Here is a 72,089-nt window from a genome sequence, read left to right as displayed (position 1 = left end):
TCTTGGATGTACACAATAGAAATCAACTCTGGTTCACTTAAGTATTAGAAAGATTTATTAGAAGAATAAAGGTGTGCTCACAAAACCAAGGGGAGTATTGGATAATTTAAGTCAAGAAAATCAGTGTTAAACATAGAAATCCAGAAGGCAGGAAACACAGGCAAGAGAAGACCCCTGGAACAGTTTCGTGAACATAGTTCCTCTCGTGCATCCACCCTTTCTGCCCTAGACACTACTCTCGATGGCTGCCATTATCACAACTGTTGAGCCCTTGCTAATGTCACATGCCACAACACCTACTGTAAATAAATTCTAACTATCCTAACTTCTTTCTGTACATTATTCATTGGATCCCTTTGGCTGAAATAAGTTCTTTTGCTACTGGCTGAGCTGTAAGCATGGTAAGTGCAATAACAATAACAGCTCTCAAATATACAGCTTCCGAGTACATTGGCAGTGCTCTTAGTGCTTGGCTTATCTTAACAAATTTAAACCTCACGGCAACTTGATAAATAGGTACTAGTGTTATTCTCATATTACTTATGAGGACACTGATGCTTAGGAACCTTACTTAACTTGCCGAAGTTCCAGGAAAATTCGGGCAGAACCAGGATTTGCACGCAAACCACTCTTTGGAGTCTTCTCTAGAAAGTCTCGTGAACATAGTGCTGTATAGTTTCCCACCACGTTTCACATTGTGGGCAGTTACCAAAAAATAGGAAGGTTTTGGGTAAAGGGCATCCAGGAAAATATCATATCTCAGCTTCCAGTGGCCATGTTATAGTTTCTATGTAGAAAGAGATCTGGTATTTTTTTGTTGAGTCCCAGGTTATTCAACTTTGTCTGAAGTCAGTAGCCAAATTGAATATGCTACAGATGAATTCTTTGTTACCCTGCTTTGTCAGTTTAAGCAGCTATTTGAATTCCTCTATGTCTGACTTCTCAGTTTCCTAATTATTTACACACACTTCAATCCCGCTGTGGTAGTGTCTTTGGAATGAACTCACAGTGACTCCTAAGACCTGTAAGGGATAAATTATGTCTTTTAGAGACAACGGATACTTTCAGAAATGAATGGAGGCTCCCTCACAAAAAAGTAAGACTTTGCAATTATTTTTTATAGTGTTTGGTGACGGTTTACTATGTACCAGGCTTTGTTTTTAAAACATGTAAATATTAATTTATATGCTTCTCATAACAAGTGTACGAAGTAGGCACTATTATCTCCATTATTTTTTATATTTTTATTTTTGTTTTTTAAATATTTATTTACTTTTGAGAGAGAGAGAGTGTGTGTATGAGTGGGGGAGGGGCAGAGAGAGAGGGGGACAGAGGATCCAAAGTGGGTTCTGCGCTGACAGCAGTGAGCTGATACGTGGCTCCAACTCATCAACTGTGAGATCATGACCTGAGCCTAAGTTGGATGCTCAACCGACGGAGTCACCCAGGCGCCCCCATTGTCTCCATTTTATAAATGACGGAACTGAAGTGCAGAGGATTGTATAACCTGTAATCCTCCTCACATGAATTTTAGGAAGTTGTGTGGCTCTGGGACAACACCAGCCCTGTAAGGCCCCACCCTGGTTTCCATGACCTCTCTCGTGAATCTGTCTGATTGCCATCAGGAAAGTTACTTCTGAATTCTCTTCTGAAGATGTTTACACTATCAAAAAGAAACAATCCCAAGTAATGTAAATACATATGCCTTAACAAAGTAGGCTGGGTCTCTAATTGCTTCTTATCCACATGAATTGAGTCAGAGGCTGTGTTTTCTCCCTTGGGTACCTATTCTCCTGAGAATTTCATGTATGTATAAATCCTTCTCGTTCTCCATCATTGACTTCTAACATCCCAACATTGCTCTATTGGCATCATTTTATTTTATTTTAAAAGCTTTTTTATTTATTTTGAGAGAGAGAGAGAGAGAGAGAGAGAGAGAGTACATTCAGGGGAGGGACAGAGAGAGAAGGGGAGAGAGAATCCCAAGCTGGCTCCACACTCGCTGCTGAGCCCAATGTGGGGCTCGATCCTACAACGGTGAGATCATGACCTGAGCCAAAATCAAGAGTTGGCTGCTCAACCCACTGAGCTACCCAGGCATCCCAACACCATTTTAGAGGGAACCGTCTATGTGCCAAAGGCTCTTTGGTGCTCTTTTTATGAATCTGAATGTCAAAGATTGTCCAAGTAAACTAAGTGGCCTTACTTCTCGGTCATATCACTCTGAGCCTGCAACAATGAGCAGGGATAACCCCCAAGCTAAAATGTCTACAGTGGGTATGATGATTCTTTCTTGGAGTTGCTCAGTACTTGGTAGAGTCTGTTCAGAGACTTTTCCTATTTTTCCTCATGGCAGCCTCCCTGTGTGACAGGTTGGAGAATATTTTGTAATGCACCCCCCTCATAATTACCTGTTCTTTATATATCTCCCTGCCTCTAGAGAACTTCAATCTTTGTGACCAGACATTAAGAAAGGAGATCAACAAGATGCTTTCTTTCTTTTTGAGTGGCACTAGCAATGTGAAGATCATAAGTGAAGTTGTGTCACCTTCCTTGAAGGGCAAGGTAAATATTTAGCTCCATTCTTTGGTCTGCTTAGATTGTGGTATTAGAAGACTTGCTACGTAAAGTTACAAGGACAACACCTTCCCATGGATTTTTCAGAGTTTAACATCCCAGGTTTTAATATTCTCACACTTCCAGGCTGCTCATCTGGAGGCTAGATGTTACAACAACCTTCAGTGATTAGGAAAATGGCGATTTTTGCCAAATAGTAGCGGATGGTATTTTTCTCATCATTTAACATCCCTGCTTTTAGGAGAGCACTTAGACACTGGTGGACACTCAGTACGTGTTTGTTGAGGGGATAGGTGAAAAGATTAATAAATGAATACAAGGATGAATGAGTGAATCTCGGAATGAACTGTTTATTGAGGCAGTTAACTATGCACGTATGTGGTACCTAGTCCTGTGCTCTTAAAACACAGTCTCATGTGCAACTTTGCACAGGCTATTCAGAGACCCTTGATCGAAGGTTTTAGACTTTTGTGGGCAAGTAGTGGTAGTGCCTGGCTACTCATTATTGCTGACATTATTGTTGTTAGCATTAAAAAGACATGGCCTACAGGACACATTTGCTATCTAATTGAAAAGACAAAATTTCAGCATCCTTTAGTATCTACTTCTTGGCTCTCATTGCCTTTCATCTCCTACATCTGCATCTCACCTCAGATTTCCTCTTCCTACCTTTCCCAGTGATCCACTGTGGGCCTGAGTTCTTAGCATGCGTGAGCTAAATGATGGTGTGGCCTAGAGCAGGTACATGGGAGACGGTGACAAGCACATGAATTAGGGATATATTTTGAAGGTAGAGATAACCAGTTGTGCTCATGGTCTACATGTGGAGTGTGAGGGAAGAAGAGCCAGGGCTGAATAATTCTGGCATTAAGGGATTCTTTGTCGAAGACTTTATCAGGGTTGGCCAGATAGATAGCTTGGATTCTGAGCATTGTGGAGCCTGTTTTATGATGAAATTATCCAGTTGGCTGAAATAATTGGTACAACCTTCAGTAGATTCCTCTTGCAGAAGTCACGCCATGAAAGATGGCATCTCAACATTTGTACCTCTTATCATTCCTCATGGTCAGCCTCCAGTTTTTTGTTTTTAATATTTAAATTTTTTAATGTTTATTTATTTTGAGAGAGAGAGAGAGAGACAGAGCTTGAGAGGGGAAGGGCCAGAGAGAGAATGAGACACAGAATCTGAAGCAGGCTCCAGGCTCCAAGCTGTCAGCACAGAGCCTGATGCGGGGCTCGAACTCACGAACCACGAGATCATGACCTGAGCTGAAGTCGGACGCTTAACAGACTGAGCCACCCAGGTACCCCTGTTTTTAATATTTAAAAAAAATGGTATGTTTGTTTAAATAGATTTGAATTTAAGATATGAGGTCACTCACCCACATGTTTCTTTAGTAGTGTGATTCCAATAGTTCTGTTATTTTTTCAACAATCTTATATACATATTGCTAATAATATTATTATTTATTTAATAATGGTAAAACTTATGATGTATTGCACACTAACTATTAGGCGGTATTTTGGGTAATTCAACCATGTCAACTTGTTCAATTGTCCAAACAGCCTTGTGAAGTACTGTTATTGTCACTCTTGTTTGAAACTGATGCACGGAAAGGCCATGACTTGCCCTGGGTTACCCGGCTGGCAAGTGGAAATGCCAGGATTTGAATACAAGACAGGTCACCCCAGAGACCACGTTCTTCACCAGCCCAATATGCTGCCTCTTGAAATACTTGCATTGTTTTCAAACTACCATTTTAAAAGAGTCCTGTAATATGGTACAAGTTGGAAACACCATGCCCACTTAACTTTTTCAGATGAAGAAAATGAAGCTCAGAAACATTGATGTTGCTTTTCCAAGGGGTAGAATGAGGGTCACAAAAGCCTTCAACCCACGTGAAAATAAGCAATGGCCATTTTGAAGATAACTGACTGGTTATTTGGAATATCTCAGTGGGGGCCAAGAGCTGATGAATACGTGTGTACCCTTACATATTGAAAGGTGGAGGTCGGAATATGCCAGTCTTGTGGTTGCTGGGAAGTCTGCACTGGTAATGGTATCATGGTCTGCTCATGTCATTTGGGTGACATGGGGGAGCTGTGAGCCATTTTCCATGCATAAGTACTTTATCCATCCTGCCTTCTTGTTTTCATAGGTGAACCACAATGTCAAAATAGTATCCATGGAGAACGGCACCAAGGTGAATGAGTTTAGACTCTTGGGACTGACCGACAACCCAGAACTGCAAATCTTTCTCTTCATAACATTTACTCTCATTTATCTCACCACTCTCATTGGAAATCTTGGGATGATCGTGTTGATTCTGTTGGACTCCCGTCTCCACACTCCCATGTATATTTTTCTCAGTAACCTCTCTCTGGTAGACTGTGTTTACTCCTCAGCTGTTACTCCCAAGGTGATGGCTGGGTTTCTAACAGGGGATAAAATCATCTCCTATGGTGGATGTGCTGCTCAGATGTTCTTCTTTGTGGGTTTTGCTAGTGTAGACTGTTTCCTGCTAGCTGTCATGGCTTATGATCGGCATGCAGCGGTATGTAAGCCCTTACATTATACCACCACTGTGACCACCAGCTTGTGTGCTCAAATGGCAGTGGGCTGCTATGTCTGGGGTTTTATTGAATCTGCCATCCACACTGGATTCACCTTCAGCCTCTCCTTCTGCCATTCCAATGTGGTCCATCACTTTTTCTGTGATATCCCTCCAATCCTGGCGCTTTCTTGCTCTGATATCTACATAAATGAGATTGTGCTCTTTATCTTAGCAGCTTTCAATGTCTGTTTTGCCCTGATAGTAATCTTGACCTCCTATCTGTTAATATTCATTGCCATCCTGAGGATGTGCTCAGCCGAGGGACGGAAGAAAGCCTTCTCCACCTGTGCCTCACACCTCACTGCAGTCACCCTCTTCTATGGAGCTGTCACGTTCATGTACTTACAACCCAGTTCTAGTCATTCTATGGACAATGACCAAATGGCATCTGTGTTCTATACAATAATAGTCCCCATGTTGAACCCTATTGTCTACAGTCTAAGGAATAAAGAGGTAAATAATGCTTTCAGGAAAGTCACTAAGAAAATGAAGATTCTGTTCAACCCATAGACTAATTAGAAAGATTATAAAAATTGAATAGTTAATCAGTTATCTATTGTTGTGTAGCAAAATATTATAATGCCTAGTGGCTTAAAACAACAGTTTATTATTATGTCTCATAATGCTGGAGTTGGTGAGGCAGTTCTTTGCTGCTTTCACACAGGCTCATTCTTGAAGTTACAGGTCTTCTGGATGGTCAGCTGAGCTGAAATGTTCAAAGATGACCTTACTCAAACGTTTCTAACTGTTGATTCTGGTTACTTTCTTCTCCTCACGCTCTTTCGGGATGTGAAAGCAGGATGGACCAGCTTTCTTACATAGTATTTTCAGTGTAAAAATAAAGCTGAGTGACTTCTTAAAGTTCAGACTCCTAATTCACTCATTTTCTCTACCACATTATCCTAATCAATGATGTCAAGGTTGGCCCCAATGCAAGCATGAAGAAAGACTCCACCTCTTGAAGAAAACAGCTGCAAAGAATTTGTGCCCAGAGTTAATCTACCACAACTAGAAATTAGGTTAAACTGTTACATCAAAATTTAGTGGCTTAAATACAATAGGAATTTATTCTCAAATAGTAATTTATTTGGAAGCTAATGTAGCAGGTTGAAAATGAATCATCTGGACATGTTACGTCTGGCTCATCTGGGGCCAAGTTCAGTCCACATAACCCTACTGTCTTCTAGAGTGTTCAAAGTCTGCCCTCATCACAACTATTTTATCTGCAGGAAAGGGGGAAGATATAAGTTGAAGGAAAAATAATTTATTTTCAAGAAAGTGATATAGTAGGTGCCTGCATTATTTCTGAGTACATTCCATTTGCAACGATTCAGTCATGAGGCCACAAAAACGACCAGCGAAGCCAACTTCAAAATTTAATCTCTAGCTGAAACTTAATGTGCTTAGCTGAAATCCCAATACTCTGGAAGAAGAAAAATGTTTTTTGAGGAAAACCAACATTCCACCATGCACCTGTACCTGAATCTGAATGGCTAGTTTTATCTTCTTTAAGAGTCCCTTTCTTTTTTAAAAAATATATTTTTTTAACGTTTTATTTATTTTTGAGACAGAGAGAGACAGAGCATGAATGGGGGAGGGTCAGAGAGAGAGGGAGACACAGAATCTGAAACAGGCTCCAGGCTCTAAGCTGTTAGCACAGAGCCTGACGCGGGGCTTGAACTCGCAGACTATGAGATCATGACCTGAGACAAAGTCAGATGCTCAACCGACTGAGCCACCCAGGCGCTCCCTTAAGAGTCCCTTTCTTGACCATACCATCTAAAATAGTTTTTTATCTATTATCTGCTCTTGTCCTCTCCATAGATTTAAATAAATCTCTGACTGTTAAAAACTGAGAACAAACTGAGGGTTGATGGGGGGTGGGAGGGAGGGGAGGGTGGGTGATGGGTATTGAGGAGGGCACCTTTTGGGATGAGCACTGGGTGTTGTATGGAAACCAATTTGACAGTAAATTTCATATATTAAAAAAATAAAAATAAAAATAAATCTCTGAAATTATATTCTATTTGTTTAATTGCCTCTTTTGTTTCCTCCAAATCATACATTGTATCATATTCTTCCAAATTGGCCAGATTGTTTGTATTATGTTTGAAATAATGAGATGGCATGATATGATGATGTGTTGGATGTGGAGGGTGAGAAAAATGGTAGCCTAGCTGCCTAAGCAACTAGAAAGATAGGATGACTACTATGTAAGGTATGGAAAGTGTGATAGCAGGAGGTTTGGATGAGAAGAGAGCATGAATTTCACTTGGGGCATAGAAAGCTTGAGATGCCTCTCAGATGTCACCAGAAAGGCTTAGCACTGGAACGGAGATATAAATTTGAGTTTTTATCATGTGGATGGCATTTAGGCAGTAAGAATGAGAACATAGGTAAGAGAATGTAGGTTGAGAGAAACAAAGTGTTTCAAGGACCGACACCTGGAACTTTCTCAATGAAAGGCCAAAGAGATGAGGAGCCAACAAAGGTGAGTGGTGTCCTGGAAACTAAGTGATGAGAAATGCATCAGTAGGGAACAGACGTGTCAAATCTGCTGGTAGATTAAACAATGTCAAGACTTAGAACTGGCAATACGTCATAGTGATATGAAGTTGGTGGATGACTTTGAGTGGTTTTGGTTGGATGGTGGGGTGACAAATCTCATAACGGTGTACTCTACAATCTAGTCCATGATTTTTCTTTGCTTTACATAGTTTCTAAGTATTGTCCCAACCTGTATGATGGAGTAAATGCATATTGTCTTTTCCCAGAACAGCTAGACAGATAGGCCTTTGACCTCTCAAATTTGAGAAGACAGAAGATGGACAGAGCTTAACAAGATGGTGGGAAGCCAAGGTTTTAGGAGAGAGTTGACTGGGAGATGTTTGACAGTACATGATGCTTTATGAACCGACTTCAGCTCAGGTCATGATCTCACAGTCTATGAGTTCAAGCCCCGTGTCGGGCTCTGTGCTGACAGCTCAGAGCCTGGAGCCTGCCTCAGATTCTGTGGCTCCCTCTCCCTCTCTGCCCCTCCCCTGCTCATGCTCTGTCTCTCTCTGTCTCAAAAATAAATAAAAACATAAAAAAAATTTTTTTTAAGTTACCACACGATCATACTTTTTTGTACCAAACGACTTATTCAAGACATAGATATTAGCACCTTTAGGATATCATATCGCTCTGAAAAAAATATGCCAAGAAAAACCAAATATCTTTATTCAAAAACTTTTCTTTTTCTTTCCTTTAATGTTTTTCTTCATTTTGGACCTTTAGAATGTTTTTTAAACTAGAGAAATAAAAACATGTTAGACAACAATTTATATTCTGATCCACAATTATTTTACCTTTTAAGTTAAAAACTAGCCATGCTCTAGGTACCTCCTTCAACAGATTTCCTGCTCTTATGTATATGTACACACAGGGGACCCTTACATGCACTTCACGGGTTTGAGCCACGTTTTACGGACACACTTGCATTGGCGTATGGTGGAAAAAATGCGAACATATGAAAAAATCACATATAATTAATAGGGTTCACGGCATGCATGATCATTAAATATTTAATGTCCTCAGGGCTATTCTCATCCAGATATTATACAACTGAAGCAACTGGACATACTATCGTCTTTTTTAGTGACAGTTTTGAAGAGGAAAGTATCACAGCAGTAATTTACAGTGTGGGCTGCAAACTGTGAGTTAATGCTGGGAGAAGATCTGACAGGAGCGGATGACCATAGTATAGAGTGCAGATGTGATTTTGTCTGTGTCCATAGAGTGATTGGACGGTGGGCTGGGAGTACATGAAAGGTGACCATCCCACAGAAGATGGGGATGGTAGGGGCGCCTGGGTGGCTCAGTTGGTTAAGCGACCAGCTCTTGATTTTGACTCAGGTCATGATCTTGTGGTCTGTGGGATCGTGCCCTGTATCAGGCTCTGTGCGGACAGCTTGGAGCCTGTTTGAGATTCTCTCTCTCCTTCTCTCTCTGCCCCTCCCCCACTCATGCGCGCGCACTCTCACTCTCTCTCATTCTCTCTCAAAATAAATAAACTTTAAAAAAAGAAGACCGAGACTGTAGTGAGATGAGAAGCACAGATACAGCCTTCAGGTGTCCCTCCGTTGAGGGGATCTTCAGGATAGTGATAAATATGAACAGCTAAGAAATCAAGAAAACCAGGAGAGCAAAAAGGAAGTTGAAGCTTACTACAAAGATAAGAGTCAACTCATCGACGTGTCTATCAGAGCAAGAGAGAGTCATGGCTACAGGAATAGCACAGAAAAAGTGATGGATCAGAGGGCGCACTTACAGACAGAAAATAGAACATGCCTCCAACGTCAAAAGAAGTATTCATAAAACTACAGATGTAGTAGTTATGGCCAGAAAAGCACACACACCTGTTATCAAGGTGGTGATGTAATGGAGGGTTCGTACACTGCTGTATAGGGGTCATAGGCCATTGAGGCCAAGAGGTCATTTTACACAGTAGGAAAGACTGCAAAAAAGAACATCTGGGCAGCACACGCATCACAGAGGACCTTGTCTTCCATAGGAGCCTAGCCATGACCTTGGGAGTGACTGTGGAGGGGTAACAAAAGTCCACCAGAGGCAGGTTACTGAGGAAAAAGTACATGGGAGTGTGGAGACAAGAGTCCAACAGGATCAATATGATCATCCCCAGATCCCAGTCAGAGTGATGAGGTAAACGAGGGTTAACACAAAGAGAGGAACCTGCAGTACTGGGTTATTGGTTAGTCCCAGGTGGATGAAATGAGTCACCTCTGTATTATTCTTCATGGATGTGATTTGAGAATCATGAACTGCTCTGCGGCAACAAGAGATTTACGAACAGAACGATCAACAAAGATAAGTTGCACAGAAATTGAAATGCATAAACATCATTTTATTAGAACTGTAACTTATTTTTGAATATTGTCCATTTCTTAGCATGGGAATGACAATGCAATTTAGTGATAACTTATCCGTACAAGAATAAACGTTTGTACAGGAAGGTTTATCACAGATCATCTTCCCGACTTCTTATTTTTGTATATGAGTACATTGAGTCACAGGAAGTGGTAAAGAGCTGTCCAAGGTCACATGCCAGAAATGGACTGAACTCCCAAATCAGACCTTTTGGGTCCACTAATAACTTCCACTTCAATAGTGTTTATGTGTATTCAATCCTCATTGATTGGTTGTTTTATCCATATATATCACAGGTATTTTGGCAACAAAGAGATTGAGTGTTCAAGTTTACATGGTTATTGACAGAGTCATGTTTAGACACATGCAGAATGGCTCCTCAGCTAAATGTCATCAATGAATTTGAATTTATTTTAATCTCATTCAATATACAGTTAATCATGGTGTCCATTCTTCCAAGCTTAATGCTTGGGGTTGCACAGTAGAGCAATCCACAAATACACGTGTATATATGCAGGGAGATTAATGCAATATTAGAGACACATACAATAAACAAAGGCGAGAGAAGATACAGAATTGGGTGTAAAATATTGGGTTCTGGGCTCATGTGTATACATGCATTCACACAGAACTCCCACTTACCACCTGGGAGACGTTGGCCCTAAACCAAGTTTCCCAAGCCTCATTTTATCCACCAGTAAAGTAAAGGTGGTATTGGAACCTACCTCTGTGCTCCTGTGAGTGTTAGATGAAATAATCAGGACAAACAGTTCACGCGATATGGGTACACAATATCAGCACCATCCTGATGAGTTCTATCCATAATATTACAATTAAGATGGAACAATGGGTATCTGTCGGCTTAGGAAGTTTGGTGGCAACGTGTGGGGCTTCAACGTGCAAGTGGGTTTTGACAGCTGACAGATTTACTCTGATTTGTATTTTGTCACGCGCTATGTCTACTCAGATCTTTTGTTTCTTCCAGTACTTCTCACTCTGTCCTACGTCTCTCGTAGAGGTGGCTTTCTCACCCATTCTGTGTGAGAACACTTACACAGATCTCTTTTGCTTAATTCCTTCCTTTCAATCCACATTTTAGCTTGGGTCAAAAGATTCCTATTTTATCTTAGACTCATTCTTATTGTCATTATTGTCAGCTGTAGCTGGGTCATAAATAATGAAGATCGAAAACCCATGTCTTGCGGGGTTGACCCTAGTCTGTAGATTGTATTTGAGGAAGCTCAATGTTTTAAATCTTTTTGTTTATATTTGAAGTCTTTGGAGGAATATCCACCGTCTTCCTCTTGGGCCCTCCTCACATTGCCATGTCTGGAGTTTATAATATTTTTGCTTGCAAACCCACAACTCGACAATAGTATAAGCCATAATTTCTTGTTTAGCATTTGTTATGTTTTGTGATGACTGGAATGTTCTTACTGGACCCATGTAGATAATCCAGTATAAAATTGTTATCTCAAAATCCTTAACTTAGTACATACACAATACTTTTTACTATGTAAAAGAACATAATCCCAAATTCCAGGATGAGGATGTGGACGTACTGGGGAGCATTATTTTGACTGCCACAATGGGGATTAAAATAATATATAACAGGTAAATTGTCTAGAAAGTTAAAGATCGTTGAATCTGAGGGACCTTCACGTATCTCGTGGCCAATTTTCTGATTAAGTATAATGATCAGCAGAAGAGCAGAAAGAGTCATTACCTTGTCCAAGGTCACATATCTGGAATAAATCCATTTCCAAATCAGATTTCCAGGGTATAGCGACAGCCATAACACAGTGCTAAGGTGCTAGTTTATCTCATACATAGAGAGAAATCAGAAAAGACAACAGACAAAAAGGCAGGCAGACAGACATCACAGACAGAAAGATAGAAGATAGATGGATAACGAATGGAAGGAGGAATGAATGGGTGGATGGATAGATATAGTTAGGCAGACAGATATATATCAGAGGGTAGAGAAAGAGAGAGTATGTATACTCACGAGCACACACACACACACACACACACACACACACATACCAGTTACAGTTAAGAAAATAGAGAATTCAAGAGGTTGTATGCTTTCCTCTTATTGTACATCTAGCATGGGATCGATTCAGATTCAAACCCATGTCTAACTTATCCCAATATCTATGGCTTTAGTCACCGCACTTGTCAGATTTTCCAGATGAGCAAGTCATGAGAGGGTAGGAGTAAACAGGAGGAATTTACCACCTCCTCAATGAGAGTATCATCTATCATCAGGGTACTGTAAGCTCTGACAGTTGGTCTTTCTTTTTTTGTAATGCAAGGGCCTGATTTAGGCTTTGAGGCATCCACTTCAAAGACAGCTATCTCAATAAGCACATTGCCAGCCACTAGATAAAGAGCCAGCCTTCACCACCTCCCTGGCTCCTTGTTTTAAACATCTTGGTTGATTTACATAAGCTACCAGTTGGAATTGGAAAAATAATTGTATTTTTCTCTTCCCATGCTCTAAATTCCCTCTCTCATAGTTTAAAAGAGTGAACGTGGAGAGGTGTCTAGGTGCCTCAGTCAGTTAAGCGTCCGGCTGTTGACTTTGGCTCAGGTTATGATCTCAGGTTCATGGGTTTGAGCCCCACATCGGGCTTTGTGCTGGCAGTGCAGAGTCTGCGAGGGATTCTCCCCCTCCCTCTCTCCCTGCTCCTCTCCTGCTCACATGCTCTGTCTCTGAAAATAAATAAATAAACTTTAAAAAAATTATAGAAGAGTGAGTGAATCCAGGAAACCCAGGTTTCTACCCTCAACCACAATAAAAGCAGAACCCAGGTCTGCTCTCTCATTGTCTGTGACCCTACTGTGTGGCCCCAGGTGTGCCATGTGATTTCTAGGACTTGTGAGTAATAAACCTTGTTTTTTATAGTTTCCTGAAGGTTACTGCTGAGCACATCTTGCAATCATTTGAAGAACCACAAGGGTCCATCCAGCCACAACATTTGGTTATCAATAGCCTGCAACCAGCACAAAACAATGGATTTTTGCTGTCCTTTTAGGGAAAGCAGCATGACATTTTATACATACTATACTCTCTGCTGACTAAAATCTTTTTGCATTTGAATCCTATACTTAAGCCAATGTTTCAGAAAAATTGTCGAAATAACTAGATACTCATGGAAGAGGTAGCTGCCATGCTGCTTCGGCATCAATTACGGTTTTCAGTAAAAGTATATATTAAATAGAGAAGCCTATCTTGTTCTTGAAAGGAAAGATACGACGATCCTGAACTGTGAATCTGAAATCAGAAATTCAGACCTAGAAGAATGTGTAAACAATTTTGGAGCATATCTCAAGTATCGGTCAAATGTTCCAAGGTACATGGAGAGATGAAGAAGGATCATGAACATGGAGCTAGGAAGCCTAAGTTCAAGTCCTACATCTACCATGGATTTTTCTGTGTTTATAGGAGTCATTTACCTTACCCTGAGCTCAGATTCCTTATTTGTGTATAGATAATGATAAAATTATTTCTCCCACAACTTCACGGAATTTTGTCTGTAAATAGTAAATGGAGATGGGTCTACAAAGACCTTAGTAAGGGTTATCCTTTCAACATAAAATAACATAATTATTATCTTAGGGTGCTTCCCCTGACTGTGGTTGCAGGGTCACTGCCAACACTCAGTTTGGGGAAAGACTGGTGTGTGTACTAAAAAACATTAGCATTCATTTTGCTAAATAGTGACCAAATCAGGGTCTGGTTCCTTTTACAATATTGTCATGTGGAGTCATGATATGATTTCAGATCCTAATTAATGGGAACCAGGAGAAAATTTGTAGGTGTGAAATTCCTAGGGGACAGGCCCGTATGAGGGCAATCACTTCTATCTAGGGAAGAAGCAATTAAACACAACATATAGTTTCTTCTGTTGAGTAACAAATAGTGCATTTGTGGTGATTTTTTTCTTCCCTCAACTTTATTAAGTTGTTATTCAGTACATGAGTAGTGGGTTCAATGCATTTATGTTTTCGTATTATTTATACTTGTAATATATTCTAAAAACATTTTCTTTTCTGTCTGCTATGATTATGCTCATTTCACTTTTCTCTTTTCTGTTTTTTTATTTCTGATAGTTAATTTAAGGCTACTGGATTTTTAGAGATTGATAAATAAAATCCTTGTTTTTCCTTCTTGTGCTTACAACAAACTGACAGTATGACACATAGGTCAGAAATATGGAGAGTAAAACGGACTTATTACTAACAACTTAATTCAAAAATTTGATTCTGATCTGTAGACAGAGAGACCTCTTTTCTAACCTAAATTACTCTTTTCTGGCAACTATTATTGGTGCTCTATCCACATCCCCTTGGCACTCATCATCTATGTTCAGGCCAATCCTTATTATGAAAAAAATCAGCATCTCTTAGAGTAAAGGCTTTTACTGAAAAAGCATGTTCAGCCTGTGTGGGGAACATTTAATTTTTCTAGTGTCAGTGATCAATAACTGACACAGAAACAGAGTGATAAATACTCGATTCCTCATCTTTCATGTAGTATAACTCTGATGTAAGCTGTTTACAGTCTTCCAGTGGTTTCTAGTAGATCAAGCCTCTTCCACAGGTATCACCTATTAACTAATGAAGGTCTCTTCTTTCATCCATCCTTGACTCACTTTCCTACTACTTTATCAGTGCTTTCTGCTATTAACTCCCAAATAAACTATTTGAACTTAAATCACTGATTGTGGATCTTCTTCTGGGGAAGTTAATCTCATATGCATCTCAAGATTATAGGTATTTCTTACGAATGCTATTGCATTGTCTTTACCACATAAACAGAGCAGGAGAGGACAGAAGGTATCTGTCATGCAGATAAGCCAGTTCAAAAGAGAAAGCAAAAAGAACAAAATATGTTCTATTCCATTTTCCAAATTCCTTAATCAAGATAAATACTGCTGAAATGCTTTCACTATACAACTGCACATATATTTTTGTATATATACCAATGTCTGATTTTGCCATTAAACTCAAATCATAGTTCATCTAGGTATAAAAATCTGGACTTATATTTTTCCCTTGGAGTTTTGAAGCTATTAGTCCACTGTTTGCTAACTTTTGTTTCTTTCTGATGAGAAAATTGATATCAATATTATTATTACTTTGTATGTTTATCTCTCTGGCATCTGAAATGTTTTTCTTGTCCTTGTTTTTCTGCATAATAAAAGAATCAACAAAATGAAAAAGGAGCCTATAGAATGGGACAAACCATTTGCAAACTACATATCTGATAATGAGTTGGTATCCAAAATATATAAAGAACTCATACAACTCAATAGGAAAAAAATATAATTTTCCAATTAAAAGATGGTAAAGGAGCTAGACAACATTTTTCTAAAGAAAACATTAGAATGGTCAGTAGGTACACAAAAGTGTGGTCAACACAACTAATATAAAGAAAATGCAAATAAAAAACTCATTAGATATCACTTCACACCTGTCAGGATGGCTATTACAAAAAAGAAAAGAGATAACAAATATTGATGAGGACCTAAACAAAAAGGGAACACTTGTGCACTATTGCTGGTAATGTATTGGTACAGCCACAGTGGAAAACACTGTGGAAGTTTCTCAAAAAATTAAAAATAAAACTATCACATGATCCAATAATTCCCACTCTGGGTATATACTGAGAGGAAATGGATTCACTGCCTCATAGAGATGTCTGCATCGCCATGCTCACTCAGTATTATTTACAACAGCCAAAAAATGGGGTCATGGAAACAACCTAAGTGTCCTATGATGGATGAATGGATAAAGAAAATGTAGTATATATTTACTCAGTGGAATAGTATTCAGCCATAAAAAAGAAAAGAAATCCTGCCATTTGCAACAACATGCATGAAACTGGAGGGCATGATGTTAAGTGAAATATGTCACATAGAGAAAAACAAATACTGTATATCTGATTTATATGTGGAATCCAAGAAAACGGAACTCATAGAAACATAATAGATTGGTGGTTCCAGAGGTGGAGGTTGGGGAAGTCAGATGAATCCATGAAGGTTGTCAAAGGTACAAATATCCAGTTATAAGATAAATAAGTACTAGGGATGTCATTTTCACTATGATAACTACAATTAACAATACTGTATTGAAGATTTGGAGGTTTCTAAGACATTAGAACTTCAAAGTTCTCATCACACAAAAAGAAATTTGTAACTATTTAAGGTGGTGGTTGTTAACCAAAATTATTGTGGCAATCATGCCCAATAATTATGTTGTACACTATAAACTTATATAATATAATATGTCAGTTGTATCTAAATAAACTGGAAAAAACTGAAATCAGTCAAGGTAGTTAATCACTTTAATAGAACAGAGGGAAAAAACCACATAATTATCTGATTTATTAATTCAGAAAAAGTATTTGACAAAAATATCCAATGCCATCACCATAAAAACAACCAGAAATCTAATAATAGAAGTGAATGTCCTCAAAATTATAAAGAGAATTAATGAAAAACCCACTGCTAACATCTTGTGCAAATGTGAAACAGTGAAATCTTTCCCTGTAAGATCACATACTAGACAGGTATGCCTGCTTTCACCACTTGTATTAAAAGTTGTACTGAAAGTTCTATCTAAAGCAATTACATAAGAATAAAAGAATTACATGATAAATGAATTGGAAAGGAAGAAGTAAAACCATGTAATTTTCAGATGTCATGATCTTACATAGAGAAAATCCTAAAAAATGTACAAGAAATTATTAGTCAATAAACTTATTCACTAAACAAGAATAAGTTGTGCTTACATACACTAGCAATAAATAATACCAGAAGAAAATTAAGGACAAAATTCCACTTACAATAGCATCCTTATGTTAAAATAAAAAGAAATTTAACCAAGGGTGAAACTGTTGTACACTGAAACTATGAAATGAATTGCTAAAATTCAAGGAGCCCTAAATAAATGGAAAGACATTCTGTGTTCATGAATTGGGTGATATGATACAGTTTACTGGCAATGCTTTCCAAAGTGATCTATAGCTTTGATGCAATCCCTGTCATACTTCTAATGAACACAAAGAGAAAGGCTATTATGAAAATTCAAATGGAATTTTAAGGGACCATCAACAGCCAAAACAATATTGAGAAGAAAGAACAAAGTGGGAGGACTCACCCTTCTGGATTTCAAAACAAATACAAATCTAAATTAATCAAAACAATTTGATACTGCCTCAAGGACGGAGACATAGATCAACTGAATAGAACTGAAAGACAATATATAAACCCATATATCTATTGCTAATTGATTTTTAACAAAGGTGTCAAGTTCATTCAATGGGAAAAGAAATCTTCAACAAATGGGCTGGGACAGCTGGTTATCCACATGCAAGACTGAAGTTGAACTTCTTCTCACAGCATATATGAAACTCAACACAAAATGGTTGATGACTGAAATATGAGCGTTAACAACATAAAACCATTAGAAAATGTGAGAAAATTCCAGACCTTGGATTGGGCAATGGTTTCTTATGTATTACATCAAAAACACAAGCAACAAAAGAAAAAAGAGATGAGTTGAACTTCTTCCAAATTACAAATTTTTGTATATCAAAGTACACTTTCAAGAAAATGAAAAGAAAAGCTTAAGAATGGGAGAAAAATATTTGCAAATCACATTTCTGATAAAGGCGTAATATGCAGGCTATATAAAGGACTCTTACAACTCAACAACAGAGAAACCCATAGACTCGTTGAAAAATGGGTAAAGTACTTGAACAGACATTTCTCCAAAGACGATTTACTCAAAATCAATAAGCACATGGAAGTATGCTCAAAATCATTAGGCATTAGGGAAAAATAAATCAAAACCATGAGATACCATTTCACACCCATTAGGATGGTGAAAACTAACAAATTGTGGCTAGAATGTGGATAAACGGGAACCCTTGTACATTACTGGTGGGAATGAAAAATGGAACATTTATGAAAAACAGTTTGATGTTCTTTGGGGTGCCTGGGTGGCTCAGTCAGTTAAGCGGCCTACTTTGGCTCAGGTCATGAACTCACAGTTCCTGGTTTCAAGCCCCACGTCGGGCTCTGTATTGACGGCCTTTGTCCTGACAGCTCAGAGCCTGGAGCCTGCTTCAGATTCTGTGTTTCCCTCTCTCTCTGCCCCTCTCCCACTCATGATCTCTCTCTCTCTCTCTCTCTCTCTCTCTCTCTCTCTCTCTCAAAAATAGGTAAAAACATAAGAAAAATTTAAAAAAGAAGTCAGACATAAAAGATCACTTACCATATGATTCTATTTACATGAGATATCCATAATAGGTAAATTCATAGGTTATTGGTTCCTGGGGACAGGGATCCTTCATGGGTACAGGATCTTCTTTGCAAATAAAAAAAAAATTCTTTTGTAATTAAATCCAGGTGATGGTTGCAGAATATTGTTAATGTGCTAAATACTACTGAGTTGCACAACTTAAAACACTAGATTTTGTTATGCTAATCTCACATACGTTAAAAAAGGCCAGGCAGAGGGAAATTAAACAGACAATAGGAGGAGAAAATAATGTGATCACAAAGGCAGAAACTGATGGAAATACCACTGAGGAATGCTGGCGGTCACCTGCAGATGAAATACACCAGGGACGGAGTCTCCCCTAGAGACTCCCAAGACTGAGATCTTTGTTTCATCCCAGTGAAACTGATTTCCAACAACTGGCCTTCAGAACTGAGAGAAAACAAATGTGTGTGGTTTTAAGGCCCCAGAGTGTGGTCATTTGTTACAGCAACCATAGGAAACTAACATAAAATCTTTATTATCTTTGCTGTGTTCAATCACTGGGTTTTCAATTTAATGTGTTCCTGCAGCATGAGCTAGCATGCTTTGTTGTCTGTGTTCTGTTTTTACAAACAGATGATGAGTTTTTCTGTTCGGTGTCAGTTCCTCTTCTCATGCAGTTGTTCATTCCTTAAAATCTTTTACTGAGCCTCAGCTCTGAACTCTCAAGAGTCTTTGTTAGTGAACAAATCAGAAATTGTTCCCGGCTGCATAGAACTTTTATTCTAATAGAGAAAACAAATAAAATGAGTAAACACATAAAAATGAATAAACAATATTTTGACCACTGTTATGAAGAAGATGATAGAGATAAATATTTGTGCCCTTTTTTTCCCATGTAAATTTGTTCCTATACAGAATCACATTTCATTAGCTACTCTTGAGCTCTGTGGAATAAACATTAGTCTAGACTGTGAGAATACATATCTAGGTGAGATAACATCTGTGGGCTCAAAAGTCTTGCAATTCAGTGCTACAACTAAACCTATAAAAACAAAGCAATATAATTCGTAACTGTTTTAGTAGTTCTATGGAGAAGGTTGGCATTATAGATGATTGAAAGAGAGATAAGAAAAGGAGCAGAAGGGAAATGATGCTGACATGTTTTGAGCAGCTACTCTGTTCCAGGCACTGTGCTACAGTCTGGCTCATTCAGAGCCCGTTTAATAGAAGTCTGTGGGAGAGGCAGTAGTTTCCCCATTAGAAACTCAGAACACTTACATAACTTGCCCTACATCACAAAGTTTGGTTTGGAACGGAATTCACATTGGATTTGTTCTCTCTCCGAAACGTGTGCTAAGTTGGTGTTAGCCATTTTGGTTATGATTTGGAGGCTGGTGAGTTTTCAAAAGAAATCATTGTAGAATCAGGATATGCTGGAGAAATTTGATAGTTTTCCCAGCATAAATCCTCCCCACCCCCACAACATCGTCCAGATGATCTTATGGGAAGCTCTCTGAATCTGTTAGGGTCAATAATACTAGCTGCCTAGCAAGCAAACTGCAAACAGCAGTGACATGACCATAGACGTCTTTCGTGCTTGCATATTGTTCCATTAGTTGTTCTGGGGGAACAGAGATTCAATTGACCTAGATTCTTTCCATTAGTGGTTTTGTCATTCTTGTGGTCTGAATCCTCTCCATCCAACTGGTAACAAAGAAAAAGAATGAACAGGACACAACCTGGGAAGTTTCATAGTCCAAACTTGGAATTAGCATATATGACCTGTACTCACATTCTGTAGTTAAGAACACAAGCACATGGTCACTACTAATTGTATGAAGGCAGAGGAATAAAGCCTATGCATTTTTCCAGGAGTAAAAAGGAAATAGTTTGGAAAAATAACTAACCAGTCTTTTCCACTGTAATGCTTATGATCATCAAATATCCATCTTATACTTCCTTCCACACAGGAAATTTATTATTCACCTCCACTAGGGAGATAACCTAATCCCAACCAACCAATATAGAAACACAATGTCCAAGAAGTTCATTCATTTTCTCCATCCAGTCCATGTGTGGCTCCTTGTTGCCTAGCAACTTATGCACTAAAAAGAAAACTTAGCTTGTTCCACATTCATACCCAATAAATAATGTTGGGTCTGAGTAAAGATAACCGGGGGAAAAGAAGCCTCCATTCAGAACATACAGTAATGGAAGACAAATAGGATTTCAGTTTAGAAACCTTATGGAATTGACATTACCAAGGCCCCTGATCCTGGTGATGGGATTTATTTCTCCGTGAGACCCTGATTTTTTTTTCCAGGAGGAAACTCCATTATCCACTGTTTTCCTCAATACCTGGTCCAATATCTTAAATGTTTTTTTTTTTTCTTTTCCATTATTTTTTCTTACCATTTCTGAAGTACATCAAGGAAAAAAAAAAAAAAACTATGTCCAATGCAATACTAACAAAGAAGTTTTCTTCATAAACTGCTTTGGTTAAAAAGAATTATCATATTTTTTCTGTATTTTGGATACCTGGATCTGTTACAAAATTAAAGAAATAAATAATATTAGAGTAAATTTTATGTTTTAATACCCTATATGGCCATGAACATTGAGTTATGGCATAGAGTAGATCTAAGTGGGATAAAGTAACTTTTGTGGATTCTACATCACTAAAAGACTAAACCTAGAGAATATTTTGCCCTCTCAACAACCTTCTTGATAGCATCTTGACCGCTTTGTTCCTCAAGCTGTTGACCACAGGGTTCAGCATGGGGATGACCATAGTATAGAACACAGATGCGATTTTGTCTGTATCCATGGAATGACTTGAACTTGGCTGTACATACATGATGATGACTGTCCCATAAAATATGGAAACTGCAACAAGATGAGAGGCACAGGTAGATAAAGCCTTTTGGTATCCCTCACCTGACTGTATCTTCAAAACGGTAATAAATATGAACATGTAGGAAATCAAGATAACTAGAACTGCAAAAAAGATATTAAAGCTTGAAATAAGAACAAGAATCATCTCATTAGTGTCTTTATCTGAGCAAGTCAGGGTCATGACTGCTGGAATATCACAGAAAAAGTGATGGACTACATTGGACATACAGAAAGAGAGATAGAATGTGTCTCCAATGTCAATAGCAGCAGTCAGAAAAGCAAAGACATAGGAGCCTATGGCCAGACGAGCACACACACTCGTTGTCATGGTGGTGGTGTAATGCAGGGGTTTGCACACTGCTGCGTAGCGGTCATAGGCCATTGAAGCTAAGAGGTAACTTTCCACAGTCGCAAAGAGAACAAAAAAGAACATCTGGGCGGCACACGCATTGTAGGAGATGACCTTGTCTCCTATAAGTAATCCAGCCATGACTTTAGGAGTGATTGTTGAGGAGTAACAAAAGTCTACCAGGGACAGGTTACTGAGAAAGAAGTACATGGGAATGTGGAGACGAGAGTCAAACAGGATCAGCGCGATCACCCCCAGCTTCCCAATCAGAGTGACAAGGTAGATGAGGGTGAACATTAGAAAGAGAGAACTTGCAGCTCCGTGTTATTGGTTAGTCCCAGCAGGACAAATCCTTTCACCTCTGTATTATTCTTCATGGATGTGATTTGCATATCACAAGATGCTCTGTGGCTCTGTGGCAAAGAAAAGTAAAGGAACACAGTGATGAACAAAAACCAGTTGCACAATAATCGAAATGTACAAGCATTTTTTTTATTAGAGCAATATTTTTGTTCTTCAATATTCTTCATTTCTAAAGCATGGGCATGGCAACACAATTTAGTGATTATCTCTAGACTAATACACTTTTGGATAGGATGGGTCCTTACAGATCATCTCCAACTTCTAGATTTTATAGATGAGTAAACTAAGTTACAGGAAAGGCTAACGAGTTGTCAAAGTTCATATGCCTGGAATCTCCTATTTCATATCTTTTAAAAAAATGTTTAATGTTTATTCAATTTTGAGAGAGAATGAGAGAGAGCAAGTGGGGGAGGGACAGAGAGAGGGGGACAGAGGATCCAAAGTGGGCTCTGTGCTGACAGCAGCAAACCTGACCTGGGGCTCGAACTCACAAACCACGAGATCATGACCTGAGCTGAAGTTGCATAATTCACAAATAAATACATAGTAGACACAGTGGACTAAATACAGCATTAGAAGCATGTACAGTCAACAAAGCCAATTCTGAACAGAAGGTATAGCATTGGATGTAAAGTATTCGACTCTGAGAAGCATGTGTGTGCAATCACATATCACCCCTACCATTTACTGGGAGACATTTGTCCTAACTTAACTTCTCTAAATCTCTGTCCACCAGCAAAATGGCATTGGTAACCGCCTAAAGGGATTATCGTAAGAGTTAAAAGAAATGATGTATAAACAGAGTTAGCACAATGTGGGTGCTCAAGCCTGATGAGTACTAGCTATAATATTAGCATAGAACAATCATCTCCATGTTGATTTAGGAAAGTCAAGTGGCAGATGTCGGGGCTGGGTTTTAAAATCTGGTGGCCTTAACCTTTGATTTGCCATTTTTGCACATTCTGTCTATGAAAATATTTTGTTTCCCCCACATTTCTCACTCCGTGCTCATGGCTGGGTCAATCATTTTGTGTGAGAACCTGGGGATCTTCAAGTTTTCTTTTTCTTAATGTCTTTCTTGAGATCCACGTTTTACCTTGTGGTGGAGTACTCCCCTTTAACTTAGACTCATTCTTACCATCATTCCTATCAACACTTAGCTGGATCACAGACACTGAAGGGTGAAAATTCGTGGCACGGGGGTTAATACTAATCTGTAGATCTATTCATGAGGAAGCACAAATCTTTGTATTTTTAGTTGAAGCTTTGTGAAAGACATTCATTCTTTGGTAACCACTATTCTCTACCATCTTCCTCGTGGCTCCTAAACATATTCTTTTACAGATCTTCACCTTAAAGTATTTGTGTTTGTCAATACCTCATCCACATAGTAATATAATAGATTGTCATGATATCACACCTATATCTGTGGTCTATGATGACTAATAGTTCTCCTGAGGTTTGTAACAGCTTAAATTTCCTGCTTACATGTAGTGTATCTCATAGATCAAGAGACAAATATATGGATAATAGATTATACTGATGATGATGATGATAGGAAAATAGAAATAGAATAAGAGGAAGGGATATAATTGTGTAGGCATACTCATACACCATATACCTATAACTTTACATTTAAGAAAATGGAAGATTCGAGAAGTTATGTGTCTTCTTAAAATTCTACAGCTAGTATGAGATATTTAAGATACAGACCCATGTCTAACTGATCTTAATGCCTGTAGCTTTCATCACTGCCTTGTCAGATTTTCTAGATGAACAAATAGTAACAGAGTAAGTTGTAGGGAAATAATAGTGAAGAGTGTGTAAGGGTTTTGGTAGCTTCCTGATGATCTTTCTGGAGTCTAAAGAAGTAACATTTCACCTTGTCTGGTTAGTTATCCCTTCAGTGACAAGTCAACACATTACCACCTACTCAATCAGAATACCATCTATCACAGTTTTTTGCTATCCTCTTAAGAAATTACAATGCTGATGACAATGTTTTGCCTTTGACTCCTACACTTATGCCAATGTTCAGAAATAGTATCCAAGCAACCAGATAAGAGATCAATAACTCACAGAAGGTGTAGCCACCCTGCTGTTTCTGCATCAATCACATATTTCACTGCAAATGTATATTGAATCTAGAAGCTTACCTTGCTCTTGAAAAGAAGGGAAAGACAGTTCTGAATTGTGAGTCTGCAATCAGGAATTCAGCCCTAGAAGAATGTTATAAATAATGTAGGAGAAATTCTGTCTCATGTTCTGGTAAGACATTCCAAGTTTCCTGAAGCATGAAGACATGCAGAAAGGAGCATTAACATGAGTCTCCTAGGAAGCCTGCATTTAACAATTGCATCTACCATGGATTTCTCTGGGTACGTGGAAATTATTTACCTTCTGCTCATCTCAGTTTCCTTCTTTGTGATAAAGAGATAATAAAGTGATCTCTCCCACATACTTTACAGAATTGTATCTGTGACCAGCAAGTGAGGGTGGGTGCATGAAAGACCTTAGTAAAGGCTTAACTTTTCAACATGAATCAATCTTGTTTTTATTTCAGGGTGTTCTCCCTGTCTGTCATTGCAGACTCACTGAAACTACCCAGTTGGGGCAGAAGCTGGTATCACCAACAGTTGTAGCTTTCAGTTCAATAAATTATGACCAAGTAGGCTGTGCTCAGAATCTGGTCCTTTTGAATAAGGGCTGACAGAATCATGATGGGATTCCAGCATCTAATGAACAAGAACAAGTAGAAAATTATACAGGGATGGAACTCTTGGGGGAACCGAATCCCCATGAGGGCAATCACTTCTTTTCATTGTACTTACTAAGGAGGAAACAACTGAACTGTGTGTAGGGACATAATTTGATATGTTGAGTAGTATATACGTTTATTGGCAGTCTTGCTGCCTTTTCTTCCTCTACCCCATTTAAAAAATTCAAGTGCCTTTTACACACGTCAAGAGTAGCTTTGTCTAATCCATTTATAATTATTTTGATTTTTGATGTTTGACATGTATTTTTTTATTGAAGTATAATTGATAGACAATGTTAATTAGTTTCAGGTATACAACATAATGATTAACAACCCTACACATTATACTATGCTCACCACAAGTGTAGCTACAATGTGTCACCATACAACTATTACAATACCATCAACTACATTCCCTCTGATGTACCTTTTATCCCCATTTCTGAAAATTACTTTTGTTTTTTATCTGCCACATTTTGTATTATGTTTTTCGCCTTTCTGTTTTTGAGATGCGACAACTAAGTCTTAGAAATTGTAAATATTGATAAATAGCATCCAGGTTTTTTCCTTCTTGAGTTTACAAGGAACCAATATGGCACATGGGTCAAAGAGATGGAGATTAAATTCTGCCTTAATTCTGGGTGGTCAATTTGAAAGTTTGGTTCAAACCTGTAGGAAGATGGGTTGCTCTTCTCCAATTTACTCTTCTGTAGTCAGTGCTGATGGTGCTCTGCCCACATACCCTTGGTGCTCCTCACCGCTGTACAGGCCAACACTTACTGTGGGAAAAAAATGAATCTGACACTTGTATCTTTTTAAAGATTTATTTATTTAAATTCAAGTTAGTTAACATACAATGTAGTATTGGTTTGAGGAGTAGAACCCAATGATTCATACTTACATATAACACCGAGTGCTCATCCCAACAAGTGCCCTCCTTAATGCCCATCACCCAGTTAGCCCGTAACCCTACTCATCTGCCCTCCAGAAACCCTCAGTTTGTTCTCTGCATTTAAGAGTCTCTTATGGTTTGCCTCCCTCTCTGTTTTTATCTTATTTTTCATTCCCTTCTCCCATGTTCATCTGTTTTATTTCTTAAATTCCACATATGAGTAAATTCATTTGATATTTGTGTTTCCCTGACTGACTTATTTTGCTTAGTATAATACACTCTAGTTCCATCCACATTGTTGTCAACTGTAAGATTTCATTCCTTTAGATTGCTAACTAGCATTCCACAGTATATATGCACCACATCTTCTTTGTTCACTTGTCAGTCAATGGACATTTGGGCTTTTTCCATAATTTAGCTATCATCATAGCTCTGCTATAAACATTGGGGTGCAGGGGGCACCTGGGTGGCTCAGTTGGTTGAGCACCCTGCTTTGGTTCAGGTCATGATCTCGTGGTTCACGAGTTCGAGCCCCACATCTGGCTCACTGCTGTCAGCCTGTCAGTGCAGAGCCCACTTCAGATCCTCTGTCTTCCTCTCTCTGCCCCCCCCCCCACTTGCACTTGCCCCAAAATAAGTAAATAAATACAAATTTAAGAAAAACATTGGGGTGCATTGTGCCCCTTCAAATCAGCGGTTTTGTATTCTTTGGATAAAAACCTACTAGTGCAATTGCTGGGTCATAGGGTAGTTCTATTTTTAATTTTTTGAGATCATCCATAACTGTTTTCCAGAGTAGTTGCACCAGTTTGTATTCCCACCAGCAATGCAGAAGGGTCTTTTTCTGCATCCTCACCAACATCTATTGTTGCCTGAGTTGTTAATTTTAGCCATTCTGACAGGTGTGACGTGATATCTCATTTTGGTTTTGATTTGTATTTCCCTGATAAGGAGTGAAGTTGGGCATTTTTGCATGTGTCAGTTAGCCATCTGGATGTCTTCTTTGGAGAAGTGTCTATTCATGTCTTTTGCCCATTTCTTCACTGGATTATTTGTTTTTTGGGTGTTGAGTTTGATAAGGTCTTTATAGATTTTGGATACTAACCCTTTATCTGAAATGTCACTTGCAAATATCTTCTCCCGTCTGTCATCCTGCGACTTTGCTGAATTCCCATATCAGTTCTAGCAGTTTTCTGGTCGAGTCTTTCCAGTTTTCCATGTAGAGTATCATATCATCCGTGAAGAGTGAAAGTTTGACTTCTTTGCCAATTTATATGCCTTTTATCTCTTTTTGTTGTCTGATTGCTGAGGCTAGGACTTCCAGTACTATGTTGAACAACAGGGGTGAGAGTGGACATCCTTGTCATTCTCCTGACCTTAGGGGGAAAGCTTTCAGTTTTTCCCCATCAGGATGATATTAGCTGTGGACCTTTCATATACGGCCTTTATGATGTTGAGGTATGTACCTTTGTCCCTACTTTGTTGAGAGTTTTTATCAAGAATTGATGCTGTATTTTGTCAAATGCTTTTTCTGCATCTATTGAGAGGATCATGTGGTTCTTATCCTTTCTTTTATTAATGTGGCGTATCACATTGATTGATTTGCAAATATTGAACCAGACCTGCATCCCAGGCATAAATCCCACTTGATTGTGGAGAATAATTCTTTTAATATACTGTTGAAATTGATTTGCTAGTATCTGGTTGAGAATTTTTGCATCCGTGTTCATCAGAGATATTGGCCTGTAATTCTCCTTTGGTCTTGGAATCAAGGTAATGTTGGCTTTGTAGAATGAGTTTGGAAGCTTTCCTTTCATTTATATTTTTTGGAACAATTTGAGGAGAATAGGTATTAGCACTTAATGTCTAGTTGAATTCCCCTGGGAAGCCATCTAACCCAGGTCTCTAGTTTGTTGGGAGATTTTAGATTACTGATTCAATTTCTTTGCTGGTTATGGGCCTATTCAAAACTTCTATTTCTTACTGTTTCAGTTTTGGTAGTGCATGAATTTCTAGGAATTTGTCCATTTCTTTCAGATTTCCCAGTTTGTCAGCATATAATTTTTCATAGTACTCTCTTATAATTGTTTATATTTCTGTGGTGTTGGTTGTGATATGTTCTCTTTCATTCATAATTTTATCTATTTGGGTCCTCTCCCTTGTCTTTTTGATAAGTCTGACAAAAGGGTTTATCGGTTTTGTTTATTCTTTCAGAGAAGCAGCACTTAGTTTCATCGATCTGTTCTACTGGGTTTTTTGTTTGTTTGTTTCTATATCATTTATTTCTGCTCTAATTCTGATCTAATCTTTATTATTTCCCTTCCCTTATTATTATTTGCTGTTCCTTTTCTAGCTCCTTTAGGTTAGGTTGTACATTTGAGACCTTTCTTACTTCTGGAGATAGGACTGAATTGCAATGCACTTTCCTCTTAGGATTGCCTTTGCCGCATCCCAAAGGGTTTGGACTGCCTTTTTTTCTTTCATTTTTCTTTGCTTCCATATATATTTTTTTAAGTTTATTTATTTATTTTGGAGAGAAAGATAGACACCTCACAGGAATGGCACAGAGAGAGAGAGAGAGAGAGAGAGGAGACTGATGTGGGGTAGAACTCCCAAACTGTGAGATCACGACATGAGCTGGAATCAAAAGCTGGACACTTAACTGACTGAGCCACCCAGGCACACTGACTAATATTTCTTTGTCTGGGTGTACCAGTTTAATAACCATTCATCCAATGAAGGACATCTTCATCATTTCAAGACTTACCCATTATGAATAAAGCAGCTATAAGTATCTATGTGCAGATTTTGAGTAGATGGAAGTTTTCAGCTCTTTTGACTAAAGAACAAAGAGAAATTGCAAGATAATATGGTAAAAGTATGTTTACTGTTTTTTAAAATATTTATTTTTTATTTTTGAGAGACAGAGAGCAAGAGAGAGAGTGTGGGAGGTGCGGGGGTGGGGTGGGGAGGGAGGGGACAGAGGATCCAAAGCGGACTCTGTGCTGACAACAGAGAGCCCGATGCAGGGCTCGAATTCACAAACTGTGATATAATGACCTGAGCCGAAGTCGGACACTTAACCGACTGAGCTACCCAGGTGCCTCATATGTTTAGTGTTGTAAGAAACTGACAAAGAGTCTTCCAAAGTAGCTGTACCATTTTGCTTTCCCACCAGCAGTGAATAAGAGTTCCTGTTGCTCTATATCCTCTCCAGTATTTGGTATTGTCAAGGTTCCAGATTCGGGCCATTCTGATAGGTGTGTGGTGGTATTTCACTGATTTTTTTTTAATGAGGCATAATTCACATACAACTTTAGCTTTAGGCATAGAACCTAATGATTCGATATCTGCATACATTGTAAAATGAGCATCACTAAAAATCTAGTGAACCTCCATCATTAAACATAGTTACAGACTTTTTTCTTGTTTTAAGTTATATTCCCTCATGACATATGCTGTGGATCATCTTTCCATATGCTTATTTGTCTTCTGTATGTCTTGTTTGGTAAGGTGTTTGTTACGGTCTTTGTCTTTTAATCAGCTTGTGTTTTTTTTTGTTTTTTTGGTTTTTTTTTTACTTACTGTTAAGTTTTAAAAGTTCTTTGTGTGGGTAACAATCTTTTATCAGATGTGGTTTTTGCCAATATTTCCGCCAGTCTGTGGCTTGCCTTGTCATTCTCTTGAAGATATCTTTCATAAGCAGAAGTTTTTAATTTTTATGAAGTCCAGGTACTCAATTGTTTTCGTTCATGGATCGTGCCTTTGGTGTCATCTCTAAAAAGTCATTGCCAAACCCAAGGTCATCTAGGCTTTCTTCTGTTGCCTTTCAGGAGTTTTATAATTTTGTATTTTATATTCAGGTCTATGATCCATTTTGAGTTAATTTTTGTGTAGGAGGTAAGATTTGTGTGTAGATTCACGTTTTTCCATGAGGATGTCCGGTTATTGTAGCATCATTTGTTGAAAACGTTATCTTTGCTCTTCATTGGATTGCCTTTGCTCCTTTATTACAAATTAGTTGAATATATTTATGTAAGTCTATTTCTGGGCTCTCTATTTTGTTCCACTGATCTATTGGTCTATTCTTTTGCCTATACCTCACTGTCTTTTTTTTTTTTTTATCATGATAAGTGTACTCTTAATCCCCATCACCTGTTTCACCCACTGTCCCCCCATCCTCATCTCTGGTAACCATCAGTTTGTTCTCTGTACTTAAGTGTCTGTTTCTTGGTTTGTTTCTCTATCTTTTTTCCCTTTGCTCATTTGTTTTGTTTCTTAAATTGCACATAAGAGTAAAAGCATATATTTGTTTTTCTCTGACTGACTTATTTCACTTAGCATAATACTTTTTAACTCCATACATGTTGTTGCAAGTGGGAAGTTTTCATTCTTTTTTATGGCTGAAAAAAAAAAAAAATATATATATATATATATATATATATATATATATATATACACACCACTTTGTTGTTAACCACTCATCAGTCAATGAACATTTGGGTTGTTTCCATAATTTGGCTATTGTAAATAAAGCTGTAATACCTCATCATCTTGATTATTAAAATTTTATAGTAAGTCTTGAGGTTCAGTAGTGTCAATTTCTAATTTTGTTCTTTCCCTTTAATATTGTGTTAGCTCTTCTGGGTCTCTTACCTTTCTCTATAAACATTAGAATCAACTTGTTGATATTCACAAAATAACTTACTGGGATTTTGTTTGAGACTGCAATGAATCTATAGATAATATTGGGAGAAATGACATCTTGACAACGTTGCGTCTTCTTATCCATGAAAATGGAATATCTCTCCATTTACTTAGTTATTCTTTGGATTTACTCAACAACATCAGAGTTTTGTAGTTTTCTTCATTAGATTATGCATATATTTTCTGAGATTTATAACTAAGTATATCCTTTTTGGGGTGCTAATAGAAAAGGTTTTGTATTTTTTATTTCAACTTCCACTTGTTCCTTGTCAGTATATAGGAAAGTGATAGAATTTTGGGTATTAACCTGGCAGCATACAACCCTGCTATAATCAATTAGTACCAAGAGGGTTTTTTATTTGTCTATTATTTCAGATTTTTCTGCATAGACAATCATATCACCTGTGAACAAAGACAATATTTATTTCTTCCTTCCCAAAGCCTCCATATTGTGTGATTCCATCCATATAACATAGGGTTGGAAAACAAAAAAGCTCAGTGATTTCCAAGGGTTGGAGGAGTAAGAGTGGCTGTCTATAAAAGGAATGGAAATGGAAATTTTAGGATGATAATATATTCTTTAGGGTACTGAGCTGATGAACACATGACTCTGTACTTGTTAAAACCCATAGAACTGCACATAGCAAAGGTAAAATTTAATATATGTAAATCAGGAGAATCAGCCAGGAGCACAGGAGAATCCCAGAAGTGAATATAGACTGTGAAAAAAAAATCTAAATGTACTACAAATGTATGAGTTAACCTCACTGAAGGGAGACAAGGAAAGAAATGCATTAACTTAAGTAATGCTGGAAATCAGTGTGTTGATCAGAAACTGCAAAGCTAAAAATAAAGGAAACTATTTTAAAATGTTGTACTTTACTTACTATTGTATATGTGCATTTAGTAAAGTATATGTTTCTCATGGGGGGGATGGGCTAACAATTATGGAACTGCTCTACTTGTTAATTTGTCACACAAATAAATGGATGAATGAGATTGTTGAGACCTAAGTTTCTCACTATTATAAATGGAAATTATAGATAATACAGGGGAAATGTTAGATAAACAGATTAGAATCAGAGGCATCAGTATGCACTAATGTTCAGTTTAATATAGATACGAATGATAGGTAGGGGAAATAGTATAATTATGAATGGATACAGACTAATATGCTGCCTACTTCTGTCAACAAAAAGACCTAGAAGAAGTGGAACTCCAGTATCAGCAAGCACACTCAGCATCCAAGTCTTGGCTTTTAAATACCATTCTCTAGTAAAATAATTAAGGGGTCTTAATAGAAATCGTCAATTCTGTGTTAGGGGCAGAGAAAATACAAGATGAGCCCAGAGCACCATGTAATACCATAAAGTTAGGACGTGCTCAAAACACAAAAGAATGAACCGATGTCAAAGGGACACAGGAGTTAACTGAAAGAGTCTTGGATGGTGAAAGTGGAACAATTTGAACAAAAATAAGTAACCTTGTATTGGTTGTTATGTAACATATAAAGCCAATAAATGAGAACACATTCAGATAAATAAATGATTGGGTAAGTAAATAATTGAGGGAAAAGAAGCAAATATTGTTTTTTTTTTAATTTTTAAAAAATGTTTATTTAGTTTTGAAACAGAGAGAGACAGAGCATGATTGGGGGAGGGCCAGAGAGAGAGGGAAACACAGAATCCGAAACAGGCTCCAGGCTCTGAGCTGTCAGCACAGAGCCTGACGAGGTGCTCAAACTCACAGACCATGAGATCATGACCTGAGCTGAAGTCGGACGCCCAACCGACTGAGCCACCCAGGGACCCCGCAAATATTGTTAACAGAAGAACTTCAAATAAGTTATTTAAATATTGCCCTCTCCAGTATGTGGAGCTTACTGCTCCAACACCTGGAGTGTGAGCTGAACTTTGTGACTTATTTCTTTAAAGTAGACCTTAGAAAAAGGGAGGAAAAGTAACTCCACAAAGGAGAAACCTTGCAATCTTCATGGATGACATATGATCAAGGTTAATGTTATCAGGGATAAATCATCTTGATAGCATGCACCCTTGATACGATGTGATGAGAAGAACATTTCACCTTAGTGGTAGTACTCTATGAAAACTATAATCCCAATCTCATCATGAGAAAACATCAGAAAATCACTACTGAAGGACATTTTATGATATACCTGATGAGTACTCTTCAAAGCTGTCAAGACCATCGAAAACAGGGACAGAGAGTTTGTCATAGACCAGAAGAGACTAACGAGGTATGACAGCCAAATATAAGAAGAGGAAAAGGATGCTACTAACGAAATCTGAATTAAAGTCTGAAATTTCAAAAATAATATGGTGTCACGCTTGGTTTCCTAGTTTTACAAATTTGCCAGGTAATATGAGATTACATTGTAGGGGAAACCAGCCAAGAGCTGTATTAGTTGCCTATGGTTGCTATAACAAATGACCGCAAACTTGGAGGCTTAAGTAATATGTATTCATTCTTTCACAGTCTAGAATCCAGAAATCCAAAACCAGTTTTCCTGGACAAAAGTCAGTGTATTAGAAGAGCCATGCTCCCTCCATAGGCTCTAAGACAAAATCTATTTCTTGCGTCTCCCATTTTCTGGGGACCACTGTCATCCACGGTTTGTGGTCACATTACTTCAATCTGTTTTCAAGGTCACATTGTCTACTCCTCTTTTACCTGTGGTCACATCTCTCTGACTCCCTATGTATACATGGCATTTCCTCTATGGTCCACACAGAAAATCTGGGATAAAATCCTTCAGTTAACCACATATGCACAGTCCTTTTAGAGCATATAAGGTAACTTTTGGAAGGTTCTAGGAATTAGGTTGTGAATGTCTTTGCAGGCCATTATCCGGACTGTCACAGAGTTATACTGAACATTCTACACTGTTTTGAAAATTTTCTGTAACTCTGAAATAGTTCTAAAATTAAATAATTATTCAAAATAATAATTAGAAATGTTTTCAATAGGAGAAGCCTCACCATAAACATAGAAGTGAATGTTTGTGTTATACTACACTGCCCCCACATAGTAGCATGAGAATATTAGTATATTCAAGCACAGTCTTACAAATACCAAAATAATAAAGCTTCCTAGGAGTCTTAGAGCATAATTCAAATAAAGAGGTGAAAAATATTGGACATAAATTTCTATTCTAATACATAAATTAAAATTTTAAATCATTATTATTAAAACCTAGCAACATTCCATTTAATTCTGGGAAATTTCCTACTCCAATGTGTGTGTATCCTCATGGGCACATGCATGCACTTCTGTTCACGGTCTCATTTGTGCCCCTATTTTATGTGTTTCTGCATTAATGTGGTAGGGAAAAAATGCATGTAGAGTAAGTGAATAAACCCATATCTTTACTAAGTTTTTGACAAGGAGGCCCCAAGTCATCTTAACCATTCTTGTTCAGTATTGTATTTCTGTATATATATTTTCTTTTTTCAGGACAAGAGGTATTGAATAAGTAAGGATACAATTTCAGACTCTTAATTTCACTGTGGTCTTAACAAAACTAGATTCATTTACATTGTACAATGTTAAAAATCACAATCTTAAAGATAATTTTGTCTCTGAAATGACCTTCCTGAGTGCACTCTTAACCTCTTTGTTCCTCAGGCTATAGACCACAGGGTTCAGCATGGGGATGACCATGGTGTAGAACACAGATGCCACTTTGTCTGTGTCCATGGAATGGCTGGAACTGGGCTGTAAGTACATAAAAATGACTGTCCCATAGAAGATGGAGACTGCAGAGAGGTGAGAAGCACAGGTAGATAAAGCCTTCTGATATCCTGTAGATGAGTGCATCTTTAGGATGGTGATAAATATGAATATGTAGGAAATCAAGATGACCATGAGAGCAAAAAAGCTGTTGAAGCTCACTACATAAACAAGAACCAGCTCACTGACACGTCTATCAGAGCAAGAAAGAACCATGACTGCAGGAACATCACAGAAAAAATGATGAATCACATTGGACATACAAAAGGAGAGACTGAACGTGTCTCCAGTGTGGATAGAGGCATTCAGGAAACCACAGGTGTAGGAACCTATGGCCAGACATGCACACACACCTATTGTCATGGTGGTGGTGTAATGGAGGGGTCTGCACACTGCTGCATAGCGGTCATAGGCCATTGAAGCCAACAGGTAACTCTCCACAGTGGCAAATGCTACAAAAAAGAACATCTGAGCAGCACATGCATTGTAGGAGATGACCTTGTCTCTTATAAGTAATCCAGCCATGACCTTGGGAGTGACAGCTGTAGAGTAACAAAGGTCCACGAGAGACAGGTTACTGAGGAAAAAGTACATGGGAGTGTGGAGACGAGAGTCCAACAGAATCAACGCTATTATCCCCAGGTTTCCAACCAGAGTGATGAGGTAGATGAGGGTGAACACGATAAAGAGGGGAACCTGCAGTTCTGGATCACTGGTTAGTCCCAGCAAGATGAACTGCGTCACTTCTGTCCTGTTATCCATCAGTGTTGAGAACCACAAACGCTATGGCAATGAGAAGAAAGAAATGGGTGATAAACCAAGAGACTTATATTGAAAAGTGTATACATACAGTATGTGTTATTTCATTAGAGCAGTAGCTTGTATATCAAGTTTCTCCAGATAAAAAAAAATTAGCTTGACAACAAAAGTCAGCGCATTAATGATGTGTAGATTTGCAAACTGTTGAATCTGAAGTATGGAGCATCTCTTCAATTCTGAAGTTTTAGAAATCTGTAAACTGAGACGTAGAGAATTAAATAACTTGATCAAGATGGCTCGTCCAGAAGGAATGTCTGGCCGTTCACTTCCCCCAAGCCTAGTGAAAGCAGGTACTTGCCCATGACTCACCCACCAGGAACTGCTGCAGACCCTGTAGAGGTACAGACGGTCCCCAACCTATGATGATTCGATTTAATGATTCTTCCACTTTACAATGGTGCAACAGTGACACACGTGCGATAGAAACCATACTTCAGATGGTTATTTTTCCAGGTTAGCGATACCTGGTACAATCTTCTCTCCTGGCGCAGAGTAGGGGCAGTGAGCCAAGCTCCAGTTCGGCCAGGCAATCATGAGGGTCAACAACTGATGCATTTCCAACCATCCTGTACCGACACAGGCATTCCGTGTTTCACTTTCAGTACCGTATTCAATAAATTACAAGAGATATTCAATGCTTCATTATTAAATAGGCTTTGTGTGAGATCATTTTTGCCCATTGGTGCACTAATGTAAGTGCCAGGAACATGTTTAAGGTAGAAAAGGCTAAGCTATAATGTTCAGTGGGTCATATGTAGTAAATGAATTTTCTCTCTTTTTTTTAAAGGACTGAGTGTTGTGTGATCCCATCTTTTTAGTTTTATCTATTTAAGTCATCTCCACACCCAACATGGGAACTCACAATCCCGAGATCAGGAATCTCATGGTCTTACAACCGAGCCTTCCAGGCGCCCCAGTGAATTTTCATCTTATGATATTTTCAATGTGCATTGGGTTTATTGGCATATCAGCAATTGGGACATAACGCCATTGTAAGTACAAGAGTTCTGTGTATTCGTTACATCTTCTCAAGAACATTATGAGTTTTATTTGTTATTCCTTGCATTTGACTTATGACACACAGAGGGGTGTCTGGCTGGCTCAGTCAGTAGAGCCTGTGACTCTTTCTCTCAGGGCAGTAAGTTTGAGCCCCTGGGTGTAGAGACTATTTTTAAAAAAATCTTAAAACAAGTGGAAAGAAAGTAAATTATGATGCACAGAGGTTGAGTAACTTTTTATATTTAAAATGAGTATTAATTGACAAGCCGTGCTTTGGACCCCAACCAACTTTTGAACCCACACTATTCTTGAGGTGATAGTCTAAATCATGTTTAAATCAAGTTGAATTGAACTCAGTGCAATTGCTCATTGTCTCCATTCGTCCAAATGCATTGTTTGAGGTTCCCCAGTGAAGTATCAAGAGACACATGCATAGTGCATGAGGTGGTCTACCTGCAGCCCGAAGGGCCAGGACAGCCAGCAGAGGCAACCTGAGGGGAAGGCACAGAATCGCATGGACCTTGGGCTCTAGGATGAGGTGCATATCAGCCCTTGTAACACTTACTGACTCACGAATCCCAACTTACCTGAGCCTCCTATTTCCACCTGCAAACAAATAAGACAATAATGAGACCACATTATAAGAATTAGGAGCATTAATCCTTATGAGAATTAAATGAGGTAATGCCTAAAAATACAGTGAAATCAGGCGCGCATGATGTAAGAAGTCTCTTCAATTTGCCTTTTCTCACACATGAGGACCTCGAAGATTTTCTGCGATCTCCAGGGTTTCTGTCTGTCTTTCCTTCATCCATGTGATTGGCTGCCCCAACAGTTCCATGCGAACCTTCTCATGCCTCATCTCTTCCTTGAGATCCATACAGTACCTTGGATGAGAGTCCCTGTGGCTGTCACTCCGTCTCTCATGCCTGCCATCTCATAGCAGAATCAGAGATCAAGGGTTAGTGGTTCCTTGTTTGTGGTCTCTCTTCAACCTGCAGCTCTGTTTTGGTGGCAAGTACCACGTTGTAAAATATTTCATTTGAATCTGTTCTTCCATAAGAACAGTACTGTAAATCTGTTCACTTGACTTTGAAGCCTTGAAAGGGCGTCTCTCCTCTGCTAACTATTAACATCTTCCTTCTAAACTTTGGCAATTTCCCTGTACAAGCCTGTGTCATGTGGACATTGTTTGCCAACCTCAACACACGTACCTACTTGGAGCCTGTACTACATTCTATAAGCAATAATAAAGGCTTTTTATGTCAAATGTGTGTCCATACAGGAGCTAGTATTATTATGCCTCCTTCACCATTGTGGAGCGTGAGGATTTGAGAAGTTACGCGATGCTCTAAAATACACAGCTAGCATGGGAAAGAGCCAAGATTCAAGAGTTAAATCCACTTTCTGTGTAATCAAAAGGCTCTGCTTTTAGCCATTCGCTGTCAACATCTGTGGTTGTACTGCTGACGATAAGCTTGAAATTATAGGGAAAAGTTATAGGGAAATTATAGGGGATCTTGTTAGTTCATAGGAGGGATTTTGTAGTTTAAAGGTTATTTCACTCTTGCTCTTGCTTGTTTGTGTCCAATGAGAGGCCAGCATTGAGTGACCAGGATGAAATCGCCACTCGATCAAGTAGAGAATCATCTGTGGCTCTTTTGTTCATATCTTTAGCAAAGCAGGACGATGTTCCTTAAGTATCAATAAACTCCCTTCTGAAGGAAATTTTGACATTTATACACCAGTCTCACCTCCGTAGTTTGGAAAAACATTGAAAACATCGATTTCTGTTCTCGAATAACTCGAAGTAAGCAGAGCTGCCCTACTGCTTTGCATGGATTACACTTCTCATTAAAAATGTTTACGGAATATGGATGCTTACCGTGAGCAGGAAGAGCCAATGTTGCGTAGTGGGTCTGAATCAGAATCTCAGCCGTAGAATAATGCATAAATCCTACTACAGGAGCTCTCTCAGGACATGGTCATAAGGCTCCAAGGTCTCCGAGGCAGGGAAAAAGGGAGGAAGGAACATTAACGTGGTTAATTTCTGAACCTACCATGCATTCCTTCTGTGTCCTTAGAAGAATCACTGACTTCCTCCTTATTTGTAAAATAAAGATGATATGATTCCCTCTGACATAATTCAGACTTATGTCTGTAAATAACAAGCAGGGAGGGTCTGTAAAGCATTTGAGTAAGAAATTATCATTTTTAAAGTCAATCGATGTGATTTTTCTCTTGGGGTGTTTCCCCTGAATGTGGTTGCAGGCTGATAGAGAATTCCACGATAAGACTTCTGTGCACTAGCAAGTTTAACATTCACATGAATAAATGATCACCAAATGGGTTCAGCATGCAGACTGGTGCCTCTACAATGATGTCATGTGGAGTCATCTTGGGATTTCATTGGCTAATGCATGGGGACATGGAAAGAATTATAGAGACACAGGGACTTCTGGGAATTTCCTCTGGGAGAACATTTCTGGCACCTCATCCCACTTTCCCAGGACAGAAGTAATTACTGCCTGTGGGGGCCATGCTGGTAATTTTCACTGAACACACATATTTTTGTATTACTTGTTAGTCCTTATTATTTTTGTCAGTTTATAATTATGTATTATTTTTCATGCAATAATATCCATAATCCCAGTGGGTAGTTGTAAGATTCTGTCAAATTTACGACAAGTGAGCACTAGCACCTAAAGAAATTCATAAGAACTGCTTTTGGTAAACCCATTCTCCTACCCACTGTCCCAGGCAACCTATAAACCGTTTTGTCTAAATAAATTTGCCTTGCTAAGAGTATCCTAACTGTAAATCTAAACTATGTACTCTTTGAGTCTATAATCTTTCACTTAGCACTTGAGACCCATCTCTGTTGCTACCTGTGACAAAGGGCAATATTTTTTACTGTAGAGTAGTATTTAACTGTATGGTCATTACCGATTGTTTATCCCTCTCTTCAACTGAGGTACATCTGTGTTGGTTCTAGTGTTTGGTGATTATGAATAAAGACGATCTATGAATAGGCATTTTTCCAAAGAAGACCCATAGATGGCCAACAGACACAAGAAAAGATGTTCAACATCACTTTTCATCAGGGAAACGCAAATCAAAACCACAATGAGCTACCACCTCACACCTGTCAGAATGGCTAAAAGTGACGACACAGAAAACAACAGGTGTTAGAGAGGATGCAGAGAAAGGGAAACCCTCTTACACTGTTGGTGGGAGGCAAACTGGCGCAGCCGCTCTGCAAAACAGTAGGGGGTTTCCTCGAAAAGTTAAAAAATAGAACTACCCTATGATTCAGCAATTGCACTACTAGCCATTTACCCAAAGATTACAAAAATACGGACTCGAAGGGCCACAGGCACACCAATGTTTACAGCAGCCTTATCAACAATAGCCAAACTATGAAAAGAGCCCAAATGTCCATCGACTGGTGAATGGATAAAGAAGATGTGGCACATATATACAATAGGACATTACTCAGCCGCGTCAAAAAGAATGAAATCTTGCCATTTTCAATGATGTGGATGGAGCTGGAGTGTATTAGGCTAAGCAAAATAAGTCAGAGAAAGACAAATACCATATGATTTCATTTATATGTGGAACTTAAGAAACAAAATATATGAACATAGGGGAAAAAAAGAGAGACGCAAACCATAAAACAGATTCTTAACGATAGAGAACAACCGGGGGCTGCCGGAGGGAGGTGGGTGAGGGATGGGCTGAATGGGTGATGGGTATTAAGGAGGGCACGTGTTGGGATGAGCCCTGGATGTTCTATACAAGTGATGAATCACTAAATTCTACTCCTGAAACTAATATCACACTGTAGGTGAACTAACTGGAATTTAAATAACTACTCAAAACAAAAACAAACAAGAGACATGATCTAAACCTTTACCTAACGTTTTTTCTTTCAATGAAGAAACACTCGTTTTATTTTTTATTGAAGCATAGGTGGTACCCAATGATACACTGGTTTCAGACCTACAATATTGTGATTTGACTGTGATTTGACATTATGCTCTGCCACAACTCTAGCTCCCATCCATCACCACGCCACCCTTGTAACACTGTTTACAATACCACTGACTGTATTCCCTACGTTTTAGCTTCCTTCTCCTGGTTTATTCATTTCCTAAGTGGAAGTCTGTATCTCCCATTTCCCCTTTGCTCACTTTGCCCTTCCCCCCCATGTGTCCCCGCAGGCAACCACCGGTGTGTTCTCTGGATTTATGGGCCTGTTTCAGCTTTTTGTTTGTATGTAACCTCTCTCTGGTGGACCCCGTTTACTTCCTAACTGTTACTACCAAGGCTGGGTTTCTCACAGAGGATAAAGTCAACTCCTCTGGTGACTGTGTTGCTCATGTGTTCTTCTGTGTGGCTTTTGCCAGTGTAGACTGTTTCTTGCTAGCGGTCTTGGCTTACCATCGGCCTGCAGCGGTACGTAAGCCCTTACATTATACCACCGCTGTGACCACCAGCTTGTGTGCTCAAATGGCAGTAGGCTGCTATGCCTGGGGTCACCCACCCTGGATTTGCCTTCTGCCTCTTCTGCCATTCCAATGTGGTCCATCACTTTTTCTGTGATATCTCCCCAATCTAGGCTCCTTCCTGTTGTGAGGACTACATAAATAAGATTGTGCTCTTTATCTTAGTAGAATTCTAAGTTTGTTTTGCCCTGATAGTAATCTTGACCTCCTATCTGTTCATATTCATTGCCCTCCTGAGGATGCGCTCAGCCGACGGACAGAAGAAAGCCTTCTCCACCTGTGCCTCACACCTCACTGCAGTCACCCTCTTCTATGGAACTGTCACGTTCGTGTACTTACAACCCAGTTCTAGTGATTCTACAGACAATGACCAAATGGCACCTGTGTTCTATGTAATTAGAGTCCTCATGTTGAGCCCTACTGTCTACAGTCTAAGGAATAAAGAGGTGAATAATGCTTTCAGGAAATCCACTAAGAAGATGAAGATTCCGTTCAGCCCATAGATTAATTAGAGAGATTATAAAACTGAATAGATAACCAGTTCTCTATTGTTGTGTAGCAAAATATCACAATGCCTAATGACTTAAAACAACAGTTTATTATTTCTCATAATTCTGTGGTTGGCAGGGCAGTTCCTTTGCTGCTTCCACACAGGCTCATTCATGTCTTCTGCACAGTCAGCTGGGCTGAAAGGTTCAAGAGGGCCTTACTCACGTTTCTAACTGTTGATTCTGGTTATGCCCTACCTCTTCTCCACAGAAGGATGGACCTTTCTTTCACCCTCCAGAGGATGGACCAGCTTTCTTACATAATATTCTCATTGTAAAAATAAAACAGAATGGTTCTCAAAACACAGATTCTTAACACACTATCCTCTATCATATACTAATTAGTGGTATCAAAAGGTTGGCCCCAATGCAAGCATGAAGAAAGACTCCACCTCTTGAAGAAAACAGCTGCAAAGGATTTGTGCCCAGAGTTAACCTACCACAATTAGAAATTAGGCTAAAGTACTGTAACAAAGAAAGCCAAACTACAGTGGCTTAAATACAAGAGCAACTTATTCTCAACTAGTGGATGCGAATCCAGCAGGATATATATGGATTATCTGGACATGACGTGTCTTGTTCATTCTGGGGCCAGGTTCAGTCCACATAGTCTCTATCTACCATCTCCCAGAATATTGAAAGTCTTTCCTCATCATAACTATTCTATCTGCAGGAAAAGAGGAAGAGATGGATTGAAGGAAAAACAATTTCTTTTCAAGAAAGTGATATAGTAGCTGTATGCAATACTTCTGAGTACATTCCATTGACAAGAATTCAGTCATAAGGCCACAAAAATGACCTGGAAAGCTAACTTCAAAATTTAATCTTTAGTTGAAAGTTAATGTACTTAGCTGAAATTCCCATACTTTTGAAGAAGAAAAGAAAGTTTTTTGAGGAAAACCAGCATCCCACCACACAACTTGTACCTGAATCTGAATGGCTAGCCTTGTCTCCAAAATTGGGTCTCTGGCTTGTGTTTGCCCTTAGTATAAGGTCTTTTCCTAGACCTCACATTGCTTTATTAAGAGCCCTTTTCTTGACCACACCATCTAAGATAGCTTTTTATCTCTTATCGACTCTTACTTTTTTCATAATTTAAAATAAGTCTATGAAATTAATATTTTATTTGTTTGATGGCTTTTTTTGTTTCTTCCAAATCATATAAGGTATTTTATATTGATCTAAGCTGGTCGGGTTGTTTTTATTATGTTTAAAATAATGAGATGACATGATATGATGGTGTACTGGATGTGGAGTGGGAGGAAAATGGTAACCTAGCTACCTAAGCACTAGAAGGACTACTATGTGAGGTGTGACAGGCATGAAAGCAAGAAGTTTGGGTGAGAAGAGGGCATGAATTTCACTTGGGGCATACAAGACTTGAGATGCCTCTCAGATACCACAGGGAAGGTTTAGGACTGGAATCGTATAAATTTAGAGTTTTCAGCATGAGAATGAGAACATAGGTAAGAGAATGTAGGTAGAGAGAAGCTAAATGTTTTCAAGGACTGGCATCTGGAACTTTCTTAATAAAATATCACCAAGATGAGGAGCCAGTGAAGGTGTCCTGGGAACCTAGTGGTGAGAAAAGCATCAAGAGGGAACGGCTGTGTCAAAGCTGTTGGTAGGTCAAGCAATATCAACACTTAGAACTGGCAATATGTCATAGTGATATGAAGTTGGTGGATGACTTTGAGTGGTTTTGGTGGGATGGTGGGGTTACAAATCTCATAAATGTTTACTCAACAATCTATTCCATGATTATTCTTTGCTTTACATAGTTTCTAAGTATTTTCCCAACCTGAATGATGGAGGAAATGCATGTTGTCTTTTCCCAGAGCATCTAGAAAGACAGGGTCTTGAGACTTTAAACTTTGAGAAGAGAGAAGATGGGTGGAACCTAACAACATGGTGGGAACAGAGGGTTTTAGGAGAGAGCTGGCTGGGAAGAGATGTTTGACAGTAGATGATGCTTCATGAACCTGAGGATAAGTTATATCAAATTCTTACTTTGCATCAGTTCATCATTCTGGGCTTCACTTCCTGTCCATTTTGTCTGAGTACCAGGTTACTATGTATTTTGTTCTCTGGAAGAATTAAGGAGAGTGGGTGGTTTATGTCACCCTGGGAAAAACAGTGTAGAGACAGGGAGAGAGGAGGCACAAGAAGTGGTGTGGTGCTTGAAATGAGGAACAAGTGAGACAAAGGCAAGGACTTGGAACAGGAACTGAGAGACTAAAAGAGAAGTATGTGCACACAGTCTCTACTCAGAGATGCTTCAAAAACCATTTAGGAAGGTCCTCAGCCTCCTGTTATTTCATTTACCAGTTATAGGAAAGAAGGCTGGAGGGTTTGGGGTCATTTGAGTTCCAATGGAGAGTGAACTGGGCTCTTTGGAGAAAGGGCTGATGACTGGGTTGGGACCAGAATAGCATAACAGGAGCCCAGAGTGCCTTACAGTTCCAGAAAGTAAGGAGGAGTTCAGAAAACAGAAGGATTGAGCATCTCACAAGGAACCAAGAGTAAAACTGGAAGTGCCCTCAATGACCAAAGATGGAGCGATCTGAACAATAAAATAAATAATAAAGTACAAATTGTACCCCAAAGCACAAAGCAGGTATATGTAACTCCACATAGATGTAAATAATAAACAAACAAAAAAATTTTTTTCTTGTAGAAAAATTCTAAATTACATGTTGAGACTTCCCCTAAGAGGTGGACAATACACATTGATTGTGGCCTGAACTTAGTGACATGATTCTAAAGTATAGAACTTGCTGGTGGAAAACGATAGCATTATACTGAAGAACCTGGAAAACATATCTTGTTTTGGTGATTAAGATTACTATCCCCAGTGACAAGTCACGGTAATATGTGTCCCCTGATAAGGTGTGATGACAAAGGCAATTCTTATTTTTCTGAAAACCTATAATCCTGACCACACACACGAAAAAATCAGACAAACACCAATTGGAAAACCTTCTAAAAAACAAAAATTGGAAGACCTTCTACTTCTGAGCTGTTAAGGTCGTGAAAATCCAAGAAGGACTGAGACACTGTCACCAATCAAAGGAGATTAAGGAAATGGGACAATATATTCAGTGCTGTATTCTGAATCTGTAAGAGCAAAATGACATGAGTTGAAAAATAATAATCTCAATGAATTTTTTAAGTTTAGATAACAGAACTGTATCAATGTTGGTTTCTTAGTTTTGACTAATGTATTATGATAAAATAAGATGTTAACAACAGGGGAAACTGGGTGAGAGGTATAAAGGACATGTATTATATAATACCCCAGCTAATATTTTGAAAATCTAAAGTCGTTTTCAAATTTCAGATATATTTAAAGTAATTATTAAGAAATGGTTCCGATGGGGCGCCTGGGTGGCTCAGTCGGTTGAGCGTCTGACTTTGGCTCAGGTCATGATCTCGCAATTTGTGAGTTGGGGCCCTGTGTCGGGCTCTGTGCTGACAGCTCAGAGCCTGCAGCTTGCTTGAAATTCTTTGTCTCCCTCTCTCTCTGCCCCTCCCCTGCTCATACTCTGTCTCTCTCTGTCTCTCAAAATTAAATAAATGTTTAAAAAATTTTTTTTAAAGAAATGGTTCCAGAAGAGAAACTATTTTCATAGACTTCAGAGCAGATACTTGTGTTGCCCCGCACAGACCCCACTAATGTCAACATATCCCTCTTAGGACATTTGTGCACCGTTTTGCAAATCTTGAGAAGTTGGATGCTTTTAAAATTATAGAGATGGGAAAGGAAGATGGGTAAAAATTCCTTTGGAAGGCTTTGTTATAAAATTCAGCTCACTTCTAATTCAAATAAAATATGCACTGACCATAGATTATATTAGCATATTGAGGTAGGTTATGTTAATTGTAAAATATTGTCATGCTTACATTTTCTGTGGATGTTTAGAATCATTGGAGTTGATTGAATAATCATTATTTATGAAGAAATTTTGCAAATTGAACAGTTAGGAAACTTTGCAGACTCATATTTTGTGTTATTATAATTTATTAAAAACAATTTATTTCATGCATTTTCATTTAATGAGAAATTCCTAATAAAAAAGAATTAAAATAGTTTTATATGATCTACTTGATAATGTGGTTTTCAAAAGGTTATTTGTGCAAAAGAGTGAAATGCAAATAGTGAGTGAGAGAATATAGAAAAAAAAAGCAAGCACATATCCTAAAATGCTCTCAAATTCTTTTTTAAAGAATTACATAATGCATTACCAAGCTTAAATTAACAATTCAGGAAACAACAGATGCTGGCAAGGGTGTGGAGAAACGGGAACCCTCTTGCAGTGCTGGTGGGAATGCAAACTGGTGCAGCCCTCTGGAAAACAGTGTGGAGTTTCCTCAAAAAATTAAAAATAGAACTACCCTATGACCCAGCAATTGTACAACTAAGAAATTATCCAAAGGATATAGGAGTGCTGATTCATAGAGGCACTTGTACCCCAATGTTTATAGCAGCACTTTCAACAATAGCCAAATTATGGAAAGAGCCTAAACGTCCATCAACTGATGAATGGATAAAGAAGATGTGGGACGTATATACAATGGAATACTATTTGGCAATGAGAAAGAATGAAATCTGGCCATTTGTAGCAACGTGGATGGAACTGGAAGGTATTATGCTAAGTGAAATAAGTCAGTCAGAGAAAGACAGATAACATATGTTTTCACTCATATGTGGAACTTGAGAAACTTAACAGAAGACCATGGGGGAAGGGAAAGGGAAAAAAATAGTTACAAACAGAGAGGGAGTGAGGCAAACTATAAGAGACTCTTAAATACAGAGAATAAACTGAGGGTTGATGGGGTGGGAGGAGGAAAGGGGAAAAAGGATGATGGACACTGAGGGCGCTTGGAATGAGCACTGGGTGTTGTATGTAAGTGATATATCATGGGAATCTACCCTCCAAAACCAAGAGCACACTGTATACACTGTATTTTAGCCAATTTGACAATAAATTATATTTAAAAAAGAATTACATAATGAATTATTATCTATAATTATCAGTGGCTCAAATACATTGACTTCTGGGCTCAAAGCTTAATTAATTTATTCATTAATTTAACAAATGTTTATTGAGAAATTATTATGAACAATTTAAGTATTGGGGATAGCGTTGTTAATAAAGAAGATTTGCTGTCTTGTGTGGTGTATGTCCTAGCTGGACCAGTAAACAAGTAAACAAGCTAACAAACAAATAAATAGAAATTGTTGTATGGAAACCAATTTGACAATAAATTTCATATATTTCAAAAAAAAAAAAGAAATTGTTGAGTACTGATCAGGACTATGAAGAATAGAGCAAGTTGAGAACAGTGTCCATAGGAGGTGGGAGGGCTGTGATATGCTAATATTTAAACAAAGACCTGAGGGAAGTGAGGAAACTTTTTGAACATCAGCAAGTATAGCAAGTACAAAGGCCCTGAGGCAGGAGGGAGGTTGGATTGTCCAGGAACAGCAGGGAACTCAGTGTGAGGGGAGAGGAGGCAGGGTATAGGAGAGGGGCAAGACATGACATAGCTCATCTGAAACTAAAGTATCCCTGCCTGAGTGTCATTAGCCATCTCGTAGTATTTTCAGCAGGAAGATAGATAACATTATCCTTACTCAGTGCCTTTATTGTTTTACAAAACATAAGAAGAGATAAACAGAAAAATTGGAAAAATCTCTTGTAATATACAGACCGACTTTTCTTTTTCTGGCCTTTTTGCTTTTGAAAATTGCCCTGTGACAAATCTGTTTCTAACAAACACTAAAGACAGAAGTATTGATTCCTTTAAAATATTGTATGCATGTAGCTCTGAATAAAATGTGCCACAAACATATATATTTTTATTTAAAAATTTATGTCATGTCTTACTTCATTTGGGACCTTTGTTTTGCCACCTTCAGTCATTTTTCTTCTTATTCAAGTATAATTAACATACAGTGTTATATTAGTTTCAAGTGTACAATGTAATGATTTGACAATTTTATACATTTCCCCGTGCTCCTCAAGGTAAGTGTACTCTTAATCCCCATTTTGGACTCTTGAAAAAATTTCAACTACAGAAATAAATAACGTCAGACATAAATTCATATTCTAATATTTAAATTGACTATTTTAACTTTTCTATTAAAAACTAGCCACACTACATTTAACTCCTTTAACTAATTCCCCACTCCTGTGTGCATCTGCACATATGGGATTCTTCCATATGCTTCTATTCATGGATTTTTGTGTGCCATGGTTTACATATAGAGATGCATTGTTATATGGTAAGGAAAATAATGAACATATAATTAATAAGTTTTACTACAAGCAGGGCCCCCAAATTTTTAAGTTTCCCATTGGCCATCCTCATTTGGATATCATGTATTTGGACATATACTTCTTTTTCCAGATGATAGACTTTTGAACAAGAGATCGTATTGCCTCAGTAATTTAGGTGGAGTGGGGGGCATTAAAATGTGACTAACTGCATGTTGGAAATCTGAGAGGATTTACACAGATCATTGTGCATGCTACGACTTTAGTAGAAAGCCTAGAGACAGTTTTGCCTTCTCACCCACCTTCCTGAAAGCGGTTTTAACCTCCTTGTTTCTTAAGCTATAGACCAGGGGGTTCAGCATGGGAATAACCATAGTGTAGAACATGGATGCGATTTTGTCTGAGTCCATGGAATGGCTGGAGGTGGGCTGGGCGTACATAAAGATGGCTGTCCCATAGAAGATGGAGACTGTAGTGAGGTGGGAAGTGCACGTGGATAAAGCCTTCTGATAACCCTGAGTTGAGTGCATCTTCAGGATGGTGATAAATATGAGCAGGTAGGAAGTCAAGATAACAAAGACAGCAAAAAAGATGTTGAAGCTTACTACCACAATAAGAATCAGTTCACTGACATGTCTATCAGAGCAAGATAGAGCCATGACAGCTGGAACATCACAGAAAAAGTGATGGATCAGATTGGACTTGCAAAATGAGAGACTGAACGTGTCCCGAATGTGGATGGAGGCATTCAAGAAACCATAGATGTAGGAACCTATCGCCAGACATGCACACACCCTTGTCGTCATGGTGGTGGTGTAATGGAGGGGTTTGCACACTGCTGCATAGCGGTCTTAGGCCATTGAAGCCAACAGGTAACTCTCCACAGTGGCAAAGGCTGCAAAAAAGAACATCTGGGCAGCACATGCATTGTAGGAGATGACTTTGTCTCCCATAAGGAGCCCAGCCATAACTTTGGGAGTGACAGCTGTAGAGTAACCGAAGTCCACCAGAGACAGGTTACTGAGGAAAAAGTACATGGGAGTGTGGAGATGAGAGTCTAAGAGAATCAAAACAATCATCCCCATGTTTCCAAACAGCGTGATGAGGTAAATGAGGGTGAACATGATAAATAGAAGGATCTGTAGCTTTGGATCATTGGTTAGTCCCAGCAGGATGAATTCAGCCCCTTCTGTGTTGTTCTTCATAATGTTGTTTGGGAACCACAATATGCCCTGTAGTGATGAAAATAAAGGAAGAGAGTCATAAACAAAAAAGCAAGTGAAGTGAAATTGAAACAGATACATAGAAAGATAGATACACAGAAAGATAGATGATAGATGATAGATAGATAGATAATCTAGATAGATATCTCAATGATAGATTGGTAGGTAGATAGATGATAGATAGATGTGCATTATTTCTTTACAGCAGTAATTCTTCATATTATTCAGATCTCAAGTGTGAGCTTGACAATGAAATGTAATGCATGAATTCTCTATACAGTCACACATTGCTAAAACTGAAGGATCTTCATGGATCAAGTCTCACTTTCTAAATTTTGTAAATTTGTAAACTGAGATGTGAAGAGTAATGTCTTGATCAAGATGGCAAGTCTGAAATCAAATATATCTGTCATTTCAGTTCCATGGATCATTGAATGTTTATACCTGTATGTTGCTCTAGACAGAAACTACTCTAGACACTTTGTGTGTATTCATTCATTTTTTTCAACAACCCTGTGGGATTGGCTAGTTCTTTATTACCCCCATTTAACTTGTGAAGCACAGAGATTAAATCATGTATTTAAGTTTACAAAATTATTACTGCCAAAGCCAAGTTTTGCACCCACGACTCGTTCTTCAGTCCACTGGTCTTAATTTAAGTAAAATTGAACTTAATTCAATTTACACATACTCATTGACTTCATTATTCCAAACTCAGTGTTTGGGGCTTTCTACTTAAGTAACCGAGATATACAAGCATAATGGATGTAGTGGGGTAACTTGAGCAGTAGGGAATGTATAGCCAGAAGAAGCAATTCTGAGGGCAAGGCACAATGTCAGGTGTAGAGCTGAGGCTCTAGGAAGTGGTGCCTATCAACCCTATCATTTACCACCCAAGAAACATTGATTCCAACCTCAGTACCAGGACCTGATTTCTTCCATACACACAGTGCAGATTGTAACGAGATCTACTCCAAGATATTGTTGAGTGATACAAATGAGATAATGCATTATAAACAAGGGGTAAAATGTTGGATGTTTAGTATGGTCTGACCAATGTTACTGTAGTATTATTTCTAGGATGGAATGATAACCTTTCTGTTTGGGAAAGGCGGGTGGTGATATGAGGGATTCAGGTGTGGATGAGTTCTGAGGCCTTGTAGCCTCTCCTTGGTTTCCTTTTTCTCACACACTTGGTCCACTGATTATTTTGTTCCTTCCAGTGTTCCTCAGTCTGTCCTCTGCCAGCTCAAGTTCTGTTCTAGTCATTCCAAATGAGCCATTCTTTTGCTTAATTTCTTTCTTAAAATCCATATTTTAGCAAGAGTCAAAAGAGTGTCTTTTCTTAAACTCACTCTTCCTCCCATTACTATTATCTCATAGTTGGATCACCAAGGTCAAGGGTTGAAAGGTCCCAGTTTTTGACTGCCTTGAGCCTGCAGGTCTGTTTTGGTGGGACGCTCCACGTTTTTAATTTATGTGATATGTTCTTGTGTAGGAATAGTGTCTTAAATCTTTTAACTTTGAATTTGAAGCCTTTAGAAAGACATCTGTCCTCAACTAATCACTCTCTACCATGTCCTCCTGATTCTGTCACATCCTCACTCACCAAACCTAGACCCTGAGGTCGTTGTGTCTGTCAAGCTTTGACAATCATAACATCTCAGAATAGGACACGTTCTACAAACAGTAAGAGCTATATGCATATACATTTCTATTCGTACATGTGGACATATATTTATGCATGTGTTTGTATATATGTGTAAAAATGTATCATTTCATTTAAATTCACTGAGATGTTGTGAGGTCAGTGTAATTGTTATTCCCCCTTTATCTTTTGAGAGGTTATGTAAAGCTCTACAATTACATAGCTTGAATGAGGAAGATTCAAGATTCAAATGACCCTGTGACCAAGTCAAAAGCCTGTGCCTTTAGTGACCTTATCATTGGCCTCTGTAGATGTGCTAGCAATATTAATAAGGACCAGATAATGCTGGAGAGATTACAGCGGAGTACTAATCTTGTTAATTGAATTATAACACTTTGTAGTTTATAGAGAGGTTATTTCACTGTCTTCTGTTTTTTTTTAACCTCCAGTGACAGGACAGAGATAGTAAATAAGATGAATTTAAAAGTTACTGAATCAGGGCATCACTTAACTTTTTTGTTTGGCTGATCTTTTTAAAGAAAGGAGTTGATGTTATTCCATAGATATCACTAAACTCCCCATTGATGGAAATTTTGATACTAAAATCCCAGCCTCAGCTCACTGCTTTAGGAATAATGTTCAAATCATCTATTTTGGTGCTCAAATAACTCATAGTAGGTAGAGCGCCCCATGGATTTTGCATGAATTATACTTCTTACTAAAAAAAAAAAAATACACACAACATAGAAGCTTACCTCGCTGGCGGAAAAGAAGGGACAGGCAATCCTGAATAGTGAGTCTGAAATCAGACTTTTTGCTATGAAATAATGCATATATACTGTTGGAGATGTTCTCTATCAGGTACTAGTGAAAATTCCAAGACTTCTAAGACAGGTAAAATTGGAGGAAAGATCCCAACATGGAGTCACAAACATGATCCAAGTCCTAAACCCACCCTTAGTTCTGACTATGCTTTTGGAGCAGCCGCTTGTTCTCTCCCTATTTGTAAAATAAAGGATAAAATCACCTCTCCTACATAATTCACATAATTGGGTGATGATGAGCAAAGGAGGGAAGCTCTAGAAAACACCTTGCTGAGGGGTTCTCACCTGGAACTCAATCAATATCATTTCCATGAGGAGATGTTTTCCCTGGCCACGATCGCAGGCTGGAAACAAATTCTCAGGTCCAAGGTCAGGGAGGAAGGTCTGCATGTACCAGCAAGGATAGCAGTCAGCTGAATAAATGATGGCCAGAGGGGCGTGGCACATGGCCTGGTCCCTCTGAAATGATGTCATGTTGAGTCCTACTGGGATTTCAGGGGCTATCTCATGGAATCAGGAGGGAGTGAGATAGACACGGAGTTCTCCATGCATGTCCCCCAGGAGGGCGTCTGTAGCTCTCATCCACCTTCTTAGGGAGAAGCAATTAAACAGCCTGTGGGGACCTAACTGGATCTGATCAGGGTGCACACCTGGTTTTGTGTCACATGTTCTTATATTTCACCCCTTCTCCCACCTGCTGTCCCTGGAAACCAGGTAACGGCTTGTCTGTGTAATTTTGCCTTTGCAATAATGTCCTGTAAGTTGAGTCCTAGTGTGTGTAGCCTTTGTGTCTGGATTCCTTCATGTAAGATGTTTCTGAGATTCATCCATATTGTTGCCTATATTAATTTCCTAAGACTGCTCTTAAAAAGTACCACAAAGGGGGCACCTGGGTGGCTCAGTCGGTTGAGCGTCCTACTTCAGCTCAGGTCACGATCTCGCGGTCCGTGAGTTCGAGCCCCGCGTCGGGCTCTGGGCTAATGGCTCAGAGCCTGGAACCTGTTTCAGATTCTGTGTCTCCCTCTCTCACTGCCCCTCCCCCATTCATGCTCTGTCTCTCTCTCTCTGTCTCAAAAATAAATAAACGTTAAAAAAAAATCTAAAAAAAAAGTACCACAAAGAAGGTGGCATTAACAACAGAAATGTATCGTCTCACATTTCTGGATACTAGAAATCTGAGGTCAATGTGTCAATGGGGTTGGTTCTGTTGGTTACTTGTGAAATCTGTAAGGGAGAATTTGTCTCATATCTGTCCCCGAGCATCAGGGTGATTTCCTGGCGTTCGTTTTCATTCCTTGGTCTGCTGACCATTCTGACCTCTGTCTTCCTCTTCACTTGGTGTTCCCCCTTTGTGCCTGCATCTGTCTAAATATTCCATTTTTTAAAGGGGCACGAGTCCTATTAGATTTGGGGCCTACTCTACCCCAGTGGGACCTCATCTTAAGTAAGTAAATCTGCAACAATCCTATTTCTATACAAGATCACATTTCGGAGTACTGAAGGTTAGGAATTCAACAGATGAGACACTGAACTGGACTTGGGACTTCTCAGAAGGGTATTTTGTTACTTAAATTGCTAAACCTGTGTTTCTATCAGGGGATGTAGATTTGGACTTTCTATTCCTTCTTCCTGCTAATCTTACTCTGCTCATTTATTTTTTGTATTTTTTTCATAAATACAGTAAATCCTTGGTTTGTGAGCATAATTCGTTCCAGAAACATGCTTGTAATCCAAAGCACTTGTCTGTCAAAGCAAATTTCCCCATAAGAAATAATGGAAACTCAGATGATTAGTTCTACAACCCAAAAATATTCACATAAAACTGATTGCAATACCATAATATAATACAAAATAATTTTTAAAAATACAAAATATAAGGATAAATAAAGAAATTAACCTGTGCTTACCTTTGAAAACCTTCGTGGCTGAGGGAGACATGAGAGAGGAGGATTATTGTATAGGACGACTTTCACGATCATTAACTGATGTTGACTACAGTACAGTATTAATAAACTCTTGTCATATACTGTATTTAATATAACTGGCAATAAGACAGCAGAGGAAAGGGTCTATACCTTCAAGCAGCCTGACCAAAACCAAGCAAAGCATTCCTAAGCTTACTCTTGTATGGAAAATCAAAGAACTGTCTATAGGTGCTTTGAAGCGACAAAAATTACACCAGTTTGGGGCACCTTCCAAAGTTCTGAAAAATAAATAATTTTTGCCAAACACCACAGCATGGGACCCAGCATCCAAGCATGAGAGACGATCACCCACAATCTCACAGCGGCGGGCGAGAGAGAGAGAGAGAGAGAGAGAAGAATCATTGGCTCAGTTGTGTGTGATGTTCGGCATCATGTACTACTCATATTGCAAGACGTCGTTCATTTACCAAGTTAAAATTTATTAGAAAGGTTTGTTCGTCTTGCAGAACACTTGGAGAACAAGTTACTTGCAATCCAAGGTTTTACTGTAGTATACTTTTTTACACCGAACAATAGTTGACACACGATGTTACACTAGTTTCAGGCATGCAACCAAGTGACTAGAAAAGTCTGTATGTTATGTGCTCACCACCAGTGTAGCTACCATCTGACCCCATACAATGCTATCACAACACCTTTGACTATATTCCCTATGCTGTAACTTTATTCCTTATGCTGTACCTTTTATACATTCCATAACTGGAAGCCTGTATCTCCCACTCCCCCTCACCCCTTTTTCCCATCCCTGCCTACCCCTTCCCTCTGGAAACCGTCTATTTGTTTCTTGTATTTATGGGTCTGCTTCTTTTTTTGTTTGTTTGTTCGTTCATTTGTTTCTTTAGATTTCACATATAAGTGCAATTGTATGGTATTTGTCTTTCTTTGACTAACTTATTTCACTGAGTGTAATACCCTCTAGGTCAATCTATGTTGTCACAATGGCGAGATCCCATTTTTTTTATGGATAAATAATATATATATATACATATATATATATATATACATATATATATATATATATATATGTATATATATATATCACTTCATCTTTATCCATTACTCTATCAGTGGACACCTGGATTGCTTCCAGATCTTGGCTATTATAAGCAATGCCACAACAAACATTTTTTTGAGGAAGTGCTATAGTTCCTGGAAGTGGGTGCACTAATTTACATTCCCACAAATGGTATATGAGGGTCCTTTGTCTCCACATTCTTGCCAATACTTCTTATTTCCTGTCTTTTTTTTTAAATGAAAAATATTATTTATTGAGTTATAATGGACATATAATATATTAGTTTCAGGTGTATAACATAGTGACTTGACATTTGTATATATTGCAAACTGATTACCACAGTAAGGCTAGATATTGTCTGTCACCATACAACGCTAATACAATATTATTGACTATATCCCCCATGCTGCACATTATATTCCTATGACGTATTTATTTTATAACTGGAAATTTGTTTTTCTTGATCCCCTTCACCCTTTCCCCACTGATGCCCCCTAAGTCTTCTTTCTCTCTGTCAACCCCAATCTATTCTCTGTATGAGTCTGGGTTTTTTGTTGTTGTTTTACTTGTTTTGTTTTTAAAATTCCACATATAGGAGGATCCTGGGAAGATGGCGGCGTAGGAGGACGCCGGGCTCACCACATCCTGCTGATCACGTAGATCCCACCCACACCTGCCTAAATAACTCAGAAAACCGCTAGAAGACTAGCAGAATGGAGTCTCCGGAGCCAAGCACAGACGAGAGGCTCACGGAAGAGGGTAGGAAGGATGGAGAGGCAGTGGGTGCTGCACAGACTGGCGGGAGGGAGCCGGGGCGGAGGGGCGGCTCTCCGGCCAAGCAGAGCCCCTGAATCTGGCTTGCAAGAGTGGAGGGGCCAGACAGAATGTGTTCCAACAGCAAGCGGGACTTAGCATCTGGGAGGTCATAAGCTAACCTCTCTGCTCAGAGAGCGGGAGGGCTGGAGGACAATGGGAGGGAGAGCTGTTGAGCCCCAGACGACAGAGCTCAGCTTAGTGGGAAACAAAGGCACTCACCAGCACCATCTCCCTCGCCCATCCCCCAGCCAAAGTCCCAAAGGGAACCAGTTCCTGCCAGGGAACTTGCTTGCACCCGCAAACACCCAACGCTGTGCTTCTGCGGACCCATCCCTCCGGTGGGTCTGACTCAATCCCCGTGCTGCAGGGCCCCTCCCCAAGTGGATCACTGAAGGATAAGCGAGCTGAGCCTGCTCCTCCCGCCCCCGTGCACCTTGCCGATCCACCCCAGCTAATATGCCAGATCCCCAGCACCACAAGCGTGGCAGTGTGCAAGTAGCCCAGATGGGACACGCCACCCCACAGTGAATCCCGCCCCTGGGAGAGGGGAAGAGAAGGCACACACCAGTCTGACTGTGGCCCCAGCGGTGGGCTGGGGGCAGACATCAGGTCTGACTGCGGGCCCCGCCCACCAACGCAAGTTATTCAAGACAGCACAGGGGAAGTGCCCCGCAGTCCTGCACCACTCCAGGGGCTATCCAAAATGATGAAATGGAAGAATTCCTCTCAAAAAAATGTCCAGGAAATAACGACAGCTAACAAACTGATCAAAAACGATTTAAACAATATAACAGAAAGTGAATTTAGAATAATAGTCATAAAATTAATCGCTGGGCTTGAAAACAGTATAAAGGACAGCAGAGAATCTATTGCTACAGACATCAAGGGACTAAGGAACAGCCAGGAGGAGCTAAAAAATGCTATCAATGAGGTGCAAAATAAAATGGAGACAACCGCGGCTTGGATTGAAGAGTCAGAGGAGAGAATAGGTGAACTAGAAGATAAAATTAAGGAAAAAGAAGAAGCTGAGAAAAAGAGAGATAAAAAAATCCAGGAGTATGAGGGGAAAATTAGAGAACTAAGTGATGCACTAAAGAGAAATAATATACACATAATTGGTATTCCAGAGGAGGAAGAGAGAGGGAAAGGTGCTGAAGGTGTACTTGAAGAAATAATAGCTGAGAACTTCCCTGATCTGCGGAAGGAAAAAAGCATTGAAATCCAAGAGGCACAGAGAACTCCCTTCAGATGTAACTTGAATCCATCTTCTGCACGACATATCATAGTGAAACTGGCAAAATACAAGGATAAAGAGAAAATTCTGAAAGCAGCTAGAGATAAACATACTCTAACATATAAAGGGAGACCTATAAGACTCGTGACCGATCTCTCTACTGAAACTTGGCAGGCCAGAAAGGAATGGCAGGAGATCTTCAATGTGATGAACAGAAAAAATATGCAGCCGAGAATCCTTTACCCAGGAAGTCTGTCATGTAGAATAGAAGGAGAGATAAAGGTCTTCCCAAACAAACAAAAACTGAAGGAATTTGTCACCACGAAACCAGCCCTACAAGAGATCCTAAGGGGGATCCTGTGAGACAAAGTACCAGAGACATCGTTACAAGCATGAAACCTACAGACATCACAATGACTCTAAATCCATATCTTTCTATAATAACACTGAATGTAAATGGATTAAATGCGCCAACCAAAAGACATAGGGTATCAAAATGGATAAAAAAACAAGACCCATCTATTTGCTGTCTACAAGAGACTCATTTTAGACCTGAGGACACCTTCAGATTGAGAGTGAGGGGATGGAGAACTATTTATCATGCCACTGGAAGTCAAAAGAAAGCTGGAGTAGCCATACTTATATCAGACAAACTAGACTTTAAATTAAAGGCTGTAACAAGAGATGAAGAAGGGCATTATATAATAATTACAGGGTCTATCCATCAGGAAGAGCTAACAATTATAAATTCTATGTGCCGAATATGGGAGCCCCCAAATATATAAAACAATTACTCACAAATATAAGCAACCTTATTGATAAGAATGTGGTAATTGCAGGGGACTTTAACACTCCACTTACAGAAATGGATAGATCATCTAGACACACGGTCAATAAAGAAACAAGGGCCCCGAATGATACATTGGATCAGATGGACTTGACAGATATATTTAGAACTCTGCATCCCAAAGCAACAGAATATACTTTCTTCTCGAGTGCACATGGAACATTCTCCAAGATAGATCACATACTGGGTCACAAAACAGCCCTTCATAAGTATACAAGAATTGAAATCATACCATGCATACTTTCAGACCACAATGCTATGAAGCTTGAAATCAACCACAAGAAAAAGTCTGGAAAACCTCCAAAAGCATGGAGGTTAAAGAACACCCTACTAAAGAGTGAATGGGTCAACTAGGCAATTAGAGAAGAAATTAAAAAATATATGGAAACAAATGAAAATGAAAATACAACAGTCCAAAAGCTTTGGGATGCAGTGAAGGCAGTCCTGAGAGGAAAATACATTGCAATCCAGGCCTATCTCAAGAAACAAGAAAAATCCCAAATACAAAATCTAACAGCACACCTAAAGGAAACAGAAGCAGAACAGCAAAGACAGCCTAAACCCAGCAGAAGAAGAGAAATAATAAAGATCAGAGCAGAAATAAACAATATAGAATCTAAAAAAACTGTAGAGCAGATCAACGAAACCAAGAGTTGGTTTTTTGAAAAAATAAACAAAATTGACAAACCTCTAGCCAGGCTTCTCAAAAAGAAAAGGGACATGACCCAAATAGATAAAATCATGAGTGAAAATGGAATTATTACAATCAATCGCTCAGACATACAAGCAATTATCAGGGAATACTATGAAAAATTATATGCCAACAAACTGGACAACCTGGAAGCAATGGACAAATTCCTAAACACCCACACACTTCCAAAACTCAATCAGGAGGAAACAGAAAGCTTGAACAGACCCATAACCAGCGAAGAAATTGAATCAGTCATCAAAAATCTCCCAACAAATACCTATCCTTCTCAAGCATTCCAAGAAATAGAAAGGGAAGGAAAACTTCCAGACTCATTCTATGAAGCCAGTATTACTTTGATTCCTAAACCAGACAGAGACCAAGTAAAAAAAGAGAACTACAGGCCAATATCCCTGATGAATATGGATGCAAAAATTCTCAATAAGATACTAGCAAATCGAATTCAAGAGCATATAAAAAGAATTATTCACCATGATCAAATGGGATTCATTCCTGGGATGCAGGGCTGGTTCAACATTCGCAAATCAATCAACGTGATACATCACATTAATAAAAGAAAAGATAAGAACCATATGATCCTGTCAATCGTTGCAGAAAAGGCCTTTGACAAAATTCAGCACCCTTTCTTAATAAAAACCCTTGAGAAAGTCAGGATAGAAGGAACATACTTAAAGATCATAAAAGCCATTTATGAAAAGCCCACAGCTAACATCATCCTCAATGGGGAAAAACTGAGAGCTTTTTCCCTGAGATCAGGAACACGACAGGGATGTCCACTCTCACCGCTGCTGTTTAACATAGTGTTGGAAGTTCTAGCATCAGCAATCAGACAACAAAAGGAAATCAAAGGCAACAAAATTGACAAAGATGAAGTCAAGCTTTCACTTTTTGCAGATGACATATTATACATGGAAAATCCGATAGACTCGACCAGAAGTCTGCTAGAACTGATATATGAATTTAGCAAAGTTGCAGGATACAAAATCAATGTACAGAAATCAGTTGCATTCTTATATACTAATAATGAAGCAACAGAAAGACAAATAAAGAAACTGATCCCATTCACAATTGCACCAAGAAACATAAAATACCTAGGAATAAATCTAACCAAAGATGTAAAAGATCTGTATGCTGAAAACTATAGAAAGCTTATGAAGGAAATTGAAGAAGATATAAAGAAATGGAAAGACATTCCCTGCTCATGGATTGGAAGAATAAATATTGTCAAAATGTCAATACTACCCAAAGCTATCTACACATTCAATGCAATCCCAATCAAAATTGCACCAGCATTCTTCTCGAAACTAGAACAAGCAATCCTAAAATTCATATGGAACCACAAAAGGCCCTGAATAGCCAAAGTAATTTTGAAGAAGAAGACCAAAGCAGGAGGCATCACAATCCCAGACTTTAGCCTCTACTACAAAGCTGTAATCATCAAGACAGCATGGTATTGGCACAAAAACAGACACATAGACCAATGGAATAGAATAGAAACCCCAGAACTAGACCCACAAACGTATGGCCAACTAATGTTTGACGAATCAGGAAAGAATATCCAATGGAAAAAAGACAGTCTCTTTAACAAATGGTGCTGGGAGAACTGGACAGCAACATGCAGAAGGTTGAAACTAGACCACTTTCTCACACCATTCACAAAAAATAAACTCAAAATGGATAAAGGACCTGAATCTGAGATAGGAAACCATCAAAACCCTAGAGGAGAAAGCAAGAAAAGACCTCTCTGACCTCAGCCGTAGCAATTTCTTACTTGACACATCCCCAAAGGCAAGGGAATTAAAAGCAAAAATGAACTACTGGGACCTTCTGAAGATAAAAAGCTTCTGCACAGCAAAGGAAACAACCAACAAAACTAAAAGGCAACCAACGGAATGGGAAAAGATATTTGCAAATGACACATCGGACAAAGGGCTAGTATCCAAAATCTATAAAGAGCTCACCAAACTCCACACCCAAAAAACAAATAACCCAGTGAAGTAATTGGCAGAAAACATAAATAGACACTTCTCTAAAGAAGACATCCGGATGGCCAACAGGCACATGAAAAGATGCTCAACGTCGCTCCTCATCAGGGAAATACAAATCAAAACCACACTCAGATATCACCTCACGTCAGTCAGAGTGGCCAAAATGAACAAATCAGGAGACTATAGATGCTGGAGAGGATGTGGAGAAACGGGAACTCTCTTGCACTGTTGGTGGGAATGCAAATTGGTGCAGCCACGCTGGAAAACAGTGTGGAGGTTCCTCAAAAAATTAAAAATAGACCTACCTTATGACCCAGCAATAGCACTGCTAGGAATTTACCCAAGGGATACAGGAGTACTGATGCATAGGGGCACTTGTACCCCAATGTTTATAGCAGCACTCTCAACAATAGCCAAATTATGGAAAGAGCCTAAATGTCCATCAACTGATGAATGGATAAAGAAATTGTGGTTTATATACATAATGGAGTACTACGTGGCAATGAGAAAGAATGAAATCTGGCCCTTTGTAGCAACGTGGATGGAACTGGAGAGTGTGATGCTAAGTGAAATAAGCCATACTGAGAAAGACAGATACCATATGTTTTCACTCTTATGTGGATCCTGAGAAACTTAACAGAAACCCATGGGGGAGGGGAAGGAAAAAAAAAAAAGGTTAGAGTGGGAGAAAGCAAAAGCATAAGAGACTCTTAAAATCTGAGAACAAACTGAGGGTTGATGGGGGGTGGGAGGGAGGGGAGGGTGGGGGATGGGTATTGAGGAGGGCACCTTTTGGGATGAGCACTGGGTGTTGTATGGAAACCAATTTGACAATAAACTTCATATATTGGGGAAAAATTCCACATATAAATAAAATCATACAGTATTTGTCTTTATCTGTCTTATTTCACTTAGAATAATACCCGCAAGTTCTATCCATATTGTTGCAAATGGCAAAATTTCATGCTTTTTAATGGCTGAATAGTATTCCATTATATATAAATTACATATTATCCATACACATCCATACACACACACCCCACACACATCTTTACCCATTTATCCATTGGTGAACACTTAGGTTGTTTCCATATCTTGGCTATTGTAAATAATGCTGTTATGAAAAGATTTTTTTCAGGATAGTGTTTTTGTTTTGTTAGGATAAATAACCAGTAGTGGGATTCTGGGATCATATGGTAGTTCTATTTTTAATTTTGTTGAAGAACTTCCATACTGTTTTCCATAGTAGCTGCACCGATTTACGTTCCCGTAAACAATACACAAAACAAAAGTGGTTCACTTTTTTCCATACCCTCACCTACATGTGTTGTTTCTTGTCTTTTTGATAAAGCCAATTTAACAGCTAAAGATGTTATTTAATTATGGTTTGGGTTTGCTTTTCCCTGAAGATTGTGATGTTGAGCATCATTTTATGTGCCTGTTGGCCATCTGTATGTCTTCTTTGGAAAAATGTCTGTTAAGATCTTCTGCCCATTTTTTGATTGAACTGTTTATTTTTTGTCATTGAATTGTATAAGTTCTTTATGTACTTTGGATATTAAGCTTTTTTCAGATATATAATTTGTAAATATCTTCTCTCATTCAGTACATTGGCTTTTTGCTTTGTTGATGGTTTCTTTCACTTTTCAGAGCTTTTTAGTTTGGTATATTTCTGTTTGTTTATTTTTACTTTTGTTCCCCTTCCCTTTGGAGTCAGATCCAAAGGAACATCACTAAGACTGATGTCAAGGAGCTTACTGCTTATGTTTTCTTTCTTTTTTTTTTTTTAAAGGATAAAAGCATATTTATTCATAACATTATTTTAAAATATTTTGGAGTTCTTGATATGGGGCCTGATTAATATTTCTGATTTAAAAGTTGTATTTTATAGTGGGGAGCAAACCTGGAGTGAGCAGAATGTTCTCCAAGTCAAATTCTTGGATAACTAGAGAATTCTAATATATTGATGTACATGCAAGTATATTTATTGAAAACTAATCATACCGTAGCTCTTGTCTTTGAGGCTCTAGTACATTTCTTTTTTTTTAATTTTATTTCTTATTTTTAAAAATTTACATCCAAATTAGTTAGCATATAGTGAAACAATTATTTCAGGAGTAGATTACTTAGTGCCCCTTACCCATTTAGCCCATCCCCCCTCCACACCCCCTCCAGTAACCCTCAGTTTTTTCTCCATATTTATGAGTCTCTTCTGTTTTGTCCCCCTCCCTGTTTTTATATTCTTTTTGTTTTCCTTCCTTTACGTTCATCTGTTTTGTCTCTTAAAGTCCTCATATGAGTGAAGTCATATGATTTTTGTCTTTCTCTGCCTGACTAATTTCACTTAGCATAATACCCTCCAGTTCCATCCACGTAGTTGCAAATGGGAAGATTTCATTCTTTTTGATTGCTGAGTAATACTCCTTTGTATATATATATATATATATATATATATATATATATATATATATACCACATCTTCTTTATCCATTCATCCACTGATGGACAGTTGGGCTCTTTCCATACTTTGGCTATTGTTGATAGTGCTGCTATAAACATGGGGGTGCATGTGCCCCTTCAAAACAGCACACCTGTATCCCGTGGATAAATACCTAGTAGTCCAAATGCTGGGTCATAGGGTAGTTCTATTTTTAGTTTTTTGAGGCACCTCCATACTGTTTTACAGAGTGGCTGCACCAGCTTGCATTCCCATCCTGTCTTTTTTGCTTTGGAAATATAATTTTCAACAAATAGTGCTGGAACAACTTGACAACCACATGCAAAACTGAATCTAGAAACCTACTTTACTTACACCCCACACAAAAATTAAGTCAAAATGGATCACAGGCCAAAATGCAAAATGTGAAACTAAAATTCCTAGAGGATAACATAGGGGAAAAAACCTAGATGTCCTTGGGTATGGTGAGTACTCTGTAGATACAACAATAAAGTCATAATTCATAAAAGAAATAATTAGTGCTCACTTTGGAAACACATATAAGAAAAGAAATAATTAATATACTGGACTTCACCAATGTTAAAAACTTTTGCTCTGTGACGAACAATGTCAAGAGAATGGGAGAACAATCTACAAACTGGGAGAAAATACTTGCAAAGGACACATCTGGTAAAGGACTATTATGCCAAATATAAAAGGGACTCTTAAAACTTAATAAGAAAACAAACAACTGGATTTTTAAATGGGCCAAAGCTTTAACAGACACTTCAACAAAGAAGATATACAGATGGTAAATAAGCATTTTAAGAGATGATCCACATCATATGTCATCAGAGAAATGCAAATTAAAACACCAATAGATTTCACTATACACCTATTAAAAATGGCCAAAATCCAGAACACCAAAAACATCAGTGGCGGCGGAGCAAAAGGAACTTTCATTCATTGCTGGTCAAAATGAAAAGTGGGACAGCCACTTTGGAGGACAGTGTGGACATTTGTTAAAAACCTAAACATACTCTCACCATATGATGCAGCGATCATCGTTATTGGTATTTACCCAAACGAGTTGAAAACTTATGTTCACACAACAACTTGCACACGAATGTTTACAGCACCTTCATTCATGATTGCCCAAACTGGCAGCAAACAAGATGTCTTTCATTAGGTTAATGGATAAATGAAAGGAAAGACATGGAGGAATTTTAAATGCATACTACCACGTGAAAGAAGCCAATCTGAGAAGGCTGGTTTCCAACTATATGATTCCAACTATATTAAACTCTGGTAAAGGCAGAACCATGGAGACACCTGAAAGATCAGCAGTTGCCAGTGGTTTGGGGGTGGGGGTGGGGAGGATGACTAGGCAGAGAACAGGTGATTTTTAGAGCAGTGAAAACACCCTGTATGATGCTACAATGACAGATTCAATTCTTTATACATTTGCCTAAAGCCATAGCGTATATACCACCAAGACAGAACCCTAAGGTAAGTTATAGAATTTAGGTGATTCTTTTGTCTTTTTGAAAATTATAATGTGAACTTGTTGATTCTGCAAAATGACTCAGTCAAGACAGAGATTCATTTAGATTTGATATGTATGTACCTCCCAATGAAATGTGCCAAAACAGTACATACTTTCATTTAAAAGTACATGATTCTGCTTCTACTCAGAATCTTAAAACAGTTGTTCAATAAAAGAAATAATTACAATTAAATATGACTTTATACTTAATACCTCAATTAACTACTTAAATTATTTTTATTCAAAACTTGTCACACTCCATTTACCTCTGACAAAATTTCTACTCCAATGTGTATGTGCCTATATGGGGCATATACATGTGCTTTGTTCTTGGGCTTGTTTTGAACCCTACTTAACATGTATGTTTGCGTTGGGTAGAAAAAAATATAAGTACAACAAGCGAATAATTCAAATATCATTAGTCAAGTTTGACAAGTGGGTCCCCAAATTTTTAATGTTTTTATTAACATTCCCATTCAGGAATTACATTTCTGAACATGTTTTTTTTAAAGTTTATTTATTTATTTTGAGAGAGAGAGACTGCCTGAGAGAGAGAGAGAGAGAGAGCCAGCAGGGGAAGGGCAGAGAGAGAGAAGCAGAAGAGTGAGAAACGCAAACAGGCTCTGTGCTGACAGCAGAGGGCCTGAGACAGGGCTCAAACTCACGAACCGTGAGATGATCACCTGAGCCAAAGTCAAACACTTAACCAACTGAGCCATCTGGCATCCCTGAATATGTTTTCTTTTTGCCAAACAATAGACTTTTGAAGAGAGAAGGATGTCGCTTCAGAAGTTTAAATGCAGCATGGGTCTTAAAAAGTAGCTCATTGCATGGGGAAAGTCTGAGTGGAATTAAAGAAGGTTATGCACGCCGTAATGTTAAATTCCCAATCCTGTAGAAAAATTTGCCTTCTCCACCACCTTCTTGAATGCACACTTGACCTCTTTGTTTCTCAGGCTATAGACCACAGGATTCAGCATGGGGATGACCATAGAATAGAACACGGAAGCCATTTTGTCTGTGTCCATGGAATGGCTGGAACTGGGCTGTAAATACATAAAGATGACTGTCCCGTAGAAGATGGAGACTGTAGTGAGGTGGGAAGCGCAGGTGGACAAAGCCTTTTGGTGCCCCTGAGCTGACTGCATCTTCAAGATGGATATAAATATGAATAGGTAGGAAATCAATATAACCAGAAGAGCAAAAAGGGCATTAAAGCTTGACATAAAAACAAGAACCAGTTCACTAACGTGTTTATCAAAGCAAGAGAGAGCCATGACAGCTGGAACATCACAGAAAAAGTGATGGATCAGATTGGACTTACATAAAGGCAGACTGAATATGTCCCCAACATGGAAAGAGGCATTCAGAAAACCACAGATGTAGGAGCCTATAGCTAGAGAAGCACACACACCTGTGGTCAAGGTGGTGGTGTAATGGAGGGGTTTGCACACTGCTGTGTAGCGGTCATAGGCCATTGAGGCCAAGAGGTAATTTTCCACAGTGGCAAATGCTACAAAAAAGAACATCTGAGCAGCACATGCATTGTAGGAGATGACCTTGTCTCCCATAAGTAATCCAGCCATGACCTTGGGAGTGACAGCTGTAGAGTAACAAAGATCCGCCAGAGACAGGTTACTGAGGAAAAAGTACATGGGAGTGTGGAGACGAGAGTCCAAGAGAATCAGCGCCATCATCCCCAGGTTCCCAACCACATTGATGAGGTAGATGAGGGTGAACATGATAAAAAGGGGGATCAGCAGTTCTGGGTCACTGGTTAGTCCCACCAGGATGAATTGTGTCTCTTCTGTCCTGTTATCCATCAATGTGATCAGGGAATTATGAGATGTCCTGTTAAAGAGAAATAAAGGAGAAAACAAAAAGAAATTCTAATGACATTGAAATGTATAAATACCACGTGCATTATTTCATTAATAATTTGTACTTCAGAATGATCCTGGTCTAATGTTAAGGGATTTACATATAAATATGTGTGTTAGAGTATGTGTGTGTGTGTGTGTGTGTGTGTACAATGGATAGTATTATTTTAATTCTACCATTGAAGGAATTAGGGATTTGAGGAATTATGTGATATTTTACAATGATATCACTAGTATGAAAAAGATTCAAGTTTGAAACTCAGTTTTGACCTAACCAGAATCTGTGCACTTTTAACTCCTTCACTTGGAATATTTAAAGGTGGCAATAACAATAAGGATGAGATTAGGGAGAAAAGGTTACACTGCAGTTTGATCTTACTAAATCACTCAGTTCCCTTTGTAGCTTAAAGAAGAGTCACTTCACACTTTCTTTCACCTCCAATGAGAGACCATCTGATAGTGAACAAAATGAAATTACCATATACTCAAGTAGAGCATCAACTATCTTATTTTTTCAAGGGAAGCCACAGGGTATTTTATAAGTATCATTAAATCCCCTGCTAATGGAATTTTGAATTTATACTCCAGCTTCAACTTACTATTTTAGAAAAAATGTTTCAAAACATCAATTTCTCTGCTCAAACAACTCATAGCATGTTTAGCTTTCATACTCCTTTTGTGTGAATTACACTTTTCACTAATAATGTATATGGAATATAGTGGCTTACCTTGCTCCTTGAAGAGAAGAGACAGTCAGTCCTCAATAGTGAGTGTGAAATTCATGAGAAAATCATCCAAGAAATAACCCACACAAACTGTAGAGAAGCTATATGTTCGGTAGTGGTCAAAAGTTTCCAAGTTCTCCAAGGCAGCAAAAAATGAACTAAAACACACCAACAAGGACCCAAGAACCTGGGCTCAGATTCTGAATCTACCATTGATTCATGCTGTGCCCTTGGAGAAGTCACTTACCTTCTCCTTATTTGTAAAATAAACATAGTAAAAATACTTCTCCCACATATTTTACAGAATTGTGTCTGTAAATAGCAAATAAGGGAAGGTCTATAAAATAACTCAGTAAGGGGTTACCATTTTAAAGCCACTCAATACAACTTTTGTCTTGAGGTGCGTTCCTTGGTCATGGTTGCAGGCTGACAGCAACTCTTCAGGGAAGGAGAAGGCCTGAGGGCAATGATGCCCACTGACATTCAGATGAATGTAGGATGATCATGGAGCCCAGTGTGCAATCTGATCTCTCTAGAATGATGCTATGTGGACTGTTGTTGCTATTTCAGAGGCTGATATAAGGGCACCAAAAATGAGTTATTAAGATATGGGGCTCAGGGGAGGCTCTTTCAAGAGCATCTATGGCTCTTCATCCCACCTTCCTACGGAAGAAGCAATTAAACTACCTACGGGGACCTCGCTACATGTATTGAATGGGTATGCACAGTTGTCATTACTTGGTATTTCTTTTTCCCCCTGAATGTATGATTTAGCTATTTTCAGCCTACAATGGGTCATATGGGGACATTCCACACCATCTTTGAAGACTTTCTGTAACTCTAAAAAAATTATACATTCAAATAATTAGATTTCAACAAGAGAAACATCCCTATAAAGAAAAAAAGTGAGTCTTGTAATAGGCTACACTGTCCCACAAGTAGTAGCATGACATTTCTGTACATTGAAGAAAAATTTACAAATATGGAGATGTTGCAGCCTGTAATTAGACAGAGACCAAAAAATGGAGCCATGAGTGCACATTCCCAGAGGTAGCTTCGGTATAGAATGGGGCTCCCTGCGGGGCAAATTAAATGCATAAATGTTGCGCATTACTTTGGGACTTTGAAAGTACGTTATGTTTATTACTGACAGTTATTTTCTGGTTTATCTTCTATAAGGATATTTTGAACCATTTCAGTCAGGTGTATGTTCCAGAGTGCATGAAGTAATTTTCCAAATTAAATCATATAGCAAATTTTATATAATCTCTTCTTAATGTATTTCTGTAATTTACTAAATAGCATTTATCTTGTGCTTCCTTGACACCTTGCAAGCCATACTTCTGAGTAAAAAGTATAAAATGGTTTGAGGTCACACAGCTGTTGAGATTTCCAGGCAATCATGCCAAAAGTGACGGCTGCAAGCACTGAGTGAGAACGTAGATGAAAATATTTCAGCAAAGTGGAAAATAAGCTATAATACAGGAAATGCTGTAGGAGCATATCTAGACAGTTGCTACAGAGAATTCCCAAAGACTCAAGGACCTAACATATGGTCCAATTGGACTCAATTTATTCATTTGTTAGATAATTATTTATTGAGAATCTACAACGAGTCACATACTCATTTTGGTATTGGTGATCATGTGGTAAATACAACGGATAAAGTCACTGTTCTTATGGAGTTAGGTTCTAGTTAGGAGAGATAGTTCACAAAGTAAAAGGCCGATAACTATACAACAGGCAAGTGTTTGTAAGGGTGACAAAGAATAACGCAGGGTGAGAAGTTGGTGTATGCGGGAAGGAGAAAGTGACGAATTTTTAAAGGTAGGCAGAGAAGGCCTCTAAGATTAAGGAGACCCTGAATGGACTAAGAGAAGATTTCTTTCAGAAGGAACAGCAAGTACAAAGACCCTGAGGTGGAAGTGTATTTGAGTTGTCCAGAAATACCAAGGAAATCACTGTGGATGAAGTGAAGGAGAAGTCTGGGAGAGGGACAAGAGATGACCTAACAACACTGCAGTATGAAAAATAGGAAACATTAGCCATTTCAAAGCATTTTTAGACAGAAAAGTGTGCATTCTTGATAGTCTCTGTTCATTTTTTTAGCATTATGAGAGTTTGAGGTTACATGTGAATAACGGAAAATGTGTTTATTTCCCTCCATTTTTTGTGTGTGTAGTCTAGATCTTTTGTCCTTTTAAAAAGTGTAATGTGAATATGTTGACTCTACAGAATGACTCAGTCAAGACAGAAATATAACTCTTTTTATTCTTTTAAAATTGTTAACATTTTTATTTGTTTTTGAGAGGCAGAGAGAGACAGAGCATGGGCAGAGGAGGGGCAGAGAGAGAGGGAGACACAGAATCCGAAGCAGGCTCCAGGCTCTGAGCTGTCAGCACAGAACCTGACGCAGGGCTCAAACCCATCAACTGTGAGATCATGACCCGAGCTGAAGTTGGACATTTAACTGACTGAGCCACCCAGGCGCCCCAATACGACTCCATTTAAATGCGATATCTATGTGTCTTTCAATCAAATGTCCAACAAAGAAAATACTTCTATTTAGAATTACTTACTTTTTCTTCAGTTAAGATTTTACAACAGGAATTCAGCAAAAGAAACAAATATTATTAGACACAAATTTATATTCTAACCCCCAAATTATTTAAAATCATTTTATTCAAAACCACTGACACTTCGTTTACCTCTGCCAAATTTACCACTGCCATGTGTATATGTCCTCAGAGTCATAGAGGATGTGTGTATGTGTCTCTGCTCATAGACTCGTTTTTCCCACTGATTTACATGTATGTTTACACAGGCACGTGGTAGAGAAAATGCATGTGGAACAAGCGAATAAAAAAAATGCCATTAGTAAGTGTTTTGAGAAGAAGGACCCCTGGCTTTTCATGGCTTTCTTTGAGCCATACTAGTTCAAGTATTATATTTTGGACATACTTTATTTTTACAAGACAGCAGACTTTTCAAGTGTTAGGGATATAACTTGAGGAATTAAATGCAGGGTAAGTCTTAAAAATATGAATGGGATAAACCGAGAGAAATGAAACTAGATTATTGTGCATAATATAATATTAAAATCCCAGTATGAGAGATGATTTTGCCTTTTCCAAAACTTTCTTGAAAGCATTCTTGACCTCTTTGTTCCTCAGGCTGTAGACCACAGGGTTCAGCATGGGGATGAGCACAGTGTAGAACACGGATGCCATTTTGTCTGTGTCCATGGGATGGCTGGAACTGGGCTGTAAATACATAAAGATGACTGTCCCATAAAAGATGGAGACTGTAGTGAGGTGGGAAGCCCAGGTGGACAAAGCCTTTTGGTGCCCCTGAGCTGACTGCATCTTCAAGCTGGTTATAAATATGAATAGGTAGGATAGGATTATAACGAGAAGAGCAAAAAGACATTAAAGCTTGACACATACACAAGAATGACCTTACTAATGTGTTTATCAAAGCAAGAGAGAGCCATGACTGCTGGAATATCACAGGAAAAAGTGATGGACCACATTGGACTTACAGAAAGAAAGACTGAACGTATTCCCAACCTGAATGGATGCATTCAGGAGACTACAGATGTAGCAACCCATGGCCAGAAGAGCACACACGCTCATCGTCATGGTGGTGGTGGGATGGAGGGGCTTCACACTGCTGCATAGAGGTCACGGGCCGCTGAGGATAAGAGATAACGTTCCACAGTTGCAAAAGCTGCAGAAGAGAACGTTTGAGCAGCACACGCATTATAGGAGATGACCTGGTCTCCTATAAGGAATCCAGCCATGACCCTGGGAGTGACAGCTGTAGAGTAACCAAACTCCACCAGAGACAGGTTACTGAGGAAAAAGTACATGAGAGAGTGGCAATGGGAGTCCAGTAGGATCAGTATGATCATCCCCAGGTTCCCCCAAACACTGATGAAGTAAATGAGGGGTGAACACAATAAAAAGTGGAATCTGAAGTTTTGGAGTATTGGTCAGATCCATCAGGATGAAATCTGTCACTTCTGTATTAGTGTCCATGGGAATTACTAAATTCTTTGTAGTAATGAGAAAGAAAGGAATATTTGGTAAACAGAAAATAGATGGCACTGAAATTTATTTATTTATTTATTTATTTATTTATTTATTTATTTATTCATAAGTATGTTTATTTATTTGAGAGAGACAGAAACAGCACAAGCAGGGAAAGAGGCAGAGAGACAAGGAAAGAGAATCCCAAGCAGGCTGTAAGCTGCCAGCACAGAGCCCTACACAGGGCTCAAACTCAGAGAACTGTGAGAGCATGACCTGAGCTGAAACCAAGTCAGATGCTTAACCAACTGAGCCACCCGGCCCCCCTGCACTAAAATTTAAATATATAAATACACCATTTATTTCACCATTTAATTATGGCAATAATTTATTCTTCATGATTCTCTGATATAAAGCATAGATTTGAACAAAAAACTTAGGACTCAGATAAATGATCTATATGGTTACATACTGTTGAAGCCAAAAGATCCTTACAAGTCCCATAGCCAACTTCTTACTTGTGCAAATGCACAAAGAGAGGCGCAGAAAGAGGTTATGATTTATCCAAGGTCACATATTTGCTGTACCAACATTTCCTAAGTCAGATTTCCTGAGTTTATTGACAGCTAACGTTTATACAGTGCTCACATCAAGTACACGCTTATGTCTTATGTTGAAATATGCTTAATCCTCTCAACAAACCCACAAATGACTAAGTGTTTGTGCAAGTCTACATCAGTATCAACCAATAGAGTCAAGCCTTGGACCCAGGAAAGTGATTTCCTAGACCCAGGCTCTTAACTGAAGTTTAATTGAATTTATTTTAACTGAGTTCACATTTATTCATTGTGTCCATTAGGCCAAACTCAGTACTTGTAGGTGTTCAGTAGAATAGCTATGTATATACAAACTAGATGTACTGGGATAACAGCACAACTACAGTAGAGGCATGTACAACCAGGAATTCCAGTTCAATTCAATTCTGAAGAAGGTATGGCATTGGGTGTTAGAGCTTGGGCTCTGAGAAGAGGTTCATAAGCATTCAGAAAGCAGCCCTACCATTTTCAACCAAGGAGACATTGGTCCTAACATAACTTCCTTGAGCCTCATTTTCTTTATAAAATGAAGATGGTGGGGCACCTGCATGCTTCAGTTGGTTAAGCCTCCAGCTCTTGATCTCAGCTCAGGTCTTGATCTCAGGATGGTGAGTGCAAGCCACGCTGGGCGTGGAGTCCCCTTAAAAAAAAATAAATAAATATGGTAATGGGATGATTCAAAAGGGATTTTTTACAAAATCTAAATGAGGTAATTCATTTTTAAAAAGCACAATGTGGGCATTCATCACAATCCTGATGAATTACTACATTATTATTAGGATGGAACAATGGTCTCCATGTTGGTTAAGGACAGGTGGGGGTGGGATGCAGGGCTTTAAGATGTGGAGGCAGTATGAAGTCTGGCAGCCTCCAGCCTCTTGTACAGTCACAGAGATGGAGAGCTGAAGAGTCATGGACCAGGAATTTCATTCTAGTCTGCAGATCTGTTATGTGGTCAGCTCCATGGTTTTGCTTTTTAATTTTTAATTTGACCTTGGAGCATTTGGTAGCATGTCCATTCTCTGGTAACTACTTTTCTCTATCTCCTCTCTACCTTCTATCTCCTCCTGGCCATTTTGCAACTTCACTTTACATTCCTGTCCCTAAAGGCACTTGTGTGTTTATAAATTTCTAACATACATGATAATATAACCTACAACTTTTAAAGCAAATAGAATGTGCTGCATTCTATGACCACTAATAAGGGAATGACATATTCAGATATAGATATGTTTCACTTTAATCTTCATGATAATATTAAACGTCAGTCGGCACTAGTATCCCTATTTTACAAATAAGAAAAGAGGATTTGAGA

At 38.7% G+C, this 72,089-nt stretch overlaps 5 protein-coding genes and 3 pseudogenes across 5 annotated transcripts; 2 read left to right on the top strand and 6 right to left on the bottom strand.

The window, feature by feature from the left end:
- The first annotated feature begins 4,760 nt into the window (after positions 1-4,760).
- Positions 4,761-5,702, top strand: LOC122199846 (olfactory receptor 5B2-like). Its single transcript, XM_042905200.1, has one exon. It carries the CDS (start codon positions 4,764-4,766, stop codon positions 5,700-5,702), a length of 939 nt encoding a protein of 312 aa, XP_042761134.1. The 5' UTR covers positions 4,761-4,763.
- Positions 5,703-9,249: 3,547 nt separating this feature from the next.
- On the bottom strand, positions 9,250-9,992 carry LOC122201346 (annotated as a pseudogene).
- An 11,101-nt stretch (positions 9,993-21,093) lies between these two features.
- On the bottom strand, positions 21,094-22,025 carry LOC122200049 (olfactory receptor 5B3-like). The gene is given in 2 exon segments (XM_042905459.1): positions 21,094-21,953; positions 21,956-22,025. Coding segments are annotated over 2 exon segments (927 nt in total). The 5' UTR covers positions 22,023-22,025.
- Positions 22,026-33,938: 11,913 nt separating this feature from the next.
- On the bottom strand, positions 33,939-34,877 carry LOC122199982 (olfactory receptor 5B3-like). Its single transcript, XM_042905381.1, has one exon. The coding sequence runs from the start codon at positions 34,875-34,877 to the stop codon at positions 33,939-33,941; it is 939 nt and encodes a 312-aa protein (XP_042761315.1).
- Positions 34,878-40,142: 5,265 nt separating this feature from the next.
- On the top strand, positions 40,143-40,944 carry LOC122201345 (annotated as a pseudogene).
- A 6,580-nt stretch (positions 40,945-47,524) lies between these two features.
- Positions 47,525-48,475, bottom strand: LOC122201344 (olfactory receptor 5B3-like). Its single transcript, XM_042907214.1, is given in 1 exon segment — positions 47,525-48,475. A coding segment is annotated over 1 exon segment (951 nt).
- A 15,945-nt stretch (positions 48,476-64,420) lies between these two features.
- Positions 64,421-65,368, bottom strand: LOC122200471 (olfactory receptor 5B2-like). The gene has a single exon (XM_042906092.1). It carries the CDS (start codon positions 65,363-65,365, stop codon positions 64,421-64,423), a length of 945 nt encoding a protein of 314 aa, XP_042762026.1. The 5' UTR covers positions 65,366-65,368.
- Positions 65,369-69,105: 3,737 nt separating this feature from the next.
- LOC122200469 lies at positions 69,106-70,187 on the bottom strand (annotated as a pseudogene).
- Positions 70,188-72,089: the final 1,902 nt, after the last annotated feature.

This window comes from Panthera leo, chromosome D1 (assembly GCF_018350215.1).
Source record: "Panthera leo isolate Ple1 chromosome D1, P.leo_Ple1_pat1.1, whole genome shotgun sequence".
In the NCBI taxonomy this organism is placed as follows: domain Eukaryota; kingdom Metazoa; phylum Chordata; class Mammalia; order Carnivora; family Felidae; genus Panthera; species Panthera leo.
This window is presented reverse-complemented; position numbering and strand designations above follow the sequence as displayed.

Coding starts and splice junctions, on each gene's coding strand:
- LOC122199846 (XM_042905200.1), top strand. CDS start 4,764: ATGGAGAACGGCACCAAGGTGAATGAGTTTAGACTCTTGGGACTGACC.
- LOC122199982 (XM_042905381.1), bottom strand. CDS start 34,877: ATGGATAACAGGACAGAAGTGACGCAGTTCATCTTGCTGGGACTAACC.
- LOC122200471 (XM_042906092.1), bottom strand. CDS start 65,365: ATGGATAACAGGACAGAAGAGACACAATTCATCCTGGTGGGACTAACC.